General features: G+C 42.0%; 1 protein-coding gene across 1 annotated transcript; it reads right to left on the reverse strand.

Annotated features, from left to right (window-relative positions):
• Window positions 1–3,010: 3,010 nt before the first annotated feature.
• On the reverse strand, window positions 3,011–38,431 carry zgc:113516 (Ethanolamine kinase 1). Its single transcript, NM_001141805.1, is given in 8 exon segments — window positions 3,011–3,719; window positions 7,535–7,608; window positions 16,733–16,893; window positions 17,725–17,808; window positions 19,029–19,177; window positions 29,435–29,575; window positions 33,733–33,995; window positions 37,912–38,431. Coding segments are annotated over 8 exon segments (1,083 nt in total). The 5' UTR covers window positions 38,053–38,431; the 3' UTR covers window positions 3,011–3,649.
• Window positions 38,432–72,089: the final 33,658 nt, after the last annotated feature.

A 72,089-nucleotide genomic window follows, 5' to 3' on the forward strand; every position in this document is an offset into this window, starting at 1 on the left:
CTCGACCTTAGCCTCTCCTGAGCCTGTTGGGGAGTTGCAGCGATGAAACAAGATTGAAAAAGGGTGTAAAATATATTTTTTTGAATGAATGGAAGTACATACTGAGTTTACAAAATATTAAAAACACCTGCTCTTTCCATGACAGACTGACCAGTTGAAAGCTATGATCCGTTATTGATGTTACTTGTCAAATCCACTTCAATCGGATGAAGGGGGGAGACAGCTTAAAGAAGACATTTTAAGCCTTGAGACATTTTGATTTATTAGGATCCCCATTAGCTGAGGCCAATGGTGACAGCTAGTCTTACTGGGGTCTGACACATAACAAAAAAGACATTACAGACAAAAGACTTTACAATTGACATATACTACCGGTCAAAAGTTTTAGAACTCCTACTCATTCAAGGGTTTTTCTTTATTTTTTACTTATTTTCTACATTGTATAATAATAGTGAAGACATCACAACTATGAAATAACACATTTTTAATCATGAAGTAACCAAAAAAGTGTTAAACAAATCTAAATAAATTTTATATTTTATATTATTCAAATAGCCTCCCTTTGCCTTGATGACAGCTTTGCACACGCTTGTCATTCTCTCAACCAGCTTATGTGTGTTTCTATGGGCTAATAGCAGTCAGGCCAAATTCAATGTATAATCCAATATATTTTTTTTTATTTCTACAGGGGTCCTAAATTTCAAAATCAAATAGAAAAATTATCCATTGTATGACCATCTGAAAACAATTCCATATGTTAGCTTAGTAGAACCCCCCCCCCACACACACACACACATACATTTGAACTTACTCTACCGGATGTCCGTGGTGTTGGTAGAATTCTGAGTAATCAACTGATCAACGCATTCTCTACCGCCTTACACACTCCTGCCTGCATCTAGTTGATCTAGGTTGTAATCATTAGTCCAACAGTTGCAAACGAGAGTTTCTATTGGATAAATTCAAGTGTGTTTATCCCCGTTTCGTTCCTTTTCCTTCCGTTTAAATAAAGGTTTTTCAACAGAATCGGCGTAATGAATACACCCATGAGCACACGCAAACACAGTTCACTTTCATAGCAGCCACATACAAACAGCTCATTGTATATATCACTCCTTCTCGGATCTATCTACACGCTCTCCTCCTCTCACCTTTTCCCTTCGCTTGTGGACTTCAGTGCATGACACATCAGCTATCTATGACCAGGCAAAAAAAACTTTCCAAACCAAACCTTCATATCATGACCACTAACCGCTAAACACAGCCTACATCGATGTCACGTCATAGTCAACATAGCTACTAGAACTAACATGTTAGTAAACCTGCTACAATCATGCAGTACAGTGTACAGTCAGCAGCAAGCAGTTAAACCAAAGGCTTACCTTGACTTGGAAGAGTTCCAGTGTTGGATAGCCATAGTCAGCTAGCTAACATAACATCCCTCTATTTGAGCTGGGTGTTTGAGTAGGCTAACCTAGCTAACTGCATTCGACGCTAGCTAAGTAAGTGAAAGTAAAAAATATAGCTAGCTCTCTCTCTCGCTTCTCCTTAATTTTGGCAGAAATGAATTTGTTCGAAACTGTTGAAGTATTGCCTTTCTCTCTCTTTGAGTCAACTACTAACCACATGTTATGCACTGCAGTGCTAGCTAAATGTAGCTTATGCTTTCAGTACCAGATTCAATCTCTTATCCTTTGATTTGGTGGACAACATGTCAGTTCATGCTGCAAGAGCTCTGATAGGTTGGAGGACATCCTCCGGAAGTTGTCATAATTACTGTGTAAGTCTATGGAAGGGGGTAAGAACCATGAGCCTCCTAGGTTTAGAATTGAAGTCAATGTACCCAGAGGAGGACGGAACCTAGCTGTCCTCCAGCCACACCATGGAGGTACCCTACAGAGTGCTCTTGAGGCTATTGTATTCCTTCATTGCAAAACAATGTTTTAATCAATTATTTGGTGACGTGAATATATTTAGAATAGTTTTATCTAAAAAACATAGATGTTTCACTTTTTATTTTTATGAAATTCACTGAAGAGGATGGTACTCCCCTTCCTCCTCTGAGGAGCCTCCACTGCACAGCACTAAACAGTCATGTGTTTTTTCCGAGGCCTCACATTTACATTACATTTTCCAGTATGAGCGCATGGTCCTACCATGTCTTGAAGGGGATGAGATGGCCTGGTTTGAATTAGACAACTGTTCTGTTAAGGTGACCGTCAGCGCTGCGGTCGCCTCTTGATTTCGTTAACCAGCCCTCAGCACGTCTCACATTAGCATTGTCCGACTTGGAGAATGGGATCATGAGGCCTTTCTGGATCCAAAACGAGTTGGCCCAGTGGCCCTTTTGTTTTTGTAAGACATCCCACTTCTTTTTGGGATCTTTGGGATCTCTTGGCTTCAATCTGATGTTTAAGTTTAGGGCTCTGGGGGTAGGATGTACTGTAGTAGCACATTGCTGAATACAGTTAGTAAATTTGTGTGTTTCATTTGATATTGTTATTTTAAGCTGATTAAGGCACTTTCTCATTTACAGCAACAGAGAAGAAATTCACTTCTCTGTCACACTACTCTTTAAAAAAAGTTTTAAAAAATGAACTTTTGCCTCTGGAGGTGCTCTCGAGGCAAAAGGGGTCCTCCAAATGGACAGAGATATTGCCCAGAAATTACCTCTCCACACCCATGAGCAAAAGCATGAATGTTTTTGCCCATATTGCATAATAAACACATATACAGCTGTGTTTACACAGGCAGCCGAATTCAGATATTTTTTCACTCATTGGTCTTTTGACAAATCACATCAGATTTTTTTCAGAGCTGATCTGGCTGGTCAATTAGTGAAAAAAAAAGGTCAGAATTGGGCTGCCTGTATGAACGCAACCATGGTAGCCAAAATCGGATGTACACCGTTAGCTAGATGTCCATAGTAGATATTTAACAGAGATGAATCCATAGATGACACTCCCTCCAGCTATCAAGAGGGATAGATAAATGGATAGGCAACACTTTATTTCTAAAATGCTTTTTATGCAATTGTAATGATTTGTACTGAAGTGAAGTTCAGCAAAAACACTTGCCTATGCATGCTGCAGTATATACTGTACAATATACTGTTCGATGTACATTGTATGAACAATTTATTTATCTAATCTTAATCTTTTGGGCAACAAAAGAAAGCAGTCTTATAACAAAACAATTGAAACAGAGCATGATGGTAATACCATCTTGAAATAATACAACACTCTAAATCCATGCCAGGGGACATTTAAAAAAAATCTTAACTGAGCTTAATGTTGAATGAGCCTGGAAATAACCCTCTCATGATTTTAGTATTAGTTCTTATTGCTTTGAGTAACTTGGCTAAATGTAAATTAACATATTTCTGGCCTGGAAGCCATCTCAATTTGCCAAAGGAGGTTATCTCCAACCTCACTGTGGTAAAACAAAATATTTGGAGAATCAGTTGAAATTACACCATTCTTTTTTAGTAACTGTAACAATCAAGTGTACATTTTCTGGAAACACACATGGTTATATTGCCGCATTCTTTTGCAACATTTCAACATTGTGTATCAATAAAAATACTATCTTAAATTCAAATAAAGATGCAGCAGACTGGAACTGTTTACATTTCTTGGGGCTCAGTTTTCTAACTAAGAGTCAATCCAAAGTATTCTTCCTTCTTCTCAAAGTAGTAGTGGAATCGGGTTATGGCGTACCTGCAGATAGAGGATAAGAGATGAAAGACCTTGAGGTGTTCCATGCGTACCATAATAAGGCTGGGATTCAATCCAAGGTGCATTATGGCGCATCGCACTAGACAGCCGACAAGTCGCCGTTTAAAGGCATTTCACGGATATCTTATTCACGGTAAATGCATGTCGGCTCATGTGTAAATGACCTTAAAACGTATGTTGTAGTGCTCTGCTTTATAAAGCACCTTGGATTAAATCCTGGCTTAAATCTAACTCCCCTCATGAACACACCTGCATAAACACAGGTGGAAAGACATTGACAGAAAAACACATTTCTTTGTTTACCGTCAACAGTTTAACATAGTGAAGTACAGTTAAATAATCCACACTAACATGAATATGCCGTAAAACACAAAGAAATGAAACATCTGGTGTTTATTCAAAGAAAATGTTTTCACCTGCTCTGCTAATTAATATTTAAATCATGGATTTACATGCTAATGAGTAAAAAGATTATAAATATATATATATTTTTTTTTAAGTGTTGCATTGCTCTGCGAACTACCGTATATCCATTCTGTCTAAAGCATTTGGAACTGTATAGGAGATGATTCGGGATCAGTCCCAGTTTTGTTTGGCTGGCCCGGATTGCCTTTTCAGCGCTTTTCTACACTCGTGAACTGTGCTTCAGACTCCAGCGTAGAGACTTATTCATCAACACCAATGTGGTGTGTTGCCATAATGCTTGCTTTCAGGGGAGGAAAAAACATTATTCATTTGATAACCGTTATCACAGTTCTTTTAGTGACGCCAGATTTAAAAAAGTAGCTTGTTTCAGTCATGGAAAGGAAGCAATTCAGTGAAAGCACTTTAAATCTTCCTCATTCTACGCTGCCTTTCCTTTCGAGGGGGGGGGCATGAGAGAGCACTTATTTGATTTTGACAAACGACAATGATGAAATAAAAATAACATGTTTACAAAGATTGGGATTTATACCAAATGTCATCCTACATTTCATATCCTGTAAATAAGCTGATGACACTTGACAATCAAATAATCAAACAATACTGATTAGGAATATATTACACATTTTCTTTATTCCACGGGCAATTTCTCCCTCTTACTTTGGACAAACTGTTTTACAAATTGTTTTTCAAAATGTATAACTGCCTTCATTTTGTTGGACCCCTGGAAGAGTAGCTGTTGCCTTGGCAGTAGCTAATGGGGATCCATAATAAATACAATAGCATGTTGTATCTTCACAGAAGTTGTCCCAAAATGGCATTGCTTTGTGTACTTGCCTTTCATAACATTAAGTTTGTTTTGACTTTCAACATCTGAACAAAGTGCAGTTTCTTTAAAAGCCTAGACATATTTCAAAAGTTTACCAAGAGTAAAGTGGTTTTGTATTTGTTTGAACCATGTTGTTCAACACTTCAACACATCTAATGTCTGTGTGTGCTCTTGCCGTTGGCTATTGTGCTTGTCTTTGAAACAGAGTGAAGTTTCAAAAGAACGGAAAATGGAGACATAAAGGACTTTATCGTTAACTCCTCAATGCCTGCTCAGTATATAGTGTGAGCGTTACTGGACAGCGCCTTACCTCAGTGATGAAAAGACTCATTTAGACACAAGAGTTGTATTACATAAAGCTCTATTCCAGTTCTATTCCAGTTCCTCGACTTACCCATTAGCCTTCCCTGTAGCTCAGTTGGTAGAGCATGGTGTTTGCAACGCCAGGGTTGTGGGTTCGATTCCCACGGCGGGCCAGCACAGAAAGAAATGTATGAAATTGTATGAAATGTATGCATTCACTACTGTAAGTCGCTCTGGATAAGAGCGTCTGCTAAAATGTGTGCATTTTGTTTTGTTGTATTTGTTTGTATGAATCTTTCACTCTGTTAAACTTGATCGTTTGGGCCTGAAATTGGCAATGACATGATGGAAAGGATGGTCAATTGTTTCCGTTGTTCAATTTGAGAAAAAGTTATTTATCTGAAAAATGTAGAACTTGTTTTAGAGTCGTCATCTGACTTCTAATAGTAACTTGGTTCTCAACAGTTATTGTTGAGAACGAATGATTACAAATATTTTTTCCGTTGAGCCATCTGTTGTAATTTGCAGTTTTTTCCCTTTTGCTTAAAGATTAGATACGTCTATGGTTATATGATGTAGGCGTACCGTTTGACACGTGACCTCATTGACCACATGAAGCGCACTAAAGAAAACCTACATCTAACTTCTCCAACAGTATTAAATGAAAATGAAATTAGAATAAAATAAACCATATCATCTTACAATAAAATCTAAAATAAAAACATTTTCCTATTTACTATTTAGAAAAGGGGGGGGGGGCAAATCCACACACTGAAAAGCAGGTAAACCATTCCACAATGTGCTTTTGTGCATGTCTCCATTTTCTTCACTCAAACCATTCCAAACAGTGGGCCTCTTACTCATTTCCTCATAATAATGTCTTCGTCAAATTGGCTTTAGAAGCATGGAATAACCGCTGCCTTGCCAATACATCCACAAACTCAACCGCTGCCTAGCAGATACAAGTGAAACAAAAAATAAATAAAGTCAATATCAACGGTAGGGTGGGAGGCAGGGAGGGTGGAGTTCATGCATTCCCATTGCGGCTCCCCAATATCACATGCACATGTGGCTTTGGTTAAGTGTGAGGCCTAGCAGTTGCCTGTCACTCGTTGAGTAGTCAGCAGAGACTCGTCTCAAAGGGATAATGCAACAAGTAAATGGGCATAGAGAGAAACACCCCAACAAACCTCCATCGTGAGGACCCTCCTTCTCCAAGTCTAGGACATAGGCTCTCTTTTGGAGGCTCTAGAGGGGGACATTACCCCTTAAGTGACTGGTGCAAACTCACTGTTGTTTTCCACCTTGTTATGGTTAACCTTAGATTTGGGATATAGGGATGTAATCTGACTCTTTCTACGCACATTGGGGCAACTTGTGCCTGGAGCTTAGTGGGGCCAGACAGGCTAACAGCCACATATGGCCGAACCAGGGGTGAGAGACAGACAGGGAGGACCAATGAGACTGGAACAATACTGGCTCTGTTCCATCTGCTCCTGCTGGATCGCATTTCCTCCAAAGTTCCGATATAAAGTGGTGGGGCCCCTGTCACTGATCCACAGAGCGGACAGCGAAGCCACACATAGGGGAGGGTGCCATGTGTCAATAGTGATTAACGTCAGCACAGTGGTGACTGCTGCTTCTGTGGGGTACAATGGGGCATTGGAGGAGAGGAATAATTTCTGCTCAGAGGACTATGCTGTTTATAATACATTTCGGTCCCCCTGAAAATACAAATATTTGTTACTGGGGCTAATGTGTTACCAGGTGATTCGATTAAAGTTACTGCATTGTGCAATACTTGTTCTTATTTCTCATAAAGGTTGTGTGAGTGTTGGGCGGCAGGGATCTGACGAGAGGAACGGCTATTCATAGTAAAGCTATGTAAACCCTTGTAGGTTTTACTTTGTATCAGCATTTAGAAGCAACGCACTGGGCACAGACATCAGTTCAACGTCTAGTTTTGATTTACCTTTGGTTGAGTTGTCAAATAATGTGAAACATGAAATCAACAAAGCAATTCACCATGCCGTTGGATTTAGGTAAAAAGTTGAGTGAAAAAAATACAAAATGCCCTGATGCTGATGACTTTTTACAAATCCAATCAGTTTTCCACATTGATTCAATGTCGTCATATACATTTTGGGGGGGTTGAAATGACGTGGAAACAATGTTGATGAACCAGTTTTGCCCAATGGGAATATTGGTCACATTCAAGACTCTAGAGATACAGGTCACTCACCTTTCAAAGTCAAAATCAATGGAGGAATATCTGGCCTGCAGGATTGCCCAGAGACCCCATAAAAAGTTGGAGGCCTGCGAATAGATGGAGAAAAACAGAGGGATAAGGAGAAAGCGAGAGAAGCAAAAGTTAGGACACAGGTTGCCTGCTTGTTCAGGCCAGGGTTGCACTTGACCTCATCTTCTGTATAAATCGAATGCTTTACCCTGTAACTAAAAATGTTCTATTACTATTGAATAGATTTCAGAGTCTTGTCCATGGCTTTGAGGATGTACCTCTTATGGTGAAAGATTGTGTGCCCACCGGACAGAAATGTAATGAGCTTTCTTATGCCGCGTCCCGGGCGAATCACGATGGCAAGACAGAAACAGATGCCATTGTTTTCAATGAGACGTCGACAACAAATTCTGCAACGGCCGACAGAAAATACTGCCCACTGCGGCTGGACGGAATTTGAGGCAAGAGCTGAAATAGAGGCCCGGACTCTAACTTGCAAGAGGTGTATTGTTTTGGGATGTCATTTAGGAAACATTTTCATGACAGGCTTTTGTATACCCATAAACCACATGTGAATTGTGGTTTTGCTTTCCCTGTGTTTTGCTTCTGAAAAATATGGGGGAAAGTCTATAGGTTCCCACGCTTCCATACATTTCTGTTGTCATCCCCCTTATTGTAATTCTCTATGGTGGGACCACTAATCATTTCCTAACGAGTTCCAGGCAGACCTCTGTGCTGTGGCCGAATGATATAATCACATTTTTATTTGATAATCAAATAAAGGGTGGAATGAAATACTGGAGCAGTATGTGGTTTCCCCTCTCATTTTTTTCCTGACACATTTTCATATGTAACGTCTCTCCTCAGTTCTAGATGGAGATTGAGTGCAGTTTTTTTTGTTGCTGTGATTAATAACATTAAGATGCCATTGGCCTAACTCTAAGCAGAGATGGCCAATGACAGGGAGCTATTCAGAAAAGCCCAGAGACGAAGCATGCTACTAATACGAAATAGAGGAGTCATCACAGTCACAGTCTTTCGGTACCTGGGAAGGGGTTCCCTGATGGGGACAAAGAAGATTCAGATTAACTTTATTATACCACCGGGGGGGAATTCCTTTGGTCATGTGCTTAAAAAGACGGTACATAAAACATGAAAACACAGAAACGACACAATGGAATTCATTCAAAGAGCGATAGCTACACATTGAAAGTGAAAGTGCAATATGCTGTATACTCGAGGGACCATCAGACTATCTATTATACAGCCTAATGGCTGTTGGGGAAAACATTTGTTCCCATATCTATCTATTTTGATTTTCTTTTGAAAAAGTATTTTTCCCCTTATCCGGCTGCTGCTGTGACTGAGTTTTGAGTAAAGGGGATGAGTACTGTCCTGTTAAATACTTTCAAGTTTTAGGAGGATGAGTTTTGTGTACAGGTTGGTGGCTGATTCTTGATCTATATATCTATATCTATATATCTATTTCCAAACATGCATATATGACCAAAGGACTGCACACTGCAGGACAGATTTATAGAACATTTGTTAGATATGGCAGTCGATATTAAAAATGTTCAGTTTGCGTAAAAAAACATTCTCTTTTGCAATTTCTTTATCGTAGAGCGAGTTGTAGAGAACCCAGTGTGACTTGGCTCGCTCTGTCTGGGCTTAAGGTGGGGAGAGGAGCAGTGGAGAAGCTCCCATCCCAAGAACATTTGCGGAGAGCCACTCCTTAGTGATGCCACAGAGACAATTTGTCTATTAAAGGGCTCTAGGAAATATCAAAACATACCCCAGCAGTTCAGGGGGCATCAATATCAGTTCTTTCTCTTTTTGTGATTGATGAAGGGCAATTCCACAGAAATGGATAACGGTAACAAACCATACAACTCTATGCACAAGGACTACTTTGAGCAATTTTCATCGAAAAATTCACAAAAACACAGTTACTGGAAGAACTGTGCAGATGCAAAGTTTGGTAAGAGAATCGCCCTTTTCCATCTAGAAAAGAGGAATACCTATGTAAGAATGCTGTTCATTCTACAGCTCAGCTTCAACACCATAGCGCCCTCCAAGCTCATCACTAAGCTCGGGGCCCTGGGTCTGAACCACACCCTGTGCAACTAGGTCCTGGACTTCCTGACGGGCCGACCTTAGGTGGTGAAGTTAGGCACCAACACCTCTGCCACACTTATCCTCATAACTGGGGCCCCACAGGGGTGCGTGCTCAGCCCCCTCCTGTACTCCCTGTTCACCCATGACCAGGCCGCCTCCACGACGGGATAAAAGGGGGCTTAGACCCTCAGTTGAAACTTGTGCCCCCTTAGTTTTGGCTTTAGTCCCTATATAAATAGCAAAAGTGTTTAAATGATTGAGTGAAAATCTGTATCTCCGCTGCACTGTGTCAGCACAATGGATAGAGCATGCCGCGGTGTGTGTAGGGGGCTATGGAAAGCCACTGGGGTGGTTAGGTATGACTCCTTTGGGGAGGGGAAAAACATTACTCATCTGTGATAGTCTAAGTGAATAACGTGGTTCACCTGTAATATTTGATTTTGATTTATAAGGGCGGGGTCAAGTTTACTGTTGAAGTTGAACTCAACTCTACCTCATGCCCCACCACTACAGAGTTTAGTTAGTTTCTTAGCTAGCTGTAAAAACGTTAGGGTTACTAGCCTTAGCCTATTTAGCTACCTCAAGCCAACTAATCTGCCACTGCCACGATTGATATCAAAAATTGGCTTCACCAAAGTACCTAAACAAAGCCAAAAGGAGAAGGAGAGCAGTGGTAGAAAAAGTACCCAATTGTCATACATTACTAAAAATATAGATACCTTAATAGAAAGTTACTCAAGTCAAAGTAAAAGTCACCCAGTAAAATACTACTTGAGTAAAAGTCTAAAAGTATTTGGTTCTAAACCTAAGTATCAAAAGTACATGTAATTGCTAAAATACACTTACATATCAAAAGTAAAAGTAGAAGTATAAATTATTTCAAATTCATTCTTTTAAGCAAAGCAGATGGCACCATTTACAAAAGATGCATTTGTGTTTAGTGAGTCCGCCAGATCAGAGCCAGAAGGGATGACCATGTGTTGTCTTGATAAGCGCGTGAATTGGTCCATTTTCATGTCCTGCTAAGCATTCAAAATGTAACGAGTACTTTTGGGTGTCAGGTAAAATGTATGGAGTAAAAAGTACATTATTTTCTTTCGGAATGTAGTGAAGTAAAAGTAAAAGTTGACAAAAATATAAATAGTAAAGTACAGATATTCCCAAAAGCGACTTAAGTAGTACTTTAAAGTATTTTTACTTTACACCACTGAAGGAGAGCGATGAGCGACATCAAACCACAGAGGCCGCTGCCAAGCCCAGCAGCAATGATGTTGCTGAACTCCAGCTAGGTCCGCGTGCAGAGCCTACCCACCCATCCAGAAGTGCCGCCAGAATAATGGCTCCACAGCCCCCTCCGCCTCCGACTGTTCCTGACAATCTTGGAACCTAGGAGGCAGCCCAGGTTAGCCTAGAACCCCACCCTAGCCGCAGGTTTTCTGTCCAAAAATTGTAATTTAATAGCAACTGGTTCATAGGAAGTGTGGCTGGAATACTTGGTTACTGCAGAATTCAATATAATTCCATGCAAGAACCCAAATGACATCCCTAGGTATAGCTACATATCAGTATGTTTCATCATAGAAATAGATACATTCTGTTATGGCTTTCTTGGTAGCCTATTGTTTTTTGTGGATGTAAATGGAACTGTATGGAAGCGTATTGTGCCATATCCCAATATGTTGCTGCATGGTTTCCCATGTTTGAAGTGGACTTACACGACTATTTGTTTGGCGAGACAGTAGTGCATGGCTGCATCTCACTTTAGTAGTGGTTGTTTGGATCTCCATTCGACTTTTGTTGACTGTGTTTGTTCACTGTTAATCGAATTAGCCTAAATATAGATTGTGTCATGCCTTCATCAATCTGATATTTTGTTTTACTAGGCCTACTTGGTACCGCTGTTTTGTTCGGTTCACATTCATTCGTTCGCATTCGCAGTTGTGTCGGTATTCTAAGCCAGTGGTTCCCAAACTTATTCCCTAATTTTTTATTTTTTTTTGGGGGGGGAACTGTTAGGCTTACAACTTACTCTTGAAAGTTGTAATAATAGAATGCACTAGCAGAATCCTCTTGTCATGTCAGTTATTTCATACCTTAGAGTAAGGTTTCCCAAAATTGGTCCTAGGGCCCCACCGGGTGCACGTTTTGGTTTTTGCTTTAGCACTACACAGCTGATTAAAATAACCAACTAATCATCAAGCTTTGATTAGTTGAATCAATCAATGTGTAGTGCTAGAGTGTCACGGATCCCTCCGGAACTGTGTCATTACGCACACCTGGTCACCATTCCCACTGATTGTAATTGTATAAATGTGCCCTTTGGTTCACCATTGGGCTGTCGATTATTGTTCCGTTGTGCCTGTGAGTACCTGTGCCTTGTTGTTTCGGTTCTCGTGCCGCCTGTATTGTGCAGATGATTACAGGTCTCGTCCCGTGTATTTATTCGAGGTACTCCTTGCTCTTTTGTTTGGGTTTCAACCCTGTGTTTTGTTACGTGTTTGTTTGGTCTTCGTACCAGTGCCTTTACATGGCACGCTGTAATTTGGGTGGGGGGGACTGAGTTAGGGAAACCTTGACTGAGTTAGGGAAACCAGGACTGAGTTAGGGAAACCAGGACTGAGTTAGGGAAACCAGGACTGAGTTAGGGAAACCTTGCCTTGAAGAGCTATTTTGAAATGTCAGCTAATGTTTTTTAGCACATAGATTTTGTTGTAATGTTTGAGTCACGAAAATATCACATGATTGTTGGTCAGGGAGGTGACCAAGAACCCAGTGGTCACTCTGACAGAGCTCCAGAGTTCCTCTGTGGAGATGGGAACCTTCCAGAAGGACAACCATCTCTGCAGCACTCCACCAAACAGGCCTTTATGGTAGAGTGGCCAGACAGGAGCCACTCCTCAGTAAAAGGCACATGACAGCCTGCTTGGAGTTTGCTAAAAGACACCTCAAGAACTCTGACTATGAGAAACAAGATTCTCTGGTCTGATGAAACCAAGATTGAACTCTTTGGCCTGACTGCCAAGCGTCACGTCTGGAGGAAACCTGGCACCAACCCTACGGTGAAGCATGGTGGCGGCAGCATCATGCTGTGGGGATGTTTTTCAGCGACAGGGACTGGAGACTAGTCAGGATCGAGGGAAAGATGAACGGAGCAAAGTACAGAGAGATCCTTGATGAAAACCTGCTCCAGAGCACCCAGGACCTCAGACTGGGGAGAAGGTTCACCTTCCAACAGGACAACGACCCTGAGCACACAGCCAAGACAATGCAGGAGTGGCTTTGGTACAAGTCTCTGAATGTCCTTGAGTGGCCCAAACAGAGGCCAGACTTGAACCCAATCAAACATCTCTGGAGAGACCTGAAAATAGCAGTGTAGCGAAGCTCCCCATCCAACCTGACAGAGCTTGAAAGGATCTGCAGAGAAGAATGGGATAAACTCTCCAAATACAAATGTGCTAAGCTTGTAGCCTCAAACCCAAGAATACTCAAGGCTTTAATCGCTGCCAAAGGTGCTTCATCAAAGTACTGAGTAAAGGGTCTGAATAATTATGTAAATGTAATATTTAAGTTTTTTCTTTTTAATAAATGTGCATTCATTTCTTACCTGTTGGGGCTACAGGTTAGCAATGAACCCCGAGACGGGATTGCTAACAAGGCTGGAAATTCAAAACATAAAAAATCTAATAATTTCAATTTCTCAAACAATCAACTATTTTACACAATTTAAAAGATAAACATCTCCTTAATCTAACCACATTGTTCGATTTTCAAAGAGGCTTTACGGCAAAAGCATAAAGTTAGATTATGTTAGGACAGTACATAGCCACAAAAGTACAAACATCCATTTTCAATTCAAGGTCAGGCGTCACCAAAAGCAGAAACCAGCTAGAATTATGCACTAACCTTTGTCAATCTTCCTCAGATGACACTCCTAAGACATTATGTTATACAATACATGCATTTTTTGTTCCATCAAGTTCATATTTATATCCAAAAACAGCATTTTACATAGGCGGGGAAATTCAGATTTTTTTTCTTCTCTCAAATGCTTCCGGTGAACAACGTTACAAATTACAAAATTACTATTCGAAAAAATTGGTAAATTATAATATTGTCATTCAAATAATTATATTTTAACATTTCGTAAACGCTACTGCATTGCCATATTTCAAAATAACTTTACTGGGAAATCACAATTTGCAATAAACCGGGTGCTGTGCTAAGAACAATAGGCTAGGCTATACAGGTTAGCACCATCTTGTAACCATGTAATATCAAAATTACTATTGTCAATATTCCCTTACCTTTGATTATCTTCATCCATTGGCACTTCCAGGAATCCCAGGTCCACTACAAATGTGGTTTCTTTTGACAAAGTTCATAATTGATGTCCAAATAACTCCAAGTTGTTCCATGTTGTTAGCGCTTCGGTGGCTACTCAAAAGTAGCGCGGGCGGGGGGGTGGGAAGTCACGGCGAAAAGTTTAAAAATAATCTATTTACGTTCGTTCAAACATGTCAAACGTTGTTTAGCATCAATCTTTAGAGCCATTTTATCAGTAATGTTTCAACCCGACGTCTCCTGTGTCTTGAAAAATGTATTTGAAAATTGTCTCGCGTCACATGATTGAGCAGGTGCAAGCAATAATGGAAGTGACGACATCCCAGGGAGGTCAACTTCCCTTCCTTGTCATCCGGTCTCTGTTGATCATAGACGCTTCAAACAACTTTATAAAGATCGCTGACATCTAGTGGAAGCCGTAGGAGTTGCGAAATGAATCCTTTCTCACTCTGGTATCTATAAAACAATGATTAAAAAAAATAGTACAGCCACAAAATTCTTTTTTTCTCTCAGGTTTTCTCATATGAGTTTTGTTATACTTACAGACACCATTCAAACAGTTTTAGAAAATTCAGAGTGTTTTCTATCCAAATCTGGTAATAATATGCATATCCTAGCTTCTGAGTTGGTGTAGGTGGCAGTTAAAAATGGGCACATATTCTTTTCAAAATTCTCAATACTGCCCCCTAGCCCCAACAGGTTTTAACACCTGTTTTTGCTTTGTCATTATGGATTATTGTGTGTAGATTGATGAGGGGGAAAAACAATTTAATCAATTTTAGAATAAGGCTGTAACATAACAAAATGTGGAAAAAGTCAAGGGGTCTGAATATTTTCCGAGTGCATTGTACTTATTTGGAAATTGTGGAACAATGTTCTGTGCAACCTATGTGACTATCACAAAAATATTATTGCAACAGTCTAGACAATTTCCATAACTTAATTAAACACCTTATACCAGGTGTTCCGTCAACATTCTTACAACATTATAGGAATGTCTTCTGGGAAGAAATGCATTATGGGAATGTTCTTGTTTCATCAGGTGAAAGTTTTCTGCACCCTAAAATAAACATTTTAGAATCATCCGCACAACTGGACAGTTTTTGTGTTTTGGGAAAATATATTTTGTGATGTCCCACCATTATGCCTAATTTTTAAGATGGAACATGGTTGAAAAATGTATCTATGCCTTCATTTTCCAAAAATATAAACTCTTAGCTTTTATTTGACACCCAATTTGATATGCTCCTATGAACTTCACATGTTGGTGCTCATGGGTCCTTTACATGGAAATGCCATGGACAAAATAAGCTTCCTTTCAGTGGACCTATACGGTTTCCAATTAACTGACATTGCACTCTAAAAACACTGGCAAACTACAAACAGCCTGTCAAATAACTAAAGACCTTAGTATAGGAGGGATATTGGGATTTTTCTAGTCATATCTCGAAATCAGATTTAAAGGTCCAATGCAGCCATTTTTATCTCAAAATCAATTAATTTCTGGGTAACAATTAAGTACCTTACTGTTATTGCTTAAAATCAAAATGGTAAAAAAACAAATTGCTTCTAATCAAAGAGCAATATCTCAAGCAAAAATGTTGCTAGGACTGTCTGGGTGTGGTCTGAGAGAGGCGTCTAATTGGATGAGCCTAAAGGGAGGGATATGTAACCTGAAAACTAGCTGAAAACAGACAGGTTTGAAACTCTCTATGTTATTGGTCTATTAACTTATAACGCCTGGTGATGTCGTCAGGAATGCCAAAACTCAATCCCACCCAAACAGGCTGAAATAACAGACGGCCTTTTCAAACAGCTCTTACACTAAAAGAGTATTATCATAACTTTCACAATTTCACAGTATTATTCCAACCTCATAGTGTGGAAATATATAGAAAACCCTCCCAAAAAAAATCACATTTTTGACTGCACTGGGCCTTTAAATGAAAACCAGCTACGCCAAAGTTTTTTCTCTTGATTGTTTTGATCAACAAGCATATCCACCATCTCTACGCCAGACTTGTAAATTACTTGGACTGGAAACTTGACACAGCCATTAGTTGTCAGTGAGTGAGTGACTTCTCCCACTTCACCAAGCCAGAGTTCTTGGTTTGTCACTGAAATCTGATTTCAATCAACAAGATGTTATCTCTGCTCTTATTCATTTCCAGGCCATAATTTTTTCTTCCTCCCTCCACGTTTAGAGGAAAAGAAAATGCCTTCTCATCATTTCTGGGCTATTTTGAGAGACATCGACACTACCCCAAAGATTACCAAGACAATCTTGCATATTTTGTTGACTTATGAAAGCAGCATCAGTCTAGTCCAGCTCCACTCGAGCCTCCAACGACTGGAAATTGTGGTTGTAAAAAAAAAATACATCTCGGCTGCTGTCTGTCATTTTTCCTTGCAGTGGTTTCAAATCAACTCCGATAGAGTCTGTCAAAACGCACAGAGCGGTAGGTCGATCATACTTTGGTTTTTGGGAATCTGGACCCGTAAACGGACATAGTTGGATGTTAGTTTGAATTTTGAACTATAGTGAAATTCAGGCTCCCCTGCACAAACTACTACTTGTCTCTGCATCAACAAATACTCATTAAATGGATGTGTCAGCCAATGAACACAAAAAATATATATGCGAATTAGAAAGTAGATATAAAGTATTTTGCTGTGATTGTCTACTTAGACTATTGTGAAATATCAATGCCGGATAATGGGTACTGTGCCATTGACTCTCACCAGTGAGAACTTGCAGACTTGAACATAGAGCTTCTGAACCTCTAGTTCTGTAACTGTGGCCTCCAGCCCCACACTGTGCTTGTAGCTCTCAAGGTAAGCAGTCAACCAGTCCCTCTGCAGTTCAGGTCTGGGATACAGGCTGTAGTCAGTGTCACTCGTACCTTGGTGATGGATCAAACACACAGATACATGATAACTTGTCAAACCATAGGGTTTTATTTCACACCTTAAAGGCACATTTTACTCATAAATGTAACTTGTTAGTTTATCTTTTCTATACATTTGGGGTGGAGGCATATACTGTAGATGGACAAGGATCGTATCTTGACATTAGATTTAGAGATCTGAAAAAATACTTCTTTAGAGGTCTGAAAACAAACTTTGAAAGTGTAATGTCCATTTAATGAGCTTGGTTAGTACAAGTTCAATGTTGAGGGCGAAATTAAATATTGAAATACATTTAAATAAAATCATTTTAAGTTTTCTCTCTGATTCCCCGTCTGTGAGAGAAAGCTCAGTGACAAACAACAATAGCCACCACACCTGTCAAAAACTTGATTTACTCATGTGATTTTGCAGTTTACACTATACCGCTCTCAGCTAAGGCTCCAAATAGAACCAGCTAACGTTAGCTAGCTAGCTAAGAAGCCCTTTAGCAAGCGCTTTAGATCAATGCCTGAGACTGATGGGGCTAACTTCTTGGCTAGCGAGATTAAATAGTCTACTGAGGCCTTCTAGCTAGCTATCTAACGTTAGCTCGTGCAAACTGCAAAACCACCTAAGTAAATTACATTTTTGTACTGGCTATTTTTGTTGGGTTTGTTTGGTTTTGCATAGTGACATTGCTAATCTATTTTTGGCATTAAACTATGCAGTTAACCCGGTCCAGGTAATGAAAATAAGTCTCCAGTTCCTCTGAGACACACAGAAATAAAACAACCAGTCACGGATCAGGGGCCACTCCCTATGAATTATAAACTGAAGTAACGCACCTGCAAACTCATTGAAATGGTTGCCTATGTCGAAGGCCTGGTAGTTAAAATCAGCATACTCATAGTCAATGAATCTCACCATGCCTAAAGGAGGAAAGATTAATGTAGGATTAATGCAGCTTATTACGATGACACACATGCACATTAGTAAACTGTTCTTTGGCATTTCAGTAATAGACGTATTTGAATCCAGATCTGGCTTTCAAATACTTGTAAAAAATCCATTCAAATACCTTACCTGGGCCTGTTGGAGCTTGCCTGGCTTAATAAATCAAAGTCCCAAAACTGTCAACTCCACCCACCAGGCAGACTTCAAGTATTTGAAACCCAAGTCTTTACTCTATTCATGTTGCTATAATTGATAATGTGCTCTGAAAGCTTTAACAAATAATAATTTTGGGGGTGCTTATATTTGTCGTGTTACACACTTGTACAAGTGTTCATCATTCCAAGTTTGTAATGGAAATGTGCTTCTTGCGAATCCAAACTCCCCCTGAGACACCCGGATGGAGTGGGGTCATGGCCAGGGTCACCGTTGTCCAGCGACCCTGGAGCAATTGAGGTTAAGTGCCTTGCTCAAGAGCATAGAGACAGTTTTTTCAACTTGTCGGCTGTGAGATTTGAAACACCAACCTTTTGAGCTTAACCTCGAGGCTACCTGCCGCACCTTAGTCAACACCCAAAAGTCAATGCTAAATTTCCTCAATTAGATACAATGAAATTATTTTCCATTTTACTTAGATTATGTTCCAGTATCATAGGCTTTTAGTTTGTGCTTTACTGTTACAACTACAAAGTCCCTGACAAGATTCAAAGAAACATGAATCATTTCTTTATCATAATCGTGTGCCTCACATGCATCATAACAATGCCGCAAGATTGAAATGACATTAGGACATAAAAAAATGAAAAGGGGATTAAGGGAATAGGGTATAGGTTTAGTATGCATAGCAACATAAAGGAAAGCTGTGGGATAGATCAAGACCGTTTTGTGAACCACATTTTGTCAAGGTTTGTCCTACAATCAGACCACTTTATGGAAATAAGTGAAATCGAAGGGACATCAGAGTTTTTGAGTCTAAAATATGGCAAACTTGTATTCTTACCGACACTGATGGTCTGTTGCACCAGATTGGCAGAACAAATGCTATACCTAAACAGTTCAATTCTAATGAATCCAGTTATACCTCATGCCCCGTTGCTTTTTTAACTACTGTACAAAATGAACTCGCTTGGATCACTTTTAATGTCAGTGTTGCAACTTCAATTCCAGGCACTAAGACACATCATACACCCTCACCCACCCTCTTTGTTGTCGTAGATGATGTTTTTAGTCAGGAGGTCGTTGTGACACAGCACGGTCGGCGAGCCGATCTGAGAGAGGTGTCTTTTCAGCGTCTCCATTTCATCTGACAGGGTTTCGATGCTAGGGATCTCTTGCAGAAGCTTGGAACTATGTGGGCAAAAAAGTCAATAAAATAACAGTTATGCATTGCAGGCACTGAAAGTATCATCACATTCAAATGTATTTCATGCTATTACACATGCTGTTTTTACACAGATGAAGGAAGGTATAATGTATATTATAATGTACTAAAGATGCATGTGCTGCAGCCTTTCTTGTCACCGGCTATTTTAATTCTGCGTCATTAAGACACGTGATGCCAAACTTCCAACACATGTCCTTCGCCATTAGGGGCGATAAAGTCCTAGACTACTGTTACTCTACCCACAAGCAAGCGTACAATGCCCTCCTCCCTCATCCGCCATTCGGCATGTCAGATCATGAGTCTGTATTCCTGCTTCCCTGTTTACAAGCAGAAGCTCAAACAGGAAGTACCTGTGACTCGCCCGTTGAGAAATGTCATCAGAATCAGAGATTATGCTTCAGGACTGCTTTGCTAGCGCCGACTGGAATATGTTCCGAGACTCCGCCAATAACATTGACGAGCTCACCACCTCCGTCACTGGCTTCATTAGGAAATGCATCGGCGACGTTGTCCACAGAGTGAAGGTTCGCTGCTTCGGAGCCGGACAATATTCCTGGGCACATTCTCAGAGCATGTGCAGATCAGCTGGACTGAACTTCTCCATCTGCAACTGGATCCTGGGCTTCCTGACGGCCCGACTGCCACACTGCCCCTCAACACGTGGGCCCCACTGGGGTGTGTGCTTAGTCCCCTCCTGTACTCCCTGTTCACCCGCGACTGTGTGGCCACGCACAACTCCAACACCATCATCAAGTTTGCTGACGGACACAACGGTGGCAGGCCTGATCACCGGCGATGATTATACAGCCTACAGGGAGGAGGTCAGTTACCTGGCAGTGTGGTGCTGGGACAACAAACTCTCCCTCAACATCAGTGAGACCAAGGAGCTGATAATGGACTACAGGAAACAGAGGGGCGAGCATACCCCCATTCATATCGATGGGGCTGCAATGGAGGGGAGCTTCAGAGAGATTGAAAAGGTTTGTCATGGGCCCTCAAATCCTCAAAAAGTTATACAGCTGCAGCACTGAGAACATCTTGACTGGCTGCATCACTGCTTGTTAAGGCAACAGCACCGCCCTCGATCGCATGGTGCTACAGATGGTGGTGCGGACAGCCCAGTACATCACTGGGGCCGATCTCCCTACCATCTAGGACTTCTATATCAGGTGGTGTGAATGGAAGGCCTGGAAAATCGTTAAAGACTCCAGCCACCCAAGCCATAGACTGTTCTCTCTGCTTCCGCACAGCAAGAGGTACCGGTGCATCAAGTCTGACACCAACATGCTCCTAAACAGCTTCTATTCCCAAGCCATAATTCTGCTAAATACTGTAGCTGACATAATGGCTACATGGACTATCTGAGTTGACCCTTATACTGTATTTTATTTTTTATTTTTGCACTGTCTCTATGCACACTCACGCACACTGACACTCCAACACACACATAGCATGCACACACATTTATGCAGACTACACACCTGCACACACACTCACACACAATCATCATTTATGCTGCTGCTTCTCTGTTTATCATGTATCCTGATGCCTAGTCACCTTACCCCTATACATATCTACCTGTATCACTCCAGTATTCCTGCACATTGTTAATATGGTACTGGAACTGACGCTGTATATAGCTTCTTACTTTCTTGTGTTATTCTTATTGTTTTTGTTCTACCTTTTGTTATTTTTAGTGCTACATTGATATTGATTACTGCATTGTTGGGTTTGGCACGTGCAAGGCATTTCACTGTACTTGTTCATGTGACATTAAAACTTAAATCTTCAAACAGTAAACAGTATATAGTACATGTGCAGGGCTCAGTGCCTTCAAGAGACTTGACCACTGACTGAATACTGATATTTTAAAAGAAAATATACTATATTGGACTTATTTCCATGTTTCAAGTTGTTGTATCACATCAAGTTCATGTTGGCCATTAATCTATCAGTAGTCTTACAGCAAAAATAACTCTGTGCACAGTACAAATACAGAGACAAATAAAGTCCATTACTTCCTGTGCCTGCAAAGACTTGAAGAAAGACTAGAAGAGGAAAACGTCTGGCCCGGCCTTTTATTCTACCAGGGGGAGAATTACTTAATGCAGTAGTTCACCAACCTGTAGATGCATTCTCCAGGCCTGCATGCGTTTACATCAAAACAAGTTGTTTATGACACTAGACAGCACAACATATCATCCGGAGAGGTTACATGCCTTCACAATGTTTTGTTTTTCCTTCTTGGGAAAGCTCTATCAATCAACAAAGGTCTTATTTTTACGGACGCCACTCGAAAATGCACCTGGGAAACGCTGTGTAAGCATTGTGCCGTTCAAAATAAAAAAATGTTTGTCTCTTTTCAATCGCCAAAGAAAAAAAATCCAAGAAAGTAATTTAAACACTGTTCTACCTATTTATGCAAGGGGACAAACAGTTGTGGTACTATTATACACAGTTGTCGACATAATTTAGTGGGGTCTGTTAGGAACGTACAATAAAAGCAGAGACGTAGGCCGTTGTTTACAGTCATGACAGAGCTCTTTTCCCCTCCTACACTATTTTCTCAGCCCCACAATCACTCATTTGGATGGAAGATTATCTTGTTCAGCTCCGTTTAATAATTTTTCATTGTAGTTGCGAATGGACACTTTGCTCATCACTCATAAAGGCTTTGGGCCCTGTTCAAACTGTTATCTGTATTTCTGGGATATAGCCTACACTGTAACACAGTTTTGTTCTTACAACATGTGTTCTTGCAATTTTAGAATAACCCTATTTTTTCTTAGGTTTTTACTTTCCCAGAAACTCTTTTAAAAATAGCCTAGTACAGGGGGTGGCAGGTAGCCTATTGGTTAGAGCATTGGGCCAGTAACTGAAAGGTTGCTGGATGAAATCCCTGAGCTGACAAGGTAAAAATCTGTCATTCTGCCCCTGAACAAGGCAGTTAACCCACTGCTCCCTGGTAGTCTGTCATTATAAATAAGAATTTGTTCTTAACGGACTTGCCTAGTTAAATAAAAAATAAAACAGTATAAATATTCGTATGATATTAGTATTTCATTCATATATTAGCTCTTGATAGGCAATTTATTTGTATCTCAATATCATCAATATTCATTAAAATATGTCATATTAAATGTGGTTAGCAAATTCCATATCTCTTTAAAAATGCAAACTCATTTTTTATTCTGTTTGCAGAATAACAGTACAGAAGAAAACAAATGTTTGTTCAAAGGCACAATCCATGGTAAAAAAGAAAACGGGATTAATTCCGATCAATTATTCTATCTTGAAAATAAATTCAAACAACAAAAACAAGCTCCCAAACATTTTACATCGCAACACCACTCTGCTATCTTGAACTCCCCCCCCCCCACTTCTCTTGCCCAACTCCTCTGCCTTTCAGACACAGGCGGTCGTGAAGTATGCTGCTAGTCTCCCGGCTCCCACTCCTCTCATTTCTTTCAGTGAAGTTTCTAGAGAGCTAGCTACAGTAATTAGAGGAATTTCCTCCTCTGGCGGCTCGTTATCAATGCGCCTTATTTACAGCTGATTACCAGCTCCAGTGGAGCAGCAGTGATTATGGCAGTATTGTGTGGTTTGTGTTGAGTGTTAAATGGGAGAATTAGCAGGAGGGCTTTGAGCAGAGCAGGAGGCTGCTCTCTCCGGCTTCGGCACTCTCCTCGGAACTGTAGTGCAGCTGTATCTCTCCTTTCCTGCTTTCCTCTCCTCTCATGTTCTCTCCTGTCCTGCTCTGTCCTGTTCTCTCCTCCCCACTCCTCTCCTGTTCTGCCCTCTTCCCCCCTCTCCTCAACACCACAGATGTATCTCCTCTCCTGTTCTCTCTTCTCCTTCCTCTCCTCTGCCTCCCACCCCAGCGGGTGACTGTCTGACGCTGACTGAGGGGCTCTTCTGCAGGTGCAGCCTCTTCCTGCTCCCCCTCTACCTCCGTTTCCTCGGAAGACACTCTTTCACAAGCACTTTTACATTCCCCAAGTACAAAAGTCTCTCTGATGCTTTTGTGTGTTGTCCGGTTCTCAACCTCTCCCTCTGTGGCTCCTTTTATCACACACAAAACCACATACAAACAAACATTCAAAGCAATAATTTGAAATGTATATTTTATGGACGATTGACCTGTAAGAGCTAATAGATTGGAAGAATTCCTTGTATAAGTGGAATGCCTTACAATGAGAGATGTGAAAAATATAAACAAATTTGTTCTGCACAGAAATCACCCATATTTGATTATGACATGCACTATGTATACAAAAGTATGTGGACACCCCTTCAAATGAGTGGATTCAGCTCAGTGACTTTCAACGTGGTACCGTCAGAGTAGCCCCTGGTAGAGTAGCACCGGTCAACTGTAAGTGCTGTTGCTGTGAAGTGAAAATGTTTATAGTAGCAACAACGGCTCAGCCTCAAAGTAATAAGCCACACAGCATCACAGAACGGGACCGCAGAGTGCTGAAGCTCGTAGTGTGTAAAAATCGGCGGCCCTCGGTTGGAACACTTACTACAAACTGCTTCTGGTAGCAATGTCAGCAAAATAACTGTTTGTCGGAAACTTAATGAAATGGTTTTCCATGGCCGAACAGCCGCACACAAGCCTAAGATCACATTGCGCAATGCCAAGCGTTGGCTGGAGTGGTGTAAAGCTCGCATTGGACTCTGGAGCAGTGGAAACGTGTTCTCCGGAATGATGAATCACGTTTCACCATCTGGCAGTCCGATGGACAAATCTGGGTTTGGCGGATGCATTGTGCCAACTGTAAAGTTTTGTGGAGGAATAATGGTCTGGGGCTGTTTTTCATGGTTTGGGCTAGGCCCCTTAGTTCCAGTGAAGGGAAATCTTAATGCTACAGCATACAATGACATTGTAGACGATTCTGTTCTTCCTACTTTGTGGCAACAGTTTGGGGAAGCCCCTTTCCTGTTTCAGTATGACAATGCCCCCGTGCACAAAGCGAGGTCAATACAGAAATGGTTTGTCGAGATTGGTGTGGAAGAACTTGACTGGCCTGCACAGAGCCCTGACCTCTACCCCATCCAACATCTTTGAAATTAATTGTAACACCAACTGCGAGCCAACATCAGTGCCCAACCTCACTAATGCTCTTGTGGCGGAAGTAAGTCCCCGTAGCAATGTTCCAACATCTAGTGGAAAGCCTTCCGAGAAGAGTGGAGGCTATTATAGTAGCAAAGGGGGGACAAACTCCATATTAATGACAATGATTTTGGAATGAGATGTTCGACGAGCAGGTGTACACGTACATTTGGTCATGTAGTGTATAAACATGCATTTAAATATTGATCTAGACATCCAAACAGTGGAGGCTAGTGAGGGGAGGACGGATCATAATAATACCTGAAATGGAGTCAATGGAAAGGCATCAGACACATGGAAACCATATGTCTGATGTATTTGATACCATTCCACCTATTCTGCTCCAGCCATTTCCACAAGCCCATTCTCCCCAATTAAGGTGCCACCAACCTCCCGTGCATCCAAATGTCTGGAGACAATGTTCAACCTTTTAGTGGAGCCTTTCTGCACTGCTAAAAGTTTTTTTTCTTTTAAGTCAAATCTATTTGTTCTTTTTGTGTCCTGTGAAAATCATTTTCAAACTTAATTGTTGATCAACTTGTCCAGGTTTGAAAATGTATCACAATATAGCCCCATCTATTGGACGTCCGACTGCGGTGCATCTGTGGTTAAAGCTGGTGGACAGTACACTCTGCAAAATGAAGAATGCCCTTTCTATAATGAAATGGCCTACAGGTTAGCAATTTCCTATACATACTTGGCTTGAACATCGTCTTATTTGCTTCTAAGATTATTGAAAATTGTTTGCTTATACTTCCATTATCATATCGTAAATACCACTTCCTGTGTCATGCCACATCATGTGTATATCTAATAAGAAGCATGAGCTGGCGCACACCCAGAGAAATGATTTTGTGTAGAGGTGCTGACTAACGGCGAGTAAACTGTAAACTAGCAAAAATAAATAGAGAGTCGCACACTATATATAAGCTTCCTGTAATTTATCGAGGTAAACCACCAACGTTTCAGGCATCGCTGTGCCTTCTTCAGGGTAACGTGGTGAACGCTTGAGCCAGGTTATGTAGACAAACAGTGCAATTAGTGCAACCAATGACAATAGTGAGGGGGGGTGTCATAATTACTAGGTTGATGAGAATGAATTGAGTGAAACCGTTACAAGACAATAGTTTACAGCATGTTGAATATATTAGGCTATTGTTATCATATGGCAACATAAATTAGATATTGTACATAATATTAGCATCAACATACATTACTGTTGAATTTTATTTCATATACATTGATTTGTTTCCATTACATTTCATTTTTGTTACATGTAATCTTTTGGTTCAACCATAATGCATAATAAGCACGCTGATAGGCTGTAGAAATCTCTTCAGTGGGTCCTATGATTGAGTGTAGTCTGGCCCAGGAGTGTGAAGGTGAACGGAAAGGCTCTGGAGCAACGAACCGCCTTTGCTGTCTCTGCCTGGCCGGTTCCCCTCTTTCCACTGGGATTATCTGCCTCTAACCCTATTACAGGGGCTGAGTCACTGGCTTACTGGTGTTCTTCCATGCCGCCCCTAGGAGGGGTGCGTCACTTGAGTGGGTTGAGTCACTGACGTGGTCTTCCTGTCTGGGTTGGCGCCCCCCTTTGGGTTGTGCCGTGACGGAGATCTTTGTGGGCTATACTCGGCCTTGTCTCAGGATGGTAAGTTGGTGGATGAAGATATCCCTCTAGTGGTGTGGGGGCTGTGCTTTGGCAAAGTGGGTGGGGTTATATCCTGCCTGTTTGGCCCTGTCCGGGGGTATCATCGGATGGGGCCACAGTGTCTCCTGACCCCTCCTGTCTTAGTCTCCAGTATTTATGCTGCAGTAGTTTATGTGTCGGGGGGCTAGGGTCAGTCTGTTATATCTGGAGTATTTCTCCTGTCTTATCCGGTGTCCTGTGTGAATTTAAGTATGCTCTCTCTAATTCTCTCTTTCTTTCTCTCTTTCTTTCTTTCTTTCTCTCTCTCGGAGGACCTGAGCCCTAGGACCATGCCTCAGGACTACCTGGCATGATGACTCCTTGCTGTCCCCAGTCCACCTGGCCGTGCTGCTGCTCCAGTTTCAACTGTTCTGCCTGCGGCTATGGAACCCTGACCTGTTCACCGGACGTGCTACCTGTCCCAGACCTGCTGTTTTCAACTCTCTAGAGACAGCAGGAGCGGTAGAGATACTCTCAATGATCGGCTATGAAAAGCCAACTGACATTTACTCTTGGGGTGCTGACTTGTTGCACCCTCGACAACTACTGTGATTATTATTATTTGACCATGCTGGACATTTATGAACATTTGAACATCTTGGCCATGTTCTGTTATAATCTCCACCCGGCACAGCCAGAAGAGGACTGGCCACCCCTCATAGCCTGGTTCCTCTCTAGGTTTCTTCCTAGGTTTTGGCCTTTCTAGGGAGTTTTTCCTAGCCACCGTGCTTCTACACCTGCATTACTTGCTGTTTGGGGTTTTAGGCTGGGTTTGAGATATCAGCTGATGTAAGAAGGGCTATATAAATACATTTGATTTGATTTAGAAAGAATATATTCATTTATAAGAAGGAGAAATGTTCATAAGAAGGGCTTGAGATCAATGTCAATATTCAGACCACTAGGGGTCAGTGTTTTAGACAGGATATCCTGTAGGCCTCCCTGTGTAGTAGTAGGGTCTCGATGTTACCTCCTCTCCTAGGTAGAGTAACAAATCAAATCAAATAGCATTAGTCACATGCGCCGAATACAACAGGTGTAGACCTTACAGTGAAATGCTTACTTACAAGCCCCTAACCAACAATGCAGTTGAAAAAATATGAAGAACAATAAGAAATAAAAGTAACAAGTAGTTAAAGAGCAGCAGTAAAATAACAGAGTCAGAGTCAATGTGCGGGGGCACCGGTTAGTCGAGGTAATTGAGGTAATATGTACATGTAGGTAGAGTTATTAAAGTGACTATGCATAGATGATAACAGAGAGTAGCAGCGGTGTAAAAGGGGGGGGGGCAATGCAAGCAGTCTGGGTAGCCATTGCTCAATACCTGTGTATTTCAGGGAGGAGATAGAATGGTTAGCTCCAACAAAGTGAGCTGCTACTGGAAAGTTAACGTTCTTACACCTGCTTAAGCTTTGGTGTTCAGCTATGCATTGTTTTAATTGTCTTTTCGTTTGTCCTATCTATGCTTTCCCACATGGACAGGTGATGAGATAGATCACTCCTTTTGTCTTGCATGAGATGATACCCCTAACAGGGATTTTCTGACCTGTATGTGGGTGTCTGAAGAAGGATGTTTATGTGGTGCTATTGCATTGGGTGCATGAGCCACATTCGTAGTTCCCATTTGGAATGGGTGTCAGGAGTGTTAGAGTGGGCTCAGGGGGCAGGTCAGATCCCACAAAGCTATCCCCAATACTGTGGCCATGCTTGTAGACCACCAGTAACTATGGCACACCCCCTCACTATTGTCATTGGTTGCACTAATTGCACTGTTTGTCTACATAACCTGGTTCAAGCATTCGTGACATTACCCTGAAGAAGGCACAGTGATGCCGAAATGTTGGTGGTTTACCCGATAAATTACTGGAAGTTTATATCAAGCGTGTGCGACTCTCTTTATCTAAAATAGAACTTATATGGGATGTTACACACAAAAAAGTTAGTTGTCTGTGTCCTGTCATAGCAATGTTAAAAAGACTACTAGAGGCACACTGACTCCATCTCATATGTATGCAGGAAGCTGCTCCTATCTTATCATAGGGATCCCAATCTCTCCATCGTACTTCTATGTTAAATGGATGACCCACTCCACAGCTAATTGCCTTGCCCTCTCCCACCAAAACACAAAAAAACCCAGAAAGAACATAGTGTGGTGATATTCTTTCAATGTGAAAAACTAAAGCAGACCTAGTACTTTGGGACTCTAGTTTGACTCGAGTTTGCATGGACTTCCGACCCCTCTTAGCAAACGTAAACAAGGCAGAACATTTGACTGATAAGGGAGAGAGCGTTTCAAGGAAACCGAGCCAATGTCTGCTTTTATTTGTAGTGTCTGGAAGTTCCATCTCTCTTTTCACCCTGTGACCCTGGCTAAGATAGCACAATGTCATTACCACAGGCGCCACTCCCCCACCTCCTCAATGGGCCAATCACTTCTTCTCATCTTGGTGTCCCCACATAGCAAGAGAGAGTGGACTAATGCTGCGTTCATAACAAAGTAGGAAGCTAGTAATTTCCACTTGTTCAGTCTTAAAGCTACAATATGTAACTTTTTGGGCAACCATAGCAAATTCACATAAAAATATGAGTAATAGATCTTTCATTGAAAGCAAGTCTAAGAAGCGGTAGATCTGTTCTATTTGTGCTATTTCTGTGCTTCCCTTTCTGTAGTTTTGTTTTTGTGTCTTTTACTTTGGTTGTACAACAGCTGAAATACAATATTTTTGGTTATGGAAAATATGTTTCACACCGGTTTAGATGGTACAATGATTCTCTACACAATGACTGCTTGTTTTGTCATACAAACTGAAATTAGGCGAACCATTAGAATTTTAGCAACCAGGATATGGCTGAGCGATTTCTGCATAGTGCTTCCTAAAATACGAGTTGGATGCATTCACATGCTTTGAACCCATTGAGAAACACAAATTGTCTGATGGCAAACAAGGTGTGTCAACCCTAATCTAAAAGTACACATTAAGCTCACAAACAAATTATAGTGTTTAAAAACCATATTAATAGATTGCTTTTTCTAAATAGTGTTTTGTTGTTGCATTTAACTGCCGAAAATGCTGTTATCGAGGTATTTCCTTAATATGTGATGTCAAGAGTTCAGCATGTAGGATAAATTGGAGCTCAGGTATGATAGACTTATTTACCAATAGTAATTACCAGTTGGAGGGACATTCAACTGGATTTTTCCCAGCTGTATGTGGTAAATACCACCTTCCCACTTGGTTATGAACACAGCATAATAGCAACAGTAACGACTGGCTAAATGAGTCAGACTTCACCATCAATACAACTCATAAAGGAAGAGGAAAGTGAACGACTATTACAAATCTTTGGTTTACAAAAAACATTTAACAAACAATAAAATGTCTAAGTTTCTAAGTAGATAGGGTTGTGTTAACTCACCTATGTGGCGCTGTTGTGTTGCTCAGAGCATTATGGACAAGTTTGAGAAACTGGGCCATCTTCTTCCACAGAATATTCTCCACAGGGTTGTCCGATTCAAGCTTGATCGAGTGGATTTTTCCCATTTCTGTCGCAATCAATCTACAGAAGGAAAAAAAAATTGTATAATTGTATAGCATAACTACAAATGAGACAGCCAAGATATTGCACACAAAAAAAAGCGACTTCACTTCTTGACCTGTTTCACTCGGCTTGGACCCAGACAGCAGCTCTGCCCACAATTAAGAAGGTAAGAGACCTTATTCTAAAATCTCTGTGAGGTACTGTCTGTTTTCCAGCCGAGTCTTAATGGTGAAAGATCTCTTGTCCTCCTCATCCACAACATTTTGAGGTTCAATTTGGCAGAACTATTTTCCTATAATGATTAATCTGGTCGGTGAACAGTAGGATTTAACGAAATTGATCCAGAGTTGACCTACAATCACGTGTAGAACCTAAGGAAATTGGTTCAGAGTTAAAATTGATCAATGGGAGTAAAACCTAAGGACGCTGGTTTAGAGAACCTAAGGGAACTGGTTCAGGGGATCAAAGGAAATGTATCTAGGGAGTAAATCTAAGGAAACTGATTTATATGAAATAATAGGCATAATATATATAATTAAATACAAGCACAATATACAGTATATAACTGATTTGCACACATGAGAGGTAGTGAATTGAAGAGTGAACATATTTAATGAGGTCGGTAAAAGTAAGTCAGAAGGTTGAAGGTAATACACAGAAATTTGACTGTAACTGTTTGGTTGATATTAGTACAGGTTGAGTCCAACAAACATACTCTTTACTCTGGTACCCACTGATAAATCCTTATCCAGACCCAAACCTTACATAAAGTAAAAACAAACAAACACACACATGCACACACACGTACACACACACGTACACACACACGTACACACACACAGCCAGCCAGCCAGCCAGCCAGCCAGCCAGCCAGCCAGCCAGCCAGCCAGCCAGCCAGCCAGCCAGCCTGCCAACCAACAGGTGCTACTCTAAAGAAACCTTCTAAGAACCTGTGAAAGCCTTCACATCGTTTTGTTCTCTGATATCTCAGCGACCCTATCCTGTCCTCTGATACTCCTAAAAAACACACGTCGATCCAGAGCATCTCAAGGAAACGGGGTGACATGTCAATGGGTGACATGTCTGGTGAGTACACAGGCCATGGAAGAACTGGGACGTTTTCAGCTTCCGGGAATTGTGTACAGATCATTATTATGCATTATCAATGAATGAATGAACCTCAGAATCTCATCATGGTATCTCTGTGCATTCAAAATGCAATTGTGTTCATTGTGTTACATCTGCTCCTGCCATGCCCTCTACTGCTCATCCTGTGTCTCTTTGACCTGCCGCCACTCCCCCAGTGGTCTCGCCCTCTCTCTCTCTCTCTGTTTGTGTGATTGTGTGGGCGGAGACAGGTGTGCTGGAGTCAGAGCAGATCCATACCAGCTACAACCTGTTCCATAATCAAGCCATCTACAAATACTCAGTTCTGCAATTTCCACACTGCCAGATAGTAATCTCTGCTCAGCCAGTCTACGTCTCTAGCCATTTGTTACTATTTAGAGCCTGTTATCCTGTTGTGCCTGTTTTCCTTGCCTAACACGGTTTTCCTCTCCGCTTCAGTTCTGGCCGCTCTGACTCTGGTCCATGTCTCCAGTCCCACGTCTCCTCATCCTGCTACTCTGCCCTGGATTCCCCACTCTACTGCTCCCTTGGATTCCCCTCCGGACCTCCTTACCCTGTCCCAACCCCTCTCGCCCCAGCCTCAGCCTCCGCACCTGGTTTCCTTCAACCCGTCCGAGCTTCCCCTGGCCTGCACTCCATCTTCCCCGTGTTTCAATAAATACCTTGGTTACTTCATCCCAGTCTCCTCGTCTGAGTCTGCTCTTGGTTTTCCCTGTTCCACTCCGTGTAAACACATTGTCCGTAGCTTTTTGCTCCCCACATCATAATCCCACCGCCACCATGGGGCACTCAGTTCACAACGTTGACATCAGCAGACCACTCGCCCACACGACGCCATACACGTGGTCGTGAAGAGGTCAGAACAACACCTATTAACCCTCAGGAGACTGAAAAATGTGGCATGGGTCCTCAGATCCTCAAAGTTCTACAGCTCCACCATCGAGGGCATCCTGACTGGTTGCATCACCGCCTGGTATGGCAACTACTCGGCCTCCGACTGCAAGGCACTACAGAGGGTAGTGCGTATGGCCAAGTACATCCCTGGGGCCAAGCTTCTTGCTATCGAGGACCTCCAGGACCTTGTACCTTATACCAGGCGGTGTCAGAGGAAGGCCCTAAAAATTGCCAAAGACTCCAGCCACCCTAGTCATAGACTGTTCTCTCTGCTACCGCACGGAAATGGTACTGGAGTGCCAAGTCTAGGTCCAAAAGGCGTCTTAACAGCTTCTACCCCCAAGTTATAAGACTTCTGAACAGCTAATCAAATGGCTACCCGGACTATTTGCATTGACACCCTTCCCCCACCCCCATTTATTTACGCTGCTGCTACTCTCTGTTTATTATCTATGCATAGTCAATTTACCTCTACCTACATGTACATATTACCTCAATTACCTCGACTAGCCTGTGCCCCCGCACATTGACTCTGTACTGGTACCCACTGTATATATCCTTGTTGCTGTTATTTTTCTATTTTCTTTTATTAATATTTATGCATTTTTTTGTAAATACTTTCTTAACACTTATTTTTCTGAAAACTGCATTGTTGGTTAAGGGCTTCTAATTAAGCATTGCACTGTAAGGTTTACACCTGTTGTATTCGGCACGTGACAAATAAAATGTGATTTAATGAGGCTGGTTGGACGTACTGCCAAATTAAAATGACGCTGTAGAGAAATTAACATTACATTCTCTGGCAACAGCTCTGGACATTCCTGCAGTCAGCATGCCAATTTCACGCTCCCTCAAAACTTGAGACATCTGTGGCATTGTGTTGTATGACAAATTTCACATTTTAGAGTGGCTTTTTATTGTCCCCAGAACAAGGTGCACCTGTGTAATGATCATGCTGTTTAATCAGCTTCTTGTTTAATCAGCTTCTTGATATGCCACACCTGTCAGGTGGATGGATTATCTTGGCAAAGGAGAAAAGCTCACTAACAGGGATGTAAACAAATTTGTGCACAACGTTTTTGAGAAATAAGATTTTTGTGCAAATGGAACATTTCTGGGATCTTTAATTTCAGCTCATGAAACATGGCATGGTTCCTCAGATCCTCAAAGTTCTACAGCTGCACCATCGAGAGCATCCTGACTGGTTGCATCACCGCCTGCTATGGTAATTGACCAACACTTTACATGTTGTGTTTATATTTTTGTTAAGTACAAGTATTCACACCCCTGAGTGTTCGAATCACCTTTGTCAGTGATTACAGCTGTTACAGTCTTTCTGGGTAAGTCTCTAAGAGATTTACACACCTGGATTGTACAAAAGCTCTGTCAAATAGGTTGTTGATCATTGCTAGACAACCATTTTAAAGTCTTGCCATAGATTTTCAAGCAGATTTAAGTCTAAACTGTAACTCGGCCACTCAGGAACATTCGTTGTCTTTTTAGTAAGCAACTCCTGTGTAGACTTGTGTTTTAGGTTATTGTCCTGCTGAAAGGTGAATTCATCTCCCAGTGGATGGTGAAAAGCAGACAGAACACCGTTTTCCTATAGGATTTTGCCTGTGGTTAGCTGTATTCTGTTTATTTTTATATATATATATATATATATATATATATATATATATATATATATATATATTTAACCCCCTTTTTCTCCCCAATTTCGTGATATCCAATTGCGATCTCATCGCCTCAACTCCCCAACGGGCTCAGGAAAGGCAAATGCTGAGTCATGCGTTCCCCAGACATGACCCACCAAACATGACCCATACATAACACTTTGTATTAAGGAGAAAAAGTTAATTGCTTTGCCACATTTTTTTGCAGTATTACTTTAGTGACTTGTTGGAAACAGGATGCATGTTTTGGAATATGTGTATTCCGTAAAAGCTTCCTTCTTTTCAATCTGTCAATTAGGTTAGTATTGTGGAGGAACTACAATGTTGTTGATCCAGCCTCAGTTTTCTCCAATCACAGCCATTAAACTCTGTAACTGTTTGAAAGTCACCATAGGCGTCATTTTTTCATTTGTGTTCTTCAAATCTGTACCCTAAATGTACAGTATGTGTAAGTCATTTAGAACTTTTCACAGATACCTATAGATGGCAGGCTGTGTGAGCAGTGTGTCGTCCAACACGGCCCCCCTCACAAACTCGTAGCAGATGCCGTTCTGGAAGCTGCAGTAGATCTGCGGGCCGCAGTTGTGAGTGTGGAGTATCTTGAACATCTCCACCTCTCTCTCCCGGTCCACATAGAGCTCTGTCATCCTCCCGTACACACGAACCAGCACGGCCCCTGACTCCTGGAGCGAGCCCACGAAGCAGCCCATCAGCTGGTTGGTGATGCCCTCTGTGAACACCTGAACACAACACAACAATATCAGGATAGTGTCGATAGCGGTAACAATCTTTTCAATTTTTTGACCCCTTTTTCTCCCCAATTTCGTGGTATCCAATTGGTAGTTACAGTCTTGTCCCATTGCTGCAACTCCCTTACGGACTCGAAAGAGGCAAAGGTCGAGAGCCGTGCGTCCTCCGAAACACAACCCAGCCAAGCCGCACTGCTTCTTGACACAACGACTGGAAGACCCATAGGGCGGCGCACAATTGGCCCAGCGTCGTCCGGGTTGGGGGAGGGTTTGGCCGGCAGGGATGTTCTTGTCCCATTGCGCACTAGCGACTCCTGTGGCAGGCCGAGCGCAATACACGCTGACACGGTCGCCAGGTGTACGGTGTTTCCACCGACACATTGGTGCGGCTGGTTTCTGGGTTAAGCGGAGGGGCATTGTTTCAAGAAACAGGAAGCCAGCCGCACCACAGGAGTCACTAATGCGCGATGGGACAAGAACATCCCTACCGGCCAAACCCTCCCCTAACCCGGATGACGCTGGGCCAATTGTGCGCCGCCCCATGGGTCTTCCGGTCGCGGCTGGCTGCGACAGAGCCTGGACTCGAATCAGGATCTCTAGTGGAACAGCTAGCACTGCGATGCAGTGCCTTAGACCACTGCACCACTCGGGAGGCCCGGTAACGTTCTTGACTCTCATCCTCATATTAACCCCCTCATGAGCCGTTAGTTCCCTGTTCTGAGGTTTCACAAATAGCGCAAGCTCAGCTGTGACGTCACAGCCCACCCATGTGTATACCTGTTTTCTAGGGCTGGGAATTTCCAGGGACCTCACGATATTATATAAGATTCCGATACAATATGTATTGTGATTCTCACGATTATGTATGTGTTGCGATTTGATACTGTGATTATATTATGATTCGATGTTCCAAACATATTGCTCACCATATGTCTGATGCAGAGGAACAAGAGAGAGCCATGAGAAAACGAGTTTTGATCAGTCATGGAAATAAAACTGCTGAAAGCAAATTGGCTTCCTATTTAAAAAGAAGATGGAGAAAGCTATAAAGAAAACATACTGGAGTTTTGGTGCAGGTACAACCAACTAGTACAAAATATAATATTGCGAGATTGTCGAAACGATACAATTTATTGTAAACGATTATATCCCAATATGTAACTGTATCGATATTTTCCACCCATCACTACTGTCTACCTGTTATGTGTGAGTGTCTCCCACTCCTCCTGTTTTAAATCAGATTATATCACTTTTACGCATGATGTCTACATCAATGATGTTTTGTATGTTTATGGTGATAGGCCTGTGGACCCATTATCTCTGTTCCTCAACAGTCCAAAAATGTATAAAAATATGAATGAGGAAAGAGAGGAGAAAAGCACACAAAAAGATCTGAATAAATCCAAACAAAGGTCCAAACTGCATGAGATTAAAAATGGAAAGAAGTAGAGGTTTGCAGTGCTGTGGATTGTTCCATGTGGGCAAATACAAACTAAAACATTAAATATAACACGTGTATCCTAACATCAAGTCATAAGTTCCTGTTTAAAGTAATTGCATAACACTTAAATTGGGCCAGCATTCATATTGTGTTAAAAGTTATGGTATTTTGACAGGTCGCAATAGTTTATGACTTCCAACTTTACACTACACAATAACAATGTTATGATGATTGAGCCCATGATTAACCAAAGAGAGACAATCCCATCTCTTATTCAAAGCAGGTGGAGACTCGTCCAGGGAGGGAGAGGGGTATGGTCCTACTCATTAAAGGGATGGTTCACCAAAATTCCATACCATTACCGTCAAGAATTTGTTCTTAACTGCCTTGCCTAGTTAAACAAAGGTTAAATACAAATAAAAGAAATACAAATTCCCTGCAGAGAGTGGCCAGATAAACAAAACCATAGCATTGACTGCTGTCTTACATTGTCCATAGACTGCTTACAGGGTAAGGAAATGAATATGTAATTCTGTAATTTGAGTGAAATATCCCTTTAATTTGAGGAACTATTAAAATGAAACATTAAAACACCCTGCTTGTAAGCATTTATAGTCACTCCAGTGTATTATGTAACTGATTGGGACAATTTCAAGGACAAATCCTACAGGCCACTTTCATTATTGAGCACCGACTGGAAAATGTTCAGTGATTATGATGTGGTCATGGTAAGCAATATCAGACCCTCCACATGCACATCAATGCACATTTGTTTCCATTCACTGCCTGCTCCAACGTTCTCTCACTCCCACTGTCCCCCAAGGGCTCCTCAAACCCCCGAAAGGGACTGCATCTAACACAATGTTTCATCGAGAGTGGCAGAGAACAAACATGGTCACCTTGACATTTGATGAAGTATTCATAGCGCTGGATTGAGAGCCAATTGAACAAACATGCCACAGCTAACACAAGATAGACTATTGTAATAAAATACGGCAGGCTTTTCTCATCAACCCGGTGTGGTATGTGGGACAAAGAGAGCAAACCCATAACCTATTCTTGAACATGAAGGACCATGCATTGACAAACCGTTTGTGTGGAGGTGTATTCTAGCGAGAATCTGCCTTTTGTTGGATAGCAATCACAAATGTTGTTGCAAACTTGAGTTGACTCTTAGAACAATTGTTAGCTGGCCAGTATACACAATATTTGGTTCTGGGCTTGCACAATGTGGTGAGCACCATTCACCAATGCCACTGTAGCCTTCATGCTGTTGTGAACTCACATTTGATGGAACCCATGCTTTGTTTAGTTTAAGAATTACTAGATCCAACTTTAAAATAACATTTAGTTGTATTCCTGTTCCCAAAACACGGGTTTTGGTTTAAGGAGAGGTGTTTGCCTCGTTTGAATAGATGTCTTTTTTTATGAAGTTTAAGAGATGATTATACTATCTGTTCCGTACTTCAACAGAGGTATGAGAACCACTAAATGAATTGGATGAATTGGAGTGCTGTAATAATTCTTCCATCTTTGCCACGGAAAAAGTACATTAAGTCTAGGTAGTCCCTCCCGGTTTCAGGATGTTTTATTCAGTTTCGTGTCTAATGAACACAACCCAGTCAGTGAAACTAGATGTCTTGGTCTAAGCTCTGTGGAGGATCATTTCTCTATCCAACTGACTGAAAAGTCTCTCTCCCCAATTCATTCTGACTCATATCTATTCAACTTGGCCTCTGAATTATGTCGAACCATGTCCGTCTAGGAGTTGAGATTGACAGGGCAAAGACATTTGAGCCAGACAGAAAAGCTTCAATTCAATCCAGAGAGTTTGAGAGGCTATGCTGCCTACTTTTTGAGAATTTCTCGGAGATGTCTATATATCCACTTTTCTGTCGTTTCTGAACAGCTTTGTCTTTATGAACCAAGAGTGTCTATTTTTGGTTTAATATTTTTTTGCTCAGAGTCCCCACAAACCTAGACACAATAGTGATTGAGAGGGCTTGAGGGGGAAATCTGGGGGTTAGCGTTCATCTCTCTGTGTGTTTGAACTAGACCTGTTCTAGATTGAGAGGTCAGTCCCGCTCCACTGTGACCCTGACAAACATAGATCCTATTTCTCTGGGAGATTGCCCCACTGTTTGCACACACGAATGGAGACCTTAAGAGAAGCTATGTTAGCTGAGGACAGACGTTCTACGTGATTCCTATGGTTTTCTATGACCTTATTGCAGAAGTTGTTACCTCTGAGTGTCTGGTTGAAGGTTGAGGAGAATGTTTTTTCATTGAAACATGTTCAAGGTCTGATGCACACGAGAACAAAACTAGGGGTTAATACTACTCACTTCTCAGAATACTAATACCTCTCGCTTACATTCCAACGGGCAAAACTGTTTCAAATTACAGCATTACAACATCATTTCAACCAGTTTTGCCCATTGGCATTCTGATGTGACAATTTGATACCTTCATCTTGATGTCCTGTGGCTTCCACTGGGGCCTCAGTCTCCCGAGGAGCTCTAGGACACCGCCGCGAGGCTTCTGCTCATCCACACACACATCCAGGTGCAGGAGCTGACCCCTGGGGCATTTAGAGACACCATCCATGACCCCCTGAAGCAGGGTTACTACTCAAGATGGGTCAGGGTCTGGAACTAGGTCAGAGGTAGACAGCCCAAGCTGGTTAAGTAGTATTTAGACCACGTTGATTGGTAGCCAAACCAAGTTGAGTGGTAGTCCAACCAAGATAGTGTAGTGGAGTAGTATTTAGAACAAGTTGAGCGGTGTTCCGACCAACTAGTAGGAGTAGTAGTAAGTCCCAAGTTGAGTGTTGTTCAACCAAGTGATGTAAAAGTGATGTCCAAATATTCTCAGTCCAACATGCACTTTTCAGACAGTGTTCAGACACAGCGTTGTCTTGCGGTGGTGTGGGCCCAGTCAAACTGTCATTATGTGTGCTAACTTGTCACCTATTTGTCCAGTCGTGTGTCCAGTGACTCAGCACACAACACCAGCTGGCTTATCAAAGCACAATGTTCCTCTGGGCATCTCCACGAATCCAGGTTCAGTTAGTTTGTGGGGGTTACACATTAACCATCAAACTCACAGACACTCGGCACCAAAGCTAAAACATACTATAGATATGGGCTAAATGTTAACAATTTGTGTGGCCGCCTGTCTAGAACATGTACCTTTGACTGCAGGCGGAAATCACTAATATGCTGCAGATTGTGTGTGATGGGTGAAGAAGATTTTTGATAGAGTTGGCTGGGGTGATTGCAAAGACGTTTTACCAAGAGTAAATCTGACTAAATCAAATTTTAACAAATTGTGCCGAATACAACAGGTGTAGACCTTACAGTGAAATGCTTACAAGCCCTTAATCAACAACGCAGATTTAAGTAAAAAATAGATAAGTATAAAATAAAAATAACAAATAATTAAAGAGAAGCAGTAAAATAACAGTAGCGAGGCTATATACAGGGGGTACAGGTACAGAGTCAATGTGCGGGGACACCGGTTAGTCGAGGTAATGGAGGTAATACAGTATGTACATGAAGGTAGAGTTAAAGTGACTGTGTATAGATAATAGAGAGTAGCAGCAGCATAAAAGGGGGGGGGGGGGACAATGCAGATAGTCTGGGTAGCCATTTGACTAGCTGTTCAGGAGTCTTATGGCTTGGGGGTAGAAGCTGTTAAGAAGCCTTTTGCACCTAGACTTGGCACTTCGGTACTTCCTGCTGTGCGGTAGCAGAGAGAACAGTCTATGACTAGGGTGGCTGGAGACTAGGGTGGCTGACAATTTTTAGGGCCTTCCTCTGACACCGCCTGGTATAGAGGTCCTGGATGGCAGGAAGCTTGGCCCCAAGGATGTACTGGACTGTATGCACTACCCTCTGAAGTGTCTTGCGGTCAGAGGCCGAGCAGTTGCCATACCCGGCAGTGATGCAACTAGTCAAGATGCTCTTGATGGTGCAGCTGCAGGACTTTCGGATCCTTACAAGGCACCCGACCTACGTCCCCGACATCTCCGTCTCTTTCTCATGCGAATCACAGGGATTTGGGGCTTGTCGGGTGTCTGAAGTAAATCCTTTGCATCCAACTCGTTCGTCCAGTATGAGGTGAGTAATCGCCGTCCTTATATCTAGAAGCTATTTTCGATCATTAGAAACGGTGGGAGAAACATATTGAACAAAATAAGTCTCAAATAACGCAAAAGAAAACACACACAATAGTACAATTGGTTAAGAGACCGTAAAACGGCAGCCATCTCCTCCGACACCATTATACATGGTATACTGTGGTGTTCTTTAAAACTTATTTAAACATCACATCATTTAGCATCCTTTCAGCATGACTAATCATGCTAGTTCACTGCCATGGAATATGTTAAAGGGGAAGTTTTTGCTACTTGATGTTAGATGGTTCGGTTTTCTGTTTGAAAAAAACCTGAACCATGCATTACAGTTTCTCCTTTTAGGGTGAGGAGTCATCTAACATCAAGTTGTAAAAACCTAAACTTTCCCTTTAACATTCTACCATATTGAATAACAGTCTGTTTACATTTTAAATTATTCAGAACGTGGTCCAAAGTTCTACATTTACATAATTACAGTAATTGCTTAGAAGTCAAGAATGTGCTGATAATCATGAATTCAATGTTTTCTAGGCTTTTAGACGCAAATTAAATTCAGTTGTCATCAAAGGGCATCAAAGAAGTTGTGTACTGAGAGATATGAGTGTATACATAAATTATTTAGAAGAACAGTATAAAGGGTACTGGAGGGGCACAGACAGACAGACAGACAGACAGACAGACAGACAGACAGTTTATTTTCTGTCTTTCCTTCACTTTTTCTCACAGACTTTCACTTCGTCACTACCCACCCTCTCATTGAGACGTTGATCAATGAGATTACAACCTATATTCACCCATTCAAAAAGGCAGCTGAAAGTTAGCTAAATTTCCAATTTGTTATCATGACTATGCTTTCAACAATCTAAAAGCACAACCAAATTCCAATGGAAAAAACGCTGTCTGATTTTTGGTTTAGTTCTCACCCAAATGTCTTTCGATGCGTTTTCAACCATTTAAAAGCACAGCAAAGTTCAAATGGGAATATGTCAGATATGTTGTTTATTCATACAACAGATTGTTATCACTGTGCTTCATCTAGCAGAACCAAATTACCTGGAATGCAGTTGAGATCACATTAAAAGACATTGTGCAAGTGATCAATGCCGTTCGAGATGTTGCACAGATTATTACAGCAGTTGTGAAGATCTCCACAAACCCGTGACGACCTATGCATGCCATGATATCTTGAACATGCACACTTTATATGATTACATAAGAAGACATTTTTAGTTACAGTAACCTCAAAAGGTGGCCATGAATGTGTTACGCATTTCAAGGTTTAATGTTACATTTGTTTGTAAGATAGCCCTAACTGTAGGCTATTAACTGTATTACAAAAGTAATATTGAGTTGTGTTTAGTTGACAACGCAACCAAATCTCATATACAGTTGTGGCCAAAAGTTTTGAGAATGACACAAATATTTATTTCCACAAAGTTTGCTGCTTCAGTGTCTTTAGAAATTTTTGTCAGATGTTACTATGGAATACTGAAGTATAATTACAAGCATTTCATAAGTCTCAAAGGCTTTTATTGACAGTTACATGAAGTTGATACAAAGAGTCAATATTTGCAGTGTTGACCCTTCTTTTTCAAGACCTCTGCAATCCACCCTGGCATGCTGTCAATTAACTTCTGGGCCACATCCTGACTGATGGCAGCCCATTCTTGCATAATCAATGCTTGGAGTTTGTCAGAATTTGTGGGTTTTTGTTTGTTCTACCCGCCTCTTGAGGATTGACCACAAGTTCTCAACGGGATTAAGGTCTGGGGAGTTTCCTGGCCATGGACCTAAAATATCTATGTTTTGTTCCCCAAGCCACTTAGTCTACACTTTTGTCAAGATGCTCCATCATGCTGGAAAAGGCATTGTTCGTCACCAAACTGTTCCTGGATGGTTGGGAGAAGTTGCTCTCGGAGGATGTGTTGGTACCATTCTTTATTCATGGCTGTGTTCTTAGGCAAAACTGAGTGAGCCCACTCCCTTGGCTGAAAAGTAACCCCACACATGAATGGTCTCAGGATGCTTTACTGTTGGCATGACACAGGACTGATGGTAGTGCTCACCTTGTCTTCTCCGGACAAGCTTTTTTCCGGATGCCCCAAACAATCGGAACGGGGATTCATCAGAGAAAATGACTTTAACCCAGTCCTCAGCAGTCCAATCCCTGTACCTTTTACAGAATATCAGTCTGTCCCTGATGTTTTTCCTGGAGAGAAGTGGCTTCTTTGCTGCCCTTCTTGACACCAGGCCATCCTCCAAAAGTCTTTGCCTCACTGTGCGTACAGATGCACTCACACCTGCCTGCTGCCATTCCTGAGCAAGCTCTGTACTGGTGGTGTCCTGATCCCGCAGCTGAATCAACTTTAGGAGACAGTCCTGGCGCTTGCTGGACTTCCTTGGGCGCCCTGAAGCCTTCTTCACAACAATTGAACCGCTCTCCTTGAAGTTCTTGATGATTCGATAAATGGTTGATTTAGGTGCAATCTTACTGGCAGCAATATCCTTGCCTGTGAAGCCCTTTGTGCAAAGCAATGATGATGGCACATGTTTCCTTGCAGGTAACCATGGTTGACAGAGGAAAAACAATGATTCCAAGCACCACCCTCCTTTTGAAGCTTCCAGTCTGTTATTCGAATTCAATCAGCATGACAGAGTGATCTCCAGCCTTGTCCTCGTCAACACTCACACCTGTGTTAACGAGAGAATCACTGACATGATGTCAGCTGGTCCTTTTGTGGCAGGGCTGAAATGCAGTGGAAATGTTTTTTGGGGGATTCAGTTCATTTGCATGGCAAAGAGGGACTTTGCAATTAATTTCAATTCATCTGATCACTCTTCATAACATTCTGGAGTATATGCAAATTGACATCATACAAACTGAGGCAGCAGACTTTGTGAACATTTATATTTGTGTCATTCTCAAAACTTTTGGCTATGACTGTACTTCAGGAAGTATTCATACCCCTTGACCTTTTCCTAATTTTGTTGTGTTACAAGGTGGGATTAAAATTGATTTAATTGTAATTTTTCATCAATTTTCTACACAAAATACTCTAATATCATAGTGGACAAACATTTTTACATTTGTAAAAACGTATTAAGATCTAAAACATTAATATTTATTGATTACATAAGTACAATACACCCTTGGCAGCGATAACAGCTGTTAGTCTTTCTGGATAAATCTCTTATAGTTTTGCACACCTCAATTGTACAATATTTGCACATTATTCTTTAAAACATTCTTCATGCTCTGTTAAGTTGGTTGTTGATCATTGCTAGACAGACATTTTCAAGTCTTGCCATAGATTTTCAAGCCGATCTAAGTCAAAACTGTAACTCAGCCACTCAGGAACATTCAATGTCATCTTGGTAAGCAACTCCAGTGTATATTTGGTCTTGTGTTTTAGGTTATTGTCCTGCTGAAAGGTGAATTTGTCTCCCAGTGTCTGTTGGAAAGCAGAATGAACCAGGTTTTCCTCTAGGATTTTGCCTGTGTTTAGATCGATTCCATTTATTTTTATCCTAAAAAACTCCCTAGGCCTTACCGATGACAAGCACACCAATAACATGATGCAGTCACCACTAGGCTTGAAAATATGAAGAGTGGTACTCAGTGATGTGTTGGATTTGCCCCAAACAACTTTGTATTCAGGACATGAAGTTCATTTCCTTTGCCACATTTTTTGCAGTTGTACTTTAGTGCCTTATTGCAAACAGGATGCATGTTTTGGAAAATATTTTGTATTCTGTACAGTCTTCCGTCTTTTCACTCTGTAATTTAGGTTAGTTTTGGAAACAGGATGCATGTTTTGGAATATGTGTATTCTGTAAAAGCTTCCTTCTTTTCAATCTGTCAATTATGTTAGTATTGTGGAGGAGCTACAATGTTGTTGATCCATCCTCAGTTTTCTCCAATCACAGCCATTAAACTCTGTAACTGTTTTCAAGTCACCAGTGGCCTCACGATGAAATCCCTGAGTGGTTTCCTTCCTCTCGGGCAACTGAGTTAGGAAAGACGCCTGTATCTTTGTAATGACTGGGTGTATTGATACACCATCCAAAGCATAATTAATAACTTCACCATCCTCAAAGGGACATCCTCAATGTCTGCTTTTTTAGGTGCCCTTCTTTGCGAGGCATTGGAAAACCTCCCTGGACTATGTGGTTGAATCTGTGTTTGAAATTCACTGCTCGACTGAGGGACCTTACAGATAATTGTATGTGTGGGGTACAGAGATGAGGTAGTCATTCAAAAATCATGTTAAATACTATTATTGCACACAGAGCGAGTCCATGCAACTTATTATATGACTTGATGAGCACATTTTTACTCCTGAACTTATTTAGGCTTACCATAACAAAGGGGTTAAATACATTTCAGCTTTTCATTATTCATTCATTTGTAAAAATTGACATTATGGGGTATTGTGTGTAGGCCAGTGACACAACAATCTAAATGTAATACATTTTTAATTCAGGCTGTAACACAACAAAATGTGGAAAAGACAAGGGGTGTGAATACTTTTTAAAGGCACTGTATATAATACTGTACGTTTTCTTGAATCTGTTCTGGATTTGGGGACTGTGGAAAGACCCCTGTTAGCGTGTCTGATGGGGTAAGTGTGTGTGTGTCAGAGTTGTGTGTAAGTTGACTATACAAGCAATTTGGCAATAAGTGATGCAGTCAATCTCTCCTCTACTTTTAGCTAAGAGAGACTGGCATGCTGTCACGTCCTGACCAGTAAAGGGGTCTTTTGTCGTTGTAGTATGGTCAGGGTGTGGCAGGGGGTGTTTGTTTTGTGTGTTTTGGGGTTTTTGGTCTAGGGGATTTTGGTTCTAGTTTTCATTTTCTATGTTCCGTTTTCCAGGTTTGGCCGAGTGTGGTTTCCAATCAGAGGCAGGTGTCTTTCGTTGTCTCCGATTGGAAGCCATACTTAGGCAGCCTGTTTTCCTTTGGGTTTTGTGGGTGGTTATTTTCCATTATAGTCTGTGAACCTTACGGAACTGTTTGCTGTCGTTTGTTTTTTTCTTTGTTTACGTGTTCTCTTTAAATAAACAAGTAAGAATGAGCACTATACCCGCTGCGCCTTGGTCTGTCCTTTACGACGCCCCTGACAGAACCACCCACCTAAAGAAGACCAAGCAGCGGGGTAAGGAGCAGGAGAAGCGTGGAGATAGATGGACTTGGGAGGCGGAACGGCGATTCTGGGAGGAGAAGTTAAGGGAGCTACAGGAGCCTGAGAGGCAGCCCCCAGGGGCACACGGGGAGTTGGGCAGAGTCAGGGTGGAGTCCTGAGCCAACTCCTCGTGCTTATCGTGGGGAGCGGGTGACGAGGAGAGCACCGAGCTATGCAGAAATGCGCACGGTGTCGCCCATACGCACGCACAGTCCGGTGCGGTCAGTACGGGCTCCGAAGCATTGCCGGGCGAGAGTTGGCCGGCAGCCAGGGAGAAGTGCGCCACCAAGACCCTTCCTAAAGCTGGCCGCCCGGCCAAACTGAGCAGTCGGGGAAAGGGTCTTGGTCAGGGAGGTGACCAAGAACCCGATCGTCACTCTGACAGAGCTTTAGAGTTCTTCTGTGGAGATGGGAGAACCTTCCAGAAGGACAACCATCTCTGCAGCACTCCACTAATCAGGCTTTTATGGTAGATTGGTATCATGACTGTCCACAAGATTCAAATAGGTCAGATCAGGTTTGCAATGAATAACTTAAATCAGACCCCCTTTCACCCGTAGAGGGGGAAGGAAAGAACTAGTTGGAATTAACAAATCAAGTCGTGTTGTAAATCAAGGGAGAAGATCCTGTCATGCACTCTCCAAATTCACTAAAGGAATGTGCTTTGTCTCAACAGACCTTTTTCCCGCTGAAACACTAACACGTTGTCACGTCCTGACCAGCAGAGGGAGCAATTGTAGTAGTTTTGGTCAGGACGTGGCAGAGATTTTTATGTTACGTGTGAGTTGGGTGTTGGACTCCCAATTGAAGGCAGGTGTGTTGAGTTGCCTTTGATTGGGAGTCCTATATAGTAGTGCGTGTTTTTCCTTGTGGTTGTTTTTCCTTGTGGTTGTTCCAGCGGCGAGAGCGGAGAGGCGATTCTATGAGGAGAGAGAGCACAACGAACAGGTGGAGGCAGCCAGGAGAGCGGAGGCAGCAGGAAAAGGGAGCGAACGTTATGCTGGAACGCGGCTGGGTAGGAAGCCCGAGAGGCACCCCCAATCATTTTTTGGGCGGGGGCACACGGGTAGTTTGGCTAGGCCAAGGAAGAGCCGTAAGCCAGCTACCCGGGATTACATGGAGGAGCGTATGAGGTGGAGGGCGCCATGTTTCGCTGAGGTGCGCACTATCTCGTCTATACGCACGCACGTCCAGTACCAGCCAGCCTGGAGACACGCACCTCCATGTTAGTGCGTATAGCGGGAAACACCGGACCGTAGAGGCGCACTGGCGGTCTTGAGCGCAGGGTTGGCATCACCCCTTCAAGCTCGATGCTCACTTCGCCCTGGCACATGCGGGGCGCTGGTACAGGGCGGACTGGGCTGTACGTCCAGTACCAGCCCCACGCATCAGGCGTATAGTGCGTCAGCCCAGCCTCGCCAGTCAAGAGTCGCCAGAGCTGTCCGCCAGTCAAGAGTCGCCAGAGCTGCCCGCCAGTCAAGAGTCGCCAGAGCTGCCCGCCAGTCAAGAGTCGGCGAGTGGCCCGCCTGTCCTCCAGCCCAGCCCGAGTGGCCCGCCTCTCCTCCGGCCCAGCCCGAGTGGCCCGCCTGTCCTCCGGCCCAGCCCGAGTGGCCCGCCTGTCCTCCGGACCAGCCCGAGTGGCCCGCCTGTCCTCCGGACCAGCCCGAGTGGCCCGCCTGTCCTCCGGCCCAGCCCGAGTGGCCCGCCTGTCCTCCGGCCCAGCCCGAGTGGCCCGCCTGTCCTCCGGCCCAGCCCGAGTGGCCCGCCTGTCCTCCGGCCCAGCCCGAGTGGCCCGCCTGTCCTCCGGCCCAGCCCGAGTGGTCCGTCTGCCAGGGTCAGCCCGAGTGGCCCGTCTGTCCGGCGCAGCTATCGGCGCCACCGAAGTGGGCGACGCCGAAGGTGGAGCGAGGTTCACGTCCCGCACCTGAGCCACCTCCAGGATAGGTGGGTTGGGGGAGGGAGGGTGTAGCACAGTGCCGTTGTTGATGGCAGCCACCCTCCCTTCCCTCCCTTATTGTTTAGGGGGTATTGTTTATTGGTTTTGTTGGGGTATTGGGGATTTTTTGTGTTTTTCTTTTTTAAAGGTGCATTCTGGGGTCTGCACCTTGAGGGGGGGGATACTGTCACGTCCTGACCAGCAGAGGGAGCAATTGTAGTAGTTTTGGTCAGGACGTGGCAGAGATTTTTATGTTACGTGTGAGTTGGGTGTTGGACTCCCAATTGAAGGCAGGTGTGTTGAGTTGCCTTTGATTGGGAGTCCTATATAGTAGTGTGTGTTTTTCCTTGTGGTTGTGGGTAATTGTTTCTGTTCAGTGTGTTATGCTGTCAGTACTGTTGAGCTGTCGGTGCTTTCTTGTTTTGTAGTGTTCCAGTGTTCTTTGTTGAATTAAATCATGAACACTAACTCCGCTGCACCTTGGTCTTCTTCTCTCCATGACGACAGCCCTTACACATGTTCAAAAGTGAATACTGGAACAACATTTCTAATGAGGATGGTGTTTGACCAGATACAATGCTATTTCACAGTAAACAAATTGACAACAGACTTTCAGCATGCTTAAAGGAAAGGGCACTCAACAAGCACAGCACTTAGCCCCCACAATCATTTTATCATCAATTTCTCTCAGCCAATCATAAGTCATTTGTGTGTCTTTTTAGACTTCAGTGCAGCATTTGACATTATCAATCATAGACTGCTGATGGAAAAACGTATGTGTTATGGCTTTACACCCCCTGCTATAATGTGAATCAAGAGTTCCTTGTCTAACAGAACACAGAGGGTGTTCTTTAATAGAAGCCTCTCAAACATAATCCAGGTAGTATCAGGAATTCCCCAAGGTAGCTGTTTAGGCCACTTGCTTTTTAGATTTTTAGGTATTTAGTAAATAAATAATTAAACCCAATTTTGTATTGCTGATTCAACTTGTTAGCCAGGGTTTGTGAAGAATTTACAACTTTCAGATGAGACTGAAATAAGGTGACAATTAACTTTTTAAGGTATAGGGGGCAGTATTTTCATTTTCGGATGAAAAGTGTGCCCAGAGTAAACTGCCTAATACTCGGGCCCAGAGTCATATATTTGCATATTATTAGTAGATTTGGATAGAAAACACTCTGAAGTTTCTAAAACTGTTTGAATGATGTCTGTGAGTATAACATAACTCATATGGCAGGCAAAAACCTGAGAAAAATCCAACCAGGAAGTGGGAAATCTGAGAATTGTAGTTCTTCTTTTGAATCCCTTTCGAAACTACAGTGTCTGTGGGGTCACGTTGCACTTCCAAAGGCTTCCATTGGCTGTCAACAGCCTTTAGAAACGTGTTTCATCATTCTCCTGTTACTGGGCAGAAAATAGGAGCTCAGTCAATGAGTGGACTGCCTGAGGACAAAGGACTTGGTGATGCTAGAGCCCGCCAGCACGCCATTCCTTCTTTTTCTTCTTGAATGAATACGCTATTGTCCGGTAGGAATATTATCGACATTCTATGTTAAAAAGACCCTAAGGATTGATTGTAAACAACGTTTGACATGTTTCTACGAACGGTAATGGAAATATTTGACTTTTTGTGTCTGGATTTACGCTCGCGCGTTATGCCTTTGGATAGTGATCTGAACGCACTAACAAAACGGAGGTATTTGGACATAAATATGGAGTATTTCAAACAAAAAGAACATTTCTTGTGGAAGTAGGAGTCCTGGGAGTGCATTCTGACGAAGATCAGCAAAGGTAAGAGAATATTTATAATACTAATTCTGAGTTTAGTTGACCCCAGAACTTGGAGGGTATCTGTATAGCTTGCTTTGATGGTTGAGCTATGTACTCAGAATATTGAAAAATGTGCTTTCTCCGTAAAGCTATTTTAAAATCTGACACAGCGGTTGCATGAAAACCTGTTGGGGCTAGGGGGCAGTATTTTCACGGCCGGATAAAAAATGTACCCGATTTAAACTGGTTACTACTCTTGCCCAGAAATGAGAATATGCATATAATTAGTAGATTTGGATAGAAAACTCTCTAAAGTTTATAAAACTGTTTGAATGGTGTCTGTGAGTATAAGAGAACTCATATGGCAGGCCAAAACCTGAGAAGATTCCATGCAGGAAGTGCCCTTTCTGACAATTTGTTGTCCTTCTAGGGCATGTCTATCAAAAATACAGCATCTCTGCTGTAACGTGACATTTTCTAAGGCTTCCATTGGCTCTAGGAAGGTGCCAGAAAGTGGAATGAGAGCTCTGCAGTCTCTGGGCGAAAAACAGCAGGAGTTTTGTGAGTGGTCAGGCAGGGAACACTGACACTGGAGCGCGCGTGCACGAGAGGACTCCATGTTTTTCTTTCTCTCTTTGAACGAATACAACGTCGCCCGGTTGGAATATTATCGCTATTTTATGAGAAAAATCGCATAAAAATTGATTTTAAACAGCGTTTGACATGCTTCGAAGTACGGTAATGGAATATTTAGATTTTTTGTCACGAAATGTGCCCGCGCATCACCCTTCGGATCCTGACCTCAACGCATGAACAAAACGGAGGTATTTGGATATAACTATGGATTATTTCAAACCAAAACAACATTTGTTATTGAAGTAGAAGTCCTGGGAGTGTATTCTGACGAAGAACAGCAAAGGTAATCCAATTTTTCTTATAGTAAATCTGAGTTCGGTGAGGGCCAAACTTGGTGGGTCTCAAATTAGCTAGCCTTGATGGCCGGGCTATCTACTCAGAATATTGCAAAATGTGCTTTCGCCGAAAAGCTATTTTAAAATCTGACACCGCGATTGCATAAAGGAGTTCTGTATCTATAATTCTTAAAATAATTGTTATGTATTTTGTGAACGTTAATCATGAGTAATTAAGTAAATTCACCGGAAGTTTGCGGTGGGTATGCTAGTTCTGAACATCACATGCTAATGTAAAATGCTGGTTTTTGATATAAATATGAACTTGATTGAACAAAACATGCATGTATTGTATAACATAATGTCCTAGGAGTGTCATCTGATGAAGATCATCAAAGGTTAGTGCTGCATTTAGCTGTGGTTTTGGTTTTTGTGACATATATGCATGCTTGAAAATGGCTGTGTGATTATTTTTGGCAGGGTACTCTCCTGACATAATCTAATGTTTTGCTTTCGCTGTAAAGCCTTTTTGAAATCGGACAGTGTGGTTCGATTAACGAGAGTATGGTCTTTAAAGTGGTGTAAAATAGTCATATGTTTGAGAAATTGAAGTTATAGCATTTATGAGGTATTTGTATTTCGCGCCACACAATTCCACTGGCTGTTGACTAGGACGCAAACGTCCCACCTTGCCCAGGGAGGTTAAGGAGAAGTATATCTATAATTCTTTCAATAACTGTTGTAAATTTTATCAACGTTTATGATGAGTATTTTTGTAAATTGATGTGCACATTCACCGGAGGTTTTGGTGGGAATACATTTTCTGAACATCACGCGCCAATGTAAAATGGGGTTGTTGGATATAAATATGAACTTTATCGAGCAAAACATACATGTATTGTGTAACATGAAGTGCTATGAGTGCCATCTGATGAAGATCATCAAAGGTTAGTGAATATTTTAACTATATTTTTGGTTTTTGTGATGCATGTCCTTGCTTGGAAAATGGCTGTGTGGTTTTTCTTGTGAAGTTTATGTCCTAACGTAATCTAATTTTATGCTTTTGCTGTAAAGCATTTTTGAAATCGGACAATGTGGTTAGATTAATGAGAAGTTTATCTTTAAAATGGTGTAAAATAGTTTTTGCTGTTTTGTATTTCGCACCATGCTATTTCACTGGCTGTTGAATAGTGTGTCCCGCAGGTGGGACGGTCACGTCCCATCTAGCCCATAGAAGTTAATATTGACTGCTATTGATGTAAAATATTACTAGGTCTTTAAGAGTTTATTCGGAAGATAACAGCTCAATAAACACTCTTTCGTGGTGCCCCGACTTTCTGGTTAATTACATTTACATGATTAGTTTAATCAGGTAATATTAATTACAGAGAAAGGATTTTATAGAATAGCATGTCATATCACTTAATCCGGCATAGCCAAAGACACGACATACTACAGCGACTGAAATGACTGCAACACTTAACATAGAGCTGCAGTTAGTTTTAGAGTGGGTTGCAAGGAATAAGTTAACCCTAAATATTTCTAAAACTAAAAGCATTGTATTTGGGACAAAACATTCACTAAACCCTAAACCTCAGCTAAATGTTGTAATAAGTAATGTAGAAATTGAGCAAGTGGAGATGACTAAACTGCTTGGATTAACCCTAGATTGTAAACTGTCATGGTCAAAACATATTGATACAGTAGTAGCTAAGATGGGGAGAAGTCTGTCCATAATAAAGTGGTGCTCTGCCTTCTTAACAACACTATCAACAAGGCAGTGTCCTACAGACCCAAGTTTTGTCGCACCTTGACTACTGTACAGTCGTGTGGTCAGGAGCCACAAAAAAGGACTTGCAATTGGCTCAGAACAGGGCAGCACGGCTGGCTCTTGGATATACACAGAGAGCTAATAATAATAATATGCATGTCAATCTCTCCTGGCTCAAAGTGGAGGAGAGATTGACTTCATCACTACTTGTATTTATGAGATGTATTGACATGTTGAATGCACCGAGCTGTCTGTCTAAACTACTGGCACACAGCTCGGAAACCCATGCATACCCCACAAGACATGCCAAAAGAGGTCTCTTCAGTCCCCAAGTCCAGAACAGACTATGGGAGGCGCACAGTACTACATAAAGCCATGACTACATGGAACTCTATTCCACATCAAGTAACTGATGCAAGCAGTAAAATTTGATTTAAAAACATACAAAAAACACCTTATGGAACAGCGGGGACTGGGAAGCAACACAAACATAGGCACAGGCACATGCATACACACACATGCACACTATACACACATTCACATGGATTTAGCACTGTAGATACAGTTGAAGTCGGAAGTTTACACACTTAGGTTGGAGTCATTAAAACTCGTTTTACAACGACTCCACAAATTTCTTGTTGACAAACTATAGTTTTGGCAAGTCTGTTATGACATTTACTTTGTGCGTGACACAAGTAATTTTTCCAACAATTGTTTACAGACAGATTATTTCACTTATAATTCACTGTATAACAATTCCAATGGGTCAGAAGTTTACATACACTAAGTTGACTGTGCCTTTAAACAGGTCTGGTTCATCCTTGGGAGCAATTTCCAAACACCTGAAGGTACCACATTCATCTGTACAAACAATAGTACGCAAGTATAAACACCATGGGACCACGCAGCCGTCAGACGCGTTCTGTCTCCTAGAGATGAATGTACTTTGGTGCGAAAAGTGCAAATCAATCCCAAAACAACAGCAAATGACCTTGTGAAGATGCTGGAGGAAAATGGTACAAAAGTATCTATATCCACAGTAAAATGAGTCCTATATAAACATAACCTGAAAGGCCACTCAGCAAGGAAGAAACCACTGCTCCAAAATTCTTAAAATAAAGTGGTGATCCTAACTGACCTAAGACAGGGAATTTGTACTAGTATTAAATGTCAGGGATTGTGAAAAACTGAGTTTAAATGTATTTGGCTAAGGTGTATGTAAACTTCTGACTTCAGCTGTATGTGGTAGTGGTGGAGTTGTGGCCTGAGGGCACACAGTATGTTGTGAAATCTGTGAATGTATTGTAATGTTTCTAAAATTGTATAAACTGCCTAAATTTTGCTGGACCCCAGGAAGAATAGTCTCGGCAGCAGATAATGGGGATCCATAATAAATACAAATACATTTATGAGCTGAAATAAAAGATCCCAGAAATGTTACGTACGCACAAAAAGCATATTACTGTCACGTCCTGACCATGGTAAGCTGTTATTTTCTATGGTAGAGTAGGTCAGGGCGTGACAGGGGGCTTTATTCTATGTTTTCTATGTCTATGTTGTTAGGTTCTAGTTTTGGTATTTCTATGTTGGTTTGTTTGGGATGATCTCCAATTAGAGGCAGCTGGTCCTCGTTGTCTCTAATTGGAGATCATACTTAAGCAGGGTTTTTTTCCACCTTGTTTTGTGGGATCTTGTTTTTGTATTGCTCAGTGAAGCCTACAGAACGTGACGTTCGTTTTTCCTTTGTTTATTGTTTTGTCTAGTGTTCTGAGTATAATAAATATTTATCATGAGCACTCAACACGCTGCACCTTGGTCTACTCCTTACGACGATCGTCACAATTACTCTCAAATGTTGTGCACAAATTTGTTTACATGCCTCTTAGTGAGCATTTCTCCTTTGCCAAGATAATCCTTCCACCTGACAGGTGTGGCATATCAAGAAGCTGATTTAACAGCAGGATCATTATACAGGGGTACCTTGTCTTGGGAACAATAAAAGGCCACTAAAATATGAATTTTTGTCACACAACACAATGGCAAAGATGTCTCAAGTTCTGAGGGAGCATGGAATTGGCATGCTGACTGCAGGAATGTCCACCAGAGCTGTTGCCAGAATGTTCATTTCTCTACCATAAGCCGCCTCCAACATCGTTTTAGAGAATTTGCCCAACCAGCCTCACAACCGGAGACCACGTTTATGGCATTGTGTTGGCAAGCGGTTTGCTGATGTCAACGTTGTGAACAGAGTGCCCCACGGTGGAGTTATAGTATGGGCTGGCAATCACTTGGTGAAGACTATAGGACAAAAATCAATTGAATGCAACAACCATGTCTCTGTCACTAAAACTGGCTACTCCAAAATTAACTTTTAAGGCACCCTGGGAAATATGCAAATAAGGCTTTACACCCTGTTAAAACAACACCCCAAAATCTTTTTAGAGGTACATTTTTGCCATCTAAAAGGAACAGATGGTTTTGTCACACTGGTGCTACCCTAAAAAGGTATGCTTTTGTACCTGTCCCCTAAGGTACACTATTGGCTCTTATAAGGTACAAACCGCAAGAGTACAATTAAGTACCTATAACTAAAGGTACAAAGGGCATACCTTACAGGGTACCATTACAGTGACAAGTGTTTGTACCCCTATAAGAACAAAAATAATATAACAATTCTGAGTGTATGTACTGTATCGAGTTTGTAATGAAAATGTGTAGGCAATGTTTATCCAATCAACTGGCTTGACTGTCAAGAGTTGGAGAAACACTACTACGTGTAGAGCAGACGAGGATTGAAACGTTGAGGTCATGTTGTACTGTACACTTTTCTGTCATCCTTTGCCATAGCTTTAAACATTGTTCGTCATTGGAGCGCCATCCAAACCACAGTCCATGAGGTCACCCACAGAAATGTCTCTAGTCTAATACTAACAGCAGCTTCTACAAGGATGTTGGGTTGTTTCCCAAATGGCACCCTATTCCCTATATAGTGCACTACTTGCCCAAGGCTCTGGTCAAAAGTAAGACGCTATGTAGGGACTAGGGTGCCATTTGGGACTCATACTTAGCCTCTGTGAAGCAGCGCTGCTTATTGGCAGAAGAGGCCATATCCCTCACCACAGCTGGGGGTGCTTAGCATAGAACAAATGTAGTCTTAAGCCTGCTCCGGTAACACTCTTATATTTCCCCCATAAAATTGTATCATTCCTGGATTATATATTCCATGTTCAGAAAACGTTTTACCAGAGACTTCCTCGGACTGTGAATGCTAATAAATGTGAATAGTTGGATACGCGGAAAGCAATACTGTGGTTGGGCTGTGTTTATCGAGCATGGCAGTGGGTTAAGTGCTGAAATCATCTGTCGGAGACCCAGCCACCATAACCACGTAACCAGATGAGTCCCAAATGTAGTTTTATAATGAGTACTGGATAGTTAGGTCTGGCTACTGAATCATTCCACCTCAAAAAGCACAAGAGGATTTCGACACCCACCATCTCAGATTGTTCCGAAATGGTTTCTGTAGATGGAAACAGAAGCATTCCAGCAACATTTTGCTGAAAGATAATTAGAACAAAGAAATTATGCCAATTGATGCACCGAAATTGGCTATTTCAATTTGTTGGATTCATGTAACGTTCAATAAATATAGTACCCAACTTGGACCAAGCGTCTTCTTAACAATGATTTTAATAAATGGTCAAAAGCCACTCCCAGACCCCCCAAAACCAAGCACACCCTAATGGCCAGTATCAGTCCTCTATGTTTGACAAGTATTATGAAGCTGTGGCATAGTGTATTGTTTATTTGTATTTATTATGGATCCACATACTCTTCCTGAGGTTCAGCAAAATTAAGGAAGTTATACAATTTTAAAAACATTTGTAACGCAGACGGTTGGTTTAATAATAACATGGAGTTACAAAACAAGAGACACATCTGGACATGAAAACTGAACCAAGACTGCCTGACGCTAGGGATTGCTAGATAAAGGGGAAGTAATCAAGGTGGTGATGAGGCGCAGGTGAGCATAATGATGGGTTGCCAGGACCGGTGGTTAGTAAACCGGTGACGTCGAGCGCCGGAGTGGGAGTAGACGTGACAGTAACCCGAAGGTTGAAATCTCTGCGAAGGTGGAAATCTCGGATGATGTTGGGATCTAGAATGTCGTCCACTGGAACCCAACACTGCTCCTCTGGACCATACCCCTCCCAGTCCATCTGGTACTGGAGCCGACCCCCACGACGTCGGGAGTCCAAGAAGGATCTGACGGCATAGGTGGGGCATCCCTCGATGTCCAGGGGAGGTGGAGGGGTGTCGTGGGGGATGGTTTCAGCTAGGGGACCAGGAACCACCGGCCTGAGGAGGGAAACATGAAAAGACGGTGAGATCTGGTAATTAGTGGGGATCTGTAATCTATAGGTTACCCCATTGGCCCTCAGGAGGACTTTGAGAGGCCCCACAATCCGGGGGCTCAACTTCCAGCAGAGCAGGCGGAGGTTTCTGATGGAGAGCCAGACGTGAGCACCAGGATGAAACACGGGAGCCTCACTGCAGTGGTTGTCCACCTGATCATGGTCCCCAGCTTCTCCATAAAGGCTTTCCAGACCCGCGACGTGTGTTGGAAGACCTGCTGGAATAGTGCCTCAGCGACCTGGAGAGAGCGGTAGGTAGACCAGAGAAAAGGATAAAACGGCAAGATTGAGAATCTGTCACCAACAACCAGAATAATGGTAAAACCATCAGAAATGGGGAGATCCATAACAAAGTCTATGGACAGATGTGACCAAGGGCGCTGAGGGAAGCGAAAGTAGTTCACCTGCTGGAGTGTGCCGGGAAGATTTGGACTGAGTACATACTGAACATAAGTTGACATAGTGGGCGACGTCCTTCGCCAAGGTGGGCCACCAGTATTTATCGGAGAGGAATTGGATGGTGCGGGTGATACCTGGGTGTCCAGCGGCAAGGGATGTGTGTGCCCAGGTCAACAGCCGATCTCTCACCTCCTTGGGGACGTAGATGCACTCTGGAGGGCAGGTGGCAGGAGCTGGTTCTCTACAGAGCCTGGCAGATGTCCACATCATGTCCCAAAACATGGGACCAACGATACGGGAGGACCGCTTGATGGGCTGGAGGACACTCCCAAGACCCTCCACAGACGTGGAACCACAGGGTGCGGGAAAGCAGGTCCCTCGGCATCCTGGTCCCCAGGCGATGATTCTCATCCTTGACCAGGAGATGGTGGGGTTATGGAGTTGAAGCCATGGGAGGCCGAGGATTACTTTGTATATGGGTGCGGTGGTGAAGGGAAGGCTTTCCTAGTGCTTGGGTCCCACGTTGAAGGTGAGTGGTGCTGTGACATGAGTAATTGTGGTGGATCCCAATGGTCACATATCCAGAGCTTGGACAGGAAAAGGAGGAGAGCGGGTATGAAGTTAAGTTCAGGGAGGAGGCGAGGGCCTGGTTGATGAAGTTCCCAGCGGCACTGGAGTCCACTAGAGCTGTAGAGACAGATGAGGGACAGCCAGCAAAAATGAAGCCAGAAAGGGTTTGGCGGAAAGTGATGGAAAACTCACGCCTACCTTGGGAGATGGAAGGTCACAGGGCCACCCCTCTGTTCTAGTGGACCCCGGCTTAGGACGCACCGGGCACCGCTGAAGCTGGTGTCCCTCCTGGCCGCAATAGGAACAGAGTCCCAGCTGTCTCCCATGACGTGGAGAGGTGCGTGGCCCCCCACCTCATGGTTTCAGGCTCTCCCTTAGGACAGCCAAACGAGGGGTGGAGTGGCATGGTGGACACCAGCGCTCTCGAAGAAAAATAAAGTCACTCACCTCCCTCTCTGCACTCTGGAGGATGGTCGAAGACCGCATCCTCTCCTCTCTCCCAGACGGCCGTAGCCCACTCCAACGCCTGTCCAGTCAGCAGGGAAATGACCGTGACAACCTTGGACCTCTAGGGGGTGGGGGCTCCCGTCTGACAGGTGAAATAGAGGGAGCACTGGAGTAGAAAGCCACGAAATTTCGATAGAGTACCGTCATACTTCTCGAAAGGGAAAGTCGGGCATCGCTGACCTGGGCGGACTGCTGGGTAGGCTGGGGGACTGGCTCACTGTGATGACCCGTGGTAGGAGGCCCTCCGTCAGAGGTATGGAGAACTTTGCTGGTGGTGTCAAGGCGGTGGCGAACACGTAGGACATCCTTCATGGTCGTACCCAGTAGACTAGATTAACCTGTTGCTCTACCATTTGGAAGATGGTGTAATCATTTGCTGCTTCCATAATTTCTGAGACAGAATCTGTAATGTAGACACAGGGAGTCAGGAAGTAGGTGCAGATGGTGAGTTTAATAATAACGAACATGGAGCGCTACAAAACAAGAAAAGCTTCTGGACATGAAAAGTGAACCAATACTGCCTGAAGAGTGATGCTAGGGAGTGCTGGATAAAGGGGGAAGTAATCAGGGTAGTGATGAAGTCCAGGTGTGCCTCATGATGGAGCGCAGGTGTGCGTAATGAGGGTTGCCAGGTGTGTGTCATAATGGGTTGCCAGAGCTGAGTACATTTTCTTTGCAACAATATCTTTTGTTCATTATGAAAATAAATTGTGTGGTCATCCTCACAATTCAAGCCAGTCCTCCATGAAAGCAATTCAGTTTGTCCTGATACTGTATACTGGCCATTGCGGTGGGCTTGGTGTGGGGTTTGGGGTGGTCCGTGGGTAGCTTTTGACCATTTAGTTGGATTGTTAAGAAGAGCTTTGGTCCAAATCCGATGTTGGGTACTATATTTATTGAATATTATATGAATCCCATAAATTAAAATAAGCTAATTTACTGCACCCAAATTGACCAAGTTCAAATTGTCTTTCAACAAAAATAATGTTGCAGGAATTATTATATTATCTGTTTCTCACTACAGAAATCCATTTCAGAAGAATCTGAGGTTGTGGCTTGCTGAAATGAAACGACACGACTGTTTTTTGTTCTAAGTAGGGGCTATTAGCACTACATGCTTCAATGAAATAGACCGTTTTGCACTGTGAGATAATAATGAACTAAGATATGTATTTATGGGCCTATTAATATGCACAAATGCAGGATAAGCAACAACACCTACTCCACACACAGTCTCCTAACGTAATCCCTGTTCACCTATGGCTGTGTGGCTAAGTAAACTCCAACTCTATCACCAAGTTTGATTTCATTTTACAGTAATAATTGTCTGCATGATGAGTGTACTTTGGATATGCCATTTAATTCATTTAGAGATGCCCGATAGAGCATACGATGGCATGACATTTAGCTTAGCAGCCAGCCTGCCCGCCCGCCCGTGTGTTAATCCTGCCTGTTTTATTAAATATGTATGACTGGGCATCTGACCTTGGTTTCGGAAGAGAACATAAATCATTTCATCTTCAAATGAAAAGAATGTCTGATAGTAATTATAGGGAGAGTGTTAATTACATATTCACTTTCATCTCTGATCACAGTCTAGCCTCAATGCTGCTCAATCCCTCGTTTGATAAAATAAAGCTAGTCAGAAAAACATTTCCCTTAAGCTTGTTCACTTACAGTGCCTTTTTCCTGACAAAGAGCAATACTCACATACAACAATTCAAAGTGGTTTACTTTGGAACTGTTCACTGTGTAACTACACTATTTAGTTTATAACATATTTATAAGCATTTACTCACCCATTTACCATTGCTATGTTAGAGCAGTAGGACACACACACACACACACACACACACACACACACACACACACACACACACACACACACACACACACACACACACACACACACACACACACACACACACACACACACACACACACACACACACACACACTCTTTCTACAGATGTCTCACTATACAGCCCTACTAGAGCAGGGCATCCAGACCTGTGTTGAATGCTGTTCGAATTTCAGTCAGGGGGTGCAAAGAAATGTCCCCCTCCTCTCGTATTGGCTTGTTATCTTTGTGTATGAAAGAGATTTACATTGAGATGGTAACCTAAACTGCCATGTTCTATCACGGAGCAGCAAAGCGGGACAGCTGAGGGAGGAAGGAGCAGCTGTCTCGGGGGTATTGATGCTCGTTCACAGACCAGGATATGGATCAGCAGCACAGGAGTATATGAAATTAAGTACACAATCGCCCACTTTACTAGAGGAAGCCAGAAACACACAGGAACATTTGAAACAAACATGGGCTTGGAAAGAAATAAACAAAATAAAATATGTAGACTTATAAAAACACCAGCTGAAAATTGTATCGGTTTCTAGAGGTGATGTGAGGCTGCATGTGAAATTGTGTTTGTACGTGTGTGTGAGAGAGAGAGCGAGAGAGCGAGATAAAGAAACAGGATAATGTGGACCAGAGTAAAGAGACAATGAGGATTTGAAATGGCCTATGAAGCTATTTCATGTGATGACTCTTGGTCACTTATTAATAACCAAAAAGCCAAACAGTCAAAGTCCATATACATGAGCAGGCGACTAGATGTACTATCTGTTCGTATGTACTTTATTAACAAAAGCTGTATGAACAACCTGTGATATAATAGACTGTTTTGTACCAAAGTCAAGCGAGTTGCTGTTATCTGTCTTTAATGTGCAATGATGTCCTTAGACTATGTCCATTGGCTGTAAGTAAGTTACTGATTGTGACAGTGTTTAAGCAGGATTCAGGTCCCATTCCCAGAAACACAACCATTCCATTTAACACACGGCATGGGCCAACTAACAAACCGGCTGTTTAATGTTTTATTGCAGATGTCAAGTCAGGACATGAGGCTTGTCACATGCATATCAGACAGTGAGTGTTTTTTTTCTCAGGGCTCAATAATTGGAGAAGAAATAGGCTACTGTAAAACCTTTTCCAAAAATCCAGACTTGTCAAATGTTAACTGTGTTAATGAAAATGGCTTACTATTTCAGATTTTCTGTTAAAGTTTTTACTGTACTTGGATGCCAAGCCGTAGTTACTCGTTGAAAGTCATTATTACCGTATCTAGTATTCAAAAGAATACCCCACAGTCAGTTACTGTAAGCAGTTAGAGCAACAATCCAGAAGCCGAAATGCAATTCAGTCGCTGTGTTAGCATTGATGCCGAGAGGAGAGCCAAGGAAACATATCATTCGGAATGTTAGAATGAAGGAAAGAGAGGGAAGCGAGGGCCTTGTATTCGGGGTTGAAAACCTTTGTTCAGAGGTTGGTTCTGGGGGAATAGCACTAAGTGGAGGAGACATGATGTATTGGTCTTTCAATAGTGAGGAGCCCAGAGGACAGACTGCCAAGGGAAGGGGAAGTCTGCACAAAGCCGCACTGAAAATGTGTTATAGTTCCTCGTTGTCAAAATTGGCTTTGTTTTTGGAATTTTCGATGCTCCCTGATTCTTAGCAACCTGGGAATGTCATATGTGGCAAAAGGGGGTTACTGTGATGTGTATACGATGTGTCAATCTCATGCTATTAAGCCTCCCCTTACACGCTCCCCAAACCGGATGCGTCGTGTGCGCGAGCATTGCAAAATAAATGTACACATACAGTTGAAGTCGGAAGTTTACATAAACCTTAGCCAACTACATTTAAACTCAGTTTTTCACAATTCCTGACATTTAATCCTAGTAAAAATTCCCTGTTTTAGGTCAGTTAGGATCACCACTTTATTTTAAGAATGTGAAACGTCATTATAATAGTAGAGAGAATTATTTATTTCAGCTTTTATTTCTTTCATCACATTCACAGTGGGTCAGAAGTGTACATACACTCAATTAGTATTTGGTAGCATTGCCTTTAAACTGTTTAACTTGGGTCAAACGTTTCGGGTAGCCTTCCACAAGCTTCCCACAATAAGTTGGGTGAATTTTGGCCCATTCCTCCTGACAGAGCTGGTGTAACCGAGTCAGGTTTGTAGGCCTCCTTGCTCGCACACGCCTTTTCAGTTCTGCCCACACATTTTCTACAGGATTGAGGTCAGGGCTTTGTGATGGCCACTCCAATACCTTGACTTTGTTGTCCTTAAGCCATTTTGCCACAACTTTGGAAGTATGTTTGGGGTCATCGTCCAGTGTATGTATGTAAACTTCCGACTTCAACTGTACATGTTATTCAATCATTGTGCGTGTGACAACGAGCATCTGCATTGCCAGGCGCTAAAAATAGGAGTTGCTTATAAACTCAGCAAAAAAAAGAAACATCCCCTCACTGTCAACTGCGTTTATTTTCAGCAAATTTAACATGTGTAAATATTTGTATGAACATAAGATTCAACAACAGACAAACTGAACAAGTTCCACAGACATGTGACTAACAGAAATGGAATAATGTGTCCCTGAACAAAGGGCGGGGGATCAAATCAAAAGTAACAGTCAGTATCTGGTGTGGCCACCAGCTGCATTAAGTACTGCATTGCATCTCCTCCTCATGGACTGCACCAGATTTGCCAGTTCTTGCTGTGAGATGTTACCCCACTCTTCCACCAAGGCACCTGCAAGTCCCCAGACATTTCTGGGGAGAATGGCCCTAGCCCCCACCCTCCGATCCAACAGGTCCCAGACGTGCTCAATGGGATTGAGATCCGGGCTCTTTGCTGGCCATGGCAGAACACCTATGTTCGGATTCACATTTATCGTCCCAGGAGTGAGCGTTAAACCGAGGCCTGTCAATGGTCAGCTAAGAAAAAACAGGAGCACGGAAAACCATGCTGGTTGACTTGACAAGACGAACTGGCAACAGCCAAACAGGGAACACCGGAATAAATACCCAGGGACTAAATGGGGAAAACAGGTGACACCTGGATGTGGGTGGAGACAATCACAAAGACAGGTGAAACAGATCAGGGAGTGACAACCACATGGCCACTAATTCGCTGCTACTGTTATTGTGACTATAATAGTAGCAGTGTAGAATGCCCAAAGTCACTACTGTAGTAGTAGTAGTCTTAGTATGAATAGTTAATGTAGTAGCTGTAGGACTGAAGCAGTAGAAGTTGTAGAGGTTTTGTACGAGGAGGAAAAATAACAACTGAGGGAGTTTGACTTGAGAGCTGAGGATGTCCTAATATGGATTGTGTATCTTTGATCTGCACAAACTGATCCATAAAACACAACTCACAAATATGTGAGAAAACTCACAAATGCAAAGCAAGTCACAAACGTAATTCAATTCACAAATACGGATAACGTAGGTCACAAAAGTAACCTGTGGTGTCACAAATGTTGTCACATTCACAAAAACATATGACCACTGCAAAGTAGTTTGCATGGTAAGAAATGTTTATTAATCAGAAAAAAACCTGTCTTGAATGTATTTGCTAATCATCATTTTTATTTGTTTGTGAAACTATATGGCCATGTGATTTTTATTTAAAATTTGCATTCTATGTATATTTGCATTTTATAGTTACATTTTAATAGAAATCTGTGTCCATAGTCATTGCTAACGTAGCTCTAGTGTTTTGACATCCGGCTCGAAATGCTGTTTCGAAAACAGTGTTGAATGGTCAGAACAGCATTTCGAGCCGGATGTCAAAACACTAGCGCTACAGTTTCAAGTGTGAGTGTCGAGCGTAACATCCTTAGAAAGTAGTCTTCTGTCATTAGCCTAAATATTGGGGGGTACTTCCCCCTAAATAAGTTATTAGAGCGTTTACGTCCAGTCTCAAACCTGAGACTAATTAGTGCACATTTCACCATTGGTTTGACAGCCAATTAAAATATGTATATTTATTTAGTACTACTTGGGTCCATGGTGGTATGGTCGCCATATTTGGACCCAGAGGGATTTTAATTGCTAATATACACTTAAACATCAACACTGCATTAATATGAACATTTCTGTGGTCACAGTGTTTGGTCAGGGTCAGTAGAGGGTAAAACCTAGCTAAAAAATGGACAGCAAACTCTTTAATTGTTGTTTTGATGTTTTTATCTCTTTAAAAGTTTCGTATTTACAGGGTGACTGAAAAAAATCATTGCAAGTCCCTTTTGAAAAATACTTTACATAGCAATGGCAGTATATGTGTGTTCTTGAAATATTAACGCCGCTATGTCTTGCTCCTCTAATTGAAATGACTGGACTTTCGTAAAAAGTGTACCTTCATTTCTTAACAGTTTGATAATGTACTGGAAAGGAAAAACAAAGGGGATGATGGACACCACTCAGCAGACAAAACATTTAGAAAACATTTACAGTGGAACTTACTTTTACCATCAAGGCACTCTTGAAGAATAAAGGGAGGAACTAATTGATTTAAAAACAAACGGCAATATGTTTTGGCTTGGTATAGGCCTTTGTCAGGGTGTAAAGGTTTGAATGCCCTCATGGGGCTCTATAAATCACCTTTGAGCCACCAATCTCAACTCTGGACCTCAAAGCCAGTTCCACTGCGTTTTTTCATTGTTGAAAAAATATATATATATTTTGTTGCAATATTTGAGCAGGATCCCAATTTCAAACTCTACAAAAGTGTTTAAAAATCTAAAAACCGGCAACAATGGGTATTGACAGAAAAATTATGTTATGTAGTTTCTTGCAATAGCCCTCTGTGACTTTGAAGAATATTTCTCTCAAAACTGTGATTCCTAAAAGATGTGTCTGGAGATTTGGTCAGCAGATTTGTCAAAAATCCTAAATGAATCAAGAATGAGCAGGGTCAACTATACTATACGGACCCCTTATTCATGTCCTCATTACATTTACTGCAACAAGACCACTCATGGTCTGTAAAGTTCTCTACTTTTGATTCAAACAAACAATATTGGAATCACCACGGTCACAACCATTCACCGTCAACTCCATCTGCCTGATAGATTAACATAGAATATACATTTAGGTTCAAATATGGTACATTTAATTAGGTTTTAGAGTGAGGACAAACTGAATTGCTACTGTGTATACCACTTGAATGAAGAAACACGCAATTTCTGTCATCTCCGTAAAAACCTCAACTCTGTCCGATTGCTGTCTATCAACTCCGTCAGAGTGCTGAAAGATCTAATAGATCTTGGGGATTTTCAAATCAATCATTTCCCATATTTTACAAAGGTTTTTATTCAATTTACATTTGAGTAAAAAATATGTCTGTTTTGAGTATCTTGTTGTCTACTCAACTCATTATTCTTTTGTCAATGTTCTGAAGAAAAAAGAATTCACACTTCAACATATGCCTAAACAATTGAAGTATTTGCTGTGCTAGAACTAATGGATCATGTTTGCTTTATAAATGTTATTTTATGTTCTACATCTAGGAAAACATGCCAAAATGCTAACAACATTTTCCCTGGAGCATTTAATAGTGTTATAAAACAAAACAAAAACAAGTTTGGAGATCAGTATTACATATCTGAATAATCAAATGTTGAATTAGACAACTTGATGGACAATAATTGTAAAATGTAAATGCCTTTTATGGTGTCTGATGGAGTTGACCTAAATCCAGTTAGTTGCATTTTATGATAAAATAGAGGTTGTTCCTTTACACGGTGTGATAGCTGATACTTTGGTCTCTCAAAATATCTGACAAATATTGTTCATATTTAGACAAATACTTGTCCGCCTTTCAAGAATCCCTGAGCTCTATAAAACAGCAACATTTTCTCTGTAAAATATAATGAGTATAGCTATAATACTATCAAAAATGTTTTTACATCAAAGAGCCATGTGAGAGGTGCTTAAAGATGCAGCCAGGAAAAGGTTTTGGAGTGTGGTAGGAACCTTTTAAAAGTGGTAGGAACTTATATCTGTTCCAGAGCTTGTAATGGAATACAACAAGAAAATGGGTTGAGACTTGAAATTGAGCTCAGGTGCATCCTATTTCCATTGATCATCCTTGAGATGTTTCTACAACTTGATTGGAGTCCACCTGTGGTAAATCAATTGATTGGACATGACTTGGGAAGGCACACACCTGTCTATATAAGGTTCCACAGTTGACAGTGCATGTCAGAGCAAAAACCAAGACATGAGGTCGAAGGAATTGTCTGTAGAGCTCCGAGTCAGGATTGTGTCGAGGCATAGATATGGGGAAGGGTACAAAAACATGTCTGCAGCATTGAAGGTCCCCAAGAACACGGTGGCCTCCATCATTCTTAAATGGAAGAAGTTTGGAAACACCAAGACTCTTCATAGAGCTGGCCACCCGGCCAAACTGAGCAATCGGGGGAGAAGTACCATGGTCAGGGAGGTGACCAGGGAACCCAATGGTCACTCTGACAGAGCTCCAGAGTTCCTCTGTGGAGATGGGAGAACCTTCCAGAAGAACAACCATCTCCTGCAGCACTCCACCAATCAGGCCTTAATGGTAGTGGCCAGACTGAAGCCACTCGTCAGTAAAAGGTACATGACAGCCCACTTGAAGTTTGCCAAAAGGCACACAAGGGACTCAGACCAAGATTCTCTGGTCTGATGAAACCAATATTGAACTATTTGGCCTGAATGCCAAGTGTCACGTCACAGAAATCTGGTACCATCCCTACGGTGAAGCATGGTGGTGGCAGCATCATGCTGTGGGGATGTTTTTCTGCATCAGGAACTGGGAGACAGTCAGGATCGAGGGAAAGATGAACGAAGCAAAGTACAGAGAGATCTTTGATGAAAACCTGCACCAGAGCGCTCAGGACCTCAGAGTAGGGTGAATGTTCACCTTCCAATAGCACAATGACCCTAAGCACAGAGCCAAGATAACACAGGAGTGGCTTTGGGACAAGTCTCTGAATGTCCTTGAGTGGCCCAGCCAGAGCCCCGGACTTAAACCCGATCGAACATATCTGGAAGACCTGAAAATAGCTGTGCAGCGACGCTCCCCATCCAACCTGACAGAGCTTGAGAGGATCTGCAGAGAAGAACGGGAGAAACTCCCCAAATACAGGTGTGCCAAGCTTGTAGCGTCATACCCAAGAAGACTCGAAGCTGTAATCGCTGCCAAAGATGCTTCAACAAAGTACTGAGTAAAGGGTCTGAATACTATTGTAAATATTATATTTCTGTTATTTATTTTTTATATATTTGCAAACATTTCTAAAAAACAGTTTTTGCTTTTTCATTATGGGGTGATTTTATGTGGATTGATGAGGAGAAAAAAACGATTCAATACATTAATAAGACTAACGTAACAAAATGTGGAAAAAGATGAGGGGTCTGAATACTTTCCGAATGCACTGTATATCTACAGTGGCAGGAAGAGGGGAGCCAAGAGTGTGCACCAGGGTGTGTGGACTGATTTGAAAGCAGGTGAAGTTTAAAGGGCGCAAGAGAGGGTGTGTGGTGTGCATTCGGAGTAGATGCAGGGCAAAGAGTGGGAGATGTGTAGAAACCTCCTTTGGGTGCTCTGCAGAATGGAGCAGTGCTTCCAGAAGTTCCATGACACGTTGTAGGCTAAATGCAAACACTAAAGTGACAGTGTGAAATATGCATTTGTCATACAAATATTTTATTGTCTCTGATCAGTTGTGTTTTGTATCTTCATCTGATTCTATCTAATACTTGTTGCATTCACTGAATAGTTGTCAAAATACGCTAATATTTCTACATTTTGTGTCAGACCTGGTCTATACTAAATCGTATTGAGAAAGGTTACCAACATTTGGAAAGTCTCTGACTAGTTGTTTTCATTTTTACATTGTTACAGAAGTAAGAATTGTTGTCAATCAAATAGCTTACTTTGTGTGGGTTTTGAAATACTTTCTGAATATTGTCCTCTGGTAAACATTTTGAATAATTGTATTTATTTATATGTAAATAATATGTATAGTATAATATATTATACTTGGTACATTTTGAGTGAGTCATTTAGTCAAATTTACTACAATTGAAATACTCTACGTTTTTTGCTGTTGTGTTAATCGTTTTCAATGGTGAGTGTCTAGACAATCGAAGACAAAAATCGGTGTTATACCCATTAACATGAATGTGGTGTCATTAAATAAGAGGTTGTGTTCTGTAAACGTAAGTTAATTTGTAATTCTCATTTGTTTTTGAGCTATGTGTGAGACGATGAGCTTTATCTTGAAAATTCTCAGTAACCTACAGCAGCATTCTAGAATTCTATTGGGGTCTAATGGGTTGAAATGACATATAATCATATATTCTAATTAGATAGCTATATCGATACTTGACTGTCAAATTGTCACCCAAGATTGATGTATACAACAGAGTCAGACGACGGGACCAAAACCCTCATTTCTCTTCGAGCAGCAAATAAGGAGTTGTTTACAGGGAAGAGGAACGCTGCAAAGCTGGGCTGGGAGTAAGTGGTGGAACGGTATGGGAGTCTATCCTAACCACAACAAATGAAACTTTTAACGTAATAAATAATGGATTAGTACTATAGTAAATGTATTATACTGGTCAACAGTCTGGCGTGTAAGGAAATGGGTTTTTGGCTCACACCTATCTACCATGTATTTGTGACATCAAGTTTGAATTAGGGAGGGTAATATATTTACTGTCAGTTGTTTGTTTATATGTATGATTACTAATTATGTGCAAATGCTTTGTAATTATTTTATTGATAATAGCTCTGAAAATGGGGCCGGAGAAAGCTCACAGGTGGGCAGGCCTCAAAGAAGTGGGAGAATTTAAAGAAGAACTGTCACGTCCTGACCAGCAGAGGGCGTATTGCTTAGTCTTGGTCAGGATGTGGCAGGGGGTTTGTGTTTGTTAAATGTTGGGTTGATGATTGGGACTTCCAATTGAAGGCAGGTGTGTATAGTTGCCTTTGATTGGAAGTCCTATATAGGTGTGTGTGTTTGTCTTTGGGGTTGTGGGGAATTGTTCTGTGTGTAGCCTTGGGCCTTACCAGACTGTTTTTGTCGATCGTAATTATGTTTGTTATTTTGGGTGTTCATTTTGATAGTTAATAAAAGTCAAGATGAGCCTGCACATACCTGCTGCGTTTTGGTCCTCCTCTTCTCTCCAGTACGACATTTTTAAGGATGAGTACGACTTATTTTATGACAAGAACAAAGTAATAAACATTAAATGGGTCATGGAAATGTTAATGTCATTGTTTTTTATCTTCTAAACTTTTGTTCTCTAATATTGGTTCAATTAATAAAATACTGAAACTAACTATGATTTCCACAGAAAGTTACAATGTTAAAACCTAAAATGTTATGCATGCCAACTTGAAAAATGCTCAAACAATATCATATTGTCTTGTTATTGACCCTCGTGATGGGACTTGAAAAACCCTCCTACCGTAACAGGGACAAAACAGGGAGAGGCCAATGCTGAGACCTGGTTAAAACGAATGCACGAGGCAATTGGGGAAAGGGACTCTATTTCAACACCTGTCCTGATTGCCTCGTGCAATGTAGTCCCCCACCTCAGCAGCAAAAGAGGTAAACCAGCCCCCTCCCGGCCCTCCACCCCAGGCAGATCTCAGCAAACCCTCCCCATTTCACCCCATCTACCCCAGTGCAGCACAACGAAGCATCAGCTGATGCAGACAGCCCCAGCACCGCCAAGCGCACGCATGGAGCCGACAGAATGTACACCCTTAAGGTTAGGGAGAGTGAAAGGGATGAGGCCACTCCTAGAATCCCACACAGAGAGGCTCCATGGTGTCCTTGACAAAATTGCAGATAAAGTGAAATGCAATGTAGTTTAATGTCATTATGTTCTGTTTACAGTCCTGTAAGCTGTTGCCTGCATACATATGAAATGTTATAACAAAATATTTTTCATACAATTGTTAATAATAACTCAAATGAAAGTGTCTGTCTGTAATTGTTTTACATGTTTAATCATCTAGGCTAGTTACCGTATACTTTCTATGAATTCGTTTTGCATAAGTGCCCAAAAGTGTTACCCATAGAGAAGACGCAATACCACTGGATGAACAACAGTAGGTTATGGAAATAAAACTTCATTTAGAGTAAAACATTTTTAGACCTTTCAGAATGAGGCTAAATGGTAATGCAAAAACTACAGCTTGATGAAACGGGTAACTTATGCAAACAAGTGCTCTGGCACCCCAATGGTGGAACAAGCTCCCTCACGACGCCAGGACAGCGGAGTCAATCACCACCTTCCGGAGACACCTGAAACCCCACCTCTTTAAGGAATACCTAGGATAGGATAAAGTAATCCTTCTAACCCCCCCCTTAAAAGATTTAGATGCACTATTGTAAAGTGGTTGTTCCACTGGATATCATAAGGTGAATGCACCATTTTGTAAGTCGCTCTGGATAAGAGCGTCTGCTAAATGACTTAAATGTAAATGTAATGTAAATGATATGCTGCAGGCAGACTGATGGGGGCAGTTCTACAGTGACGGTGGAGGGCCCACAGAGGCCCTGCTGCAGGTGGAGGCAGCCCTCAAGGACCAAGCCCAGGCTGAGGCTGAGAAGTAACACCTCCCAGCCTGCAACTCAGAGTGGAGTGCTGCCAGGAGAGGACGGGTCTGTTGCTCCACCAAGAGGTACTGACATCATGGTGCACAGAAAAACTTTGTGCATGTTTGACATTGCAGTCGGCAGTGCAGACGACTACCGACTGATTGATCTACAAATCACCCTGAATCATAACTACTCTTTTATTATTTGTAGATAAGTCAGTAACAATCAACAATATACCATGGATTTGATGTTCTCGACCACGGCCATTGTATTTACTAGCCTTAGGTTGATGGTGGCAATGTGTACAGGCCCTAACATGCTGAAGGATATCATACACTAGGGGGCGCTAACTCAAGCTTAAATAACATTAATTGTTGCCTCATATCAACTAGTATGGATAGAAGTACCAATTTGTAAGTCGCTCTGGATAAGAGCGTCTGCTAAATGACTTAAATGTAAATGTAAGTAACTTTGAAGCAGTGATTTCCAGTTTGATCGGCAAAAGGCCAGGGTGGGTACAAGCTTTCATTCCAACCAGCAACTCACATCTCTGATTCAACAACTTAAAGTCTTGACTGGCGACTTTGACAAAGGTGAATCTGGTGTGTGACGGAATGGTTGGATTGAAAGCTTGGACCCACACTCAACTTGTTTTAGAGGTAACGTGTATCAAAAATTTCAGGGAGTACACAGGTACAGTGAGGGAAAAAAGTATTTGATCCCCTGCTGATTTTGTACGTTTGCCCACTGACAATGAAATGATCTGTCTATAATTTTAATGGTAGGTTTATTTGAACATTGAGAGACAGAATAACAACAAAAAAATCCAGAAAGACGCATGTCAAAAATGTTATAAATTGATTTGCATTTTAATGAGGGAAATAAGTATCTGACCCCCTCTCAATCAAAAAGATTTCTGGCTCCCAGGTGTCTTTTATACAGGTAACGAGCTGAGATTAGGAGCACACTCTTAAAAGGAGTGCTCCTAATCTCAGTTTGTTACCTGTATAAAAGACACCTGTCCACATAAGCAATCAATCAATCAGATTCCAAACTCTCCACCATGGCCAAGACCAAAGAGCTCTCCAAGGATGTCAGGGACAAGATTGTAGACCTACACACGGCTGGAATGGGCTACAAGACCATCGCCAAGCAGCTTGGTGAGAAGGTGACAACAGTTGGTGCGATTATTCGCAAATGGAAGAAACACAAAAGAACTGTCAATCTCCCTCGGCCTGGGGCTCCATGCAAGATCTCACCTCGTGGAGCGCGCTAATAGCGTTTCAATAGGTGATGTCACTCGCTCTGAGACCTAGACGTAGTTGTTCCCCTTGCTCTGCAAGGACCGTGGCTTTTGTGGAGCGATAGGTAACGATGCTTCAAGGGTGGCTATTGTCTATTTGTGCAGAGGGTCCCTGGTTCGAGCCCAGGTAGGGGCGAAGGAGAGGGACGGAAGCAAAACTGTAACACAGGCACCGTTTTAATCAGGAGAATCTCCTCTTTGTAATTATGTAAGTCTGGGCAGCGAGCCCGTTTGTCATCGATCGCTAGACCAGAAATATACGTTTTAATTTTTCCCCTACTTTTTCATTACGCAGACATAAGCACAGTTGCCACCGTCGAGGTGCGGATGTTTACTTTCCACACAAATAGTTTTTCTCCAGTTTCGTCCGGCGAACAGATTGTAGTGGTAAAATAAAAAGAGATACATTTTTTATGGAATTCTAAGCATCACTCCAGTCAAAACAGGCTCTGCAAACATTCGATTCCATTAATTTGCTATGGGCTCGCTCTAGTGTTCCAGTTTAGCCAACGTTCTTAAGCCATTTTTCAGCCTTGGGTGAATTTTGACTCATTCTATTGTCCAGCCGATAGATAGCCAGAGCGAATTTACGAAAGCACCCGAATGTCTGTTGAGAAAGCACAACGACTATACTATTTAGCTAAGCTAAGAATGACGAGAATAATCAAGTCAATAAACGTTGGGTAGTTAGATAGCCTATAGTTAATATACTGGCAAGTTTGATGTATAACTACTAACGTTAGGTAGCTAGCTAACATACTGGTACATACTGCTGTAATGATATGCTATGTGGTTCATAAGGACAGCGTAGCTAACAAATTGTCAGCCAACAACGTGTAAGGTAAGTTATTTGAAAAGTCATTACTTTATTACATTGAGTAGCAAGCTACCCCTTGGTCGTTAGGGCAAATCTGGTCTGTGATAGGAGGGGGGGGGGTTCACACCTAGCTTGGCTATTAGACTATTCTTTAGTAAAGGTTGAATAGTCTATTGTTCAGCTATTAGCCCTCCTCCCCAACTTGCAACAAATTGCTGTTCCCAGCTCATTCCTTTCCCTCTTCCACAAGTCATCATTCATCATTCTCAGTGGCTCGCTTGTGGGCGTGCTGGCAGGATATGGCAGCATCTTCGGTTGCGTCAAGAATTCTGCATACAGTAGCACATTTGTATGAAGGTGTGGTTATTCACAGGCAAATTGTTATATGCTATGGAGGTACATTTTGTCTTTTTGTCGAGAGCAAAACCTTTTTTATTTTCAATCAAAAATAATTGTTCTGAAAGCAGTCAAA

This window comes from Salmo salar, chromosome ssa10 (genome assembly GCF_905237065.1).
Source record: "Salmo salar chromosome ssa10, Ssal_v3.1, whole genome shotgun sequence".
In the NCBI taxonomy this organism is placed as follows: domain Eukaryota; kingdom Metazoa; phylum Chordata; class Actinopteri; order Salmoniformes; family Salmonidae; genus Salmo; species Salmo salar.